The 69,948-nt window shown below is 36.2% G+C and overlaps 3 protein-coding genes across 4 annotated transcripts; 2 read left to right on the top strand and 1 right to left on the bottom strand.

The window, feature by feature from the left end:
- Positions 1-30,420: 30,420 nt before the first annotated feature.
- On the bottom strand, positions 30,421-32,787 carry LOC122303607 (transcription factor MYB120-like). The gene has a single exon (XM_043115446.1). The coding sequence runs from the start codon at positions 32,171-32,173 to the stop codon at positions 30,737-30,739; it is 1,437 nt and encodes a 478-aa protein (XP_042971380.1). The 5' UTR covers positions 32,174-32,787; the 3' UTR covers positions 30,421-30,736.
- A 5,015-nt stretch (positions 32,788-37,802) lies between these two features.
- Positions 37,803-43,553, top strand: LOC122303606 (protein SCO1 homolog 2, mitochondrial). The gene is made up of 7 exons (XM_043115445.1): positions 37,803-38,017; positions 38,626-38,758; positions 38,930-39,005; positions 42,485-42,685; positions 42,772-42,861; positions 42,984-43,116; positions 43,197-43,553. Exons 1-7 carry the CDS (start codon positions 37,911-37,913, stop codon positions 43,303-43,305), a joined length of 849 nt encoding a protein of 282 aa, XP_042971379.1. The 5' UTR covers positions 37,803-37,910; the 3' UTR covers positions 43,306-43,553.
- A 1,175-nt stretch (positions 43,554-44,728) lies between these two features.
- LOC122305603 (inactive TPR repeat-containing thioredoxin TTL3-like) lies at positions 44,729-48,512 on the top strand. 2 transcript variants are annotated; one of them, XM_043118191.1, is made up of 5 exons: positions 44,729-46,545; positions 46,629-46,824; positions 46,922-47,097; positions 47,296-47,629; positions 48,033-48,512. In XM_043118191.1, exons 1-5 carry the CDS (start codon positions 45,590-45,592, stop codon positions 48,189-48,191), a joined length of 1,821 nt encoding a protein of 606 aa, XP_042974125.1. In that variant the 5' UTR covers positions 44,729-45,589; the 3' UTR covers positions 48,192-48,512. The 2 variants fall into 2 exon arrangements, with proteins under 2 accessions (XP_042974125.1, XP_042974126.1); XM_043118192.1 differs by having other exon boundaries at positions 44,731-46,545; positions 46,925-47,097.
- Positions 48,513-69,948: the final 21,436 nt, after the last annotated feature.

Genomic DNA, 69,948 nt, shown 5'->3' with positions numbered 1-69,948 from the left:
ATTCCTCCCTCTTTATTTACCACAAACTAGAAGGCATCATCTATCTCTTGCTTTACGTTGATGACATTGTAGTCACTAGTAACAACACCAAGTTACTGACTTCATTAGTCAACGAAATCAGTCATGCTTTCTCAATGAAAGATTTTGGTCCCTTATGCTACATTCTGGGAATTGAAGTCCAATCATTCTCCTCTAGTCTCTTCCTATCTCAGACAAAATATGCATGTGGTCTTCTCAATCATGCTGCTATGCTTGAGTGCAACACAATATCGACTCCAATGGTGGTTGTATAGAAACTCACCAGTGAAGGAACTCTATTTTTAGACCCAACTCCTTTTAACAGCATGTGGTCTTCTCAATCGTGCTGCTATGCTTGAGTGCAACACGATATCAACTCCAATGGTGGTTGGATAGAAACTCACCAGTGAGGGAACTCTATTTTTAGACCCCACTCTATATAGATCTCTTGTAAGTGGCATTCAGTATCTTACCATAACAAACCAGATCTCTCATAGTCTGTTAACACAGTTTGTCAATTCATGCATGCCCCTACTAAGGATCATTTTCATGCTGTTAAAAGGATACTTCGATATGTCAAAGGCACATTGCATTTTGGATTTCAACATTTCTTCTCAAAGTTCACCTACTCTATTAGTTTACTCAGATGCTGATTGGGAATGCTACTCTAACATGCGTCGATCCACGTTTGGCTATTTCATTTTTCTGGGCGCAAACTTAGTATCATGGAGTGCTAAAAAGCAATCCAATGTGTCACGATTGAGTGTCGAGTCTGAGTATCGACCCCTTGCTACAACTACTACTGAGGTGACTTGGATATGAAACTTTCTCAAAGAACTTCACATAAATCTTTCATGTCGTGCCACTTTGCTATGTGATAATCAAAGTGCAATTTTCTTATCTCGTAATCATGCTTCTCAAACTCAACCGAAACATACTGCTCTTGATTACCGCTTCATTTGTGAACAAGTGGCTATTGGCCATTTACATGTTAAATTCATTCCATCAACTTTTTAGTTTCTGGATATCTTCACCAAGAGTCTACCTCATCCACAGTTTATCTTCTTTTGGTCCAACCTAACTGTCTCAGCCTTCCTAGTTGGCTTGAGGGGGGGTGTTAATGTTATAAATAGAAAGGTGGACCTCAAGCCAGCATACTCTTCTCTTCATGGAAAGACATACAAATGTCCATGATCTTAGTTGCTAATATCAAGCATTGCAGATTTCTTTGTGTGCAATTTTAACATTGTACAGATTTTTAGGCTAGTGATTGATTTGTATTTAATTGTAATCTATTATAGACCATGCTATATAATACACAAGTAGACACACATACTCAACTGTGTGAAATATCAAATCTTTTCACATTGCAATAGGGTCAATTATTTGAGCACCTTCATGTGCTGATTCCCACGAGAAATCCTTCCTTCCTTCAATCTGGTTTAGGTTTATTTTTGGTTGAATTTCATAGTAATATTAGCAACTAGAGGTAGGGCTACAAAATCTTGCATAAACAATGGAACTCGTTGTGAGCTTGTCTAAATTGATTCTTGGAATGAAACCTCAAGCATGAATTCCTCTATTAGATTTATCTCTAACATCATTTTTAAGCAAGTCATATTGATTGATCATCTTGATTCAACTAAAAAGAAAATTTCCATCCTGATCAGGGCAAATTAGAGAGGAATATCGGGCCCCACGACCCCACGAGTCTGAAAAATCCTGTAAACACTTTTGATTAGAGGATATATGTGGGACCAACGAAAGTTGAGCAATGTCTTGAATGTTTATTGGGTCCCTCTGTCAATGCATAGGATCTGTTACTGTTAGTCGGAAATCCAAATAGGCTGAGGAGATATTTGTATGATCTGCGTGTATTGGGAACTGACTCACCGAAAGCGTTGCCGTTCCATCTAATCACTCTCTATTCAATGCCAGCGCATGTAATCTCTCTCTCTCTCTCTTGTCATTTGAAAGAGTTACACGAATACTAATAGATTTCTAAATTTTGTGTGAGAACGTGTGCCTAATTTTTGAGTTGAACCGAAAAGAAACTCGCTAAAGGTGATGATGTGAGATGTGGAAGGGATGAATTTGTTCGAATAGCCTTGGCCCTTGGCTTTTGCCAATTCTGGTTTTTATTTAGATATTGGCAATCTTGTGAAACTATTAGCTGGCTAGCATGTTTTCCTCAGTACTCACTGGTTAGATTGATGTGAGAGTAATAGAGCATATGATATCTGATGAGACTTGAAAATGTTTATAGGCTATCGGTCAACGATCAGTTGGCCCGCATGCACTAAGCTCACCGGAAAAACCCAACATCAAAGAAAATATAATTAAATAAAGTAAGATTAGAAATGTTTTTCATGCTCTAGACCTTGTGTTGGTTATTCCTCTTTTCCATGTTTTCATGCTCTTTCACGTCTCTTTCTTTCATAGCTATCAAAATAAATAAATAAATAAAGTCTCTTTCTTTCTTGGGCCTTGTATTTGGAACAACTATATTATTGACCCAATTAGGCTTAATCTTCTAGCCCATTAGTTACCGAAAAAAATCTAGAACTTGTTATATTTAATTGATTCATAATGATTTTATAGATTATAAATGTTTTTAAATAATATTTACATAGGCAAAACCAGTAAAAATATATGATCAATGGGGGAATGGGCCGGACGCACTCACAATGGATCATTTATCATATCTTTTAAATTATTAAAATTCATTTTTTTTTATTTTATATATTAACTTTTACAGTATAGTATCATCAACTTATCTATTTTTTCTTTATATCATTTAAATATTATACTTTTAAATGTTTTTTGTTTATTTCAAATATATTCTCTAATTATTAATGATATCCATGTATATTTTTATATTTACAATTACTCTCCAGATACAATATTATATAATTATATTCTATTTTAAATTAATCTAAATTTATAAGGTAAATTTAAATTTAAGTTAATTCAGCAAATAAAAAGAAGAGGTTATATAATAGAAATATTCTCAAAAATATATACAATGGAGTTCTAGCACGTTTACAAAGATATACAAACCAATTAGAGTCATAGAGTTGCTTTATATATAGACTGATTGGAGTCACCCAGCCAATAAAATATAGCCCATAGCATAGCAGAGATGTTTACAGTCATGAGGAAAGAGAAATTAATTTAATATGTTTATAGTCACGAACAATTTCCTTAATATGTAGCAAAAATACTGTAATAAAATATAAGATAAAATAAAAAAATCCATTAAGCATCACTTTTATACAAATTTCTTTATATTTTAAAAATAATTGTATTTTAGAGCACTTATTGAGAGTGGTCTTGGAGGATATCCCTCGAATCGTGTATATAGAATACAAAGTAAATAAATAATTATATGGAATATAGTGGGACCCGAGAATGAGGTGGGGCCACTGCTGACTCAGTTGTCATGATTTCATCAATATGGATTCAGGGAATTAGCATCATGAAGGGGGAGCAAACATGATGAGACACAGGACGGTTGCACTTGGCAACGGGCCCCACACTCAACCTCCCCTCCCGTTGTCTCTTGTTAATGTTGTTCGCACATTGACATAGGGCCGGCTCGGCGGCTTCCCTACACCGCTGTGACTTCTGCTGGGAGACGAATCCAGTCACTGGCGCACACACTGGAGTGTTCTTTAGTTCGGAATACTACCTCACTGTAACATTAGTCATTTAAATTGTATTAGGCCATAAAAACCGACTCCTCTTCATCGCGTGCATCCTTAACGGCATATGAATATCTAAAAATTAACTATTAGACATAAAAGTTACCTGTAATGGATTATGGATTATCAAATTTTTTAACTTTTAGTTACCGTCTTTTTAAAGATAAAATTAAAAGGATTTTTACTGTTTAAATAGCAAATATTTATTTTATTAGTTATCCGTAACTCTCGCTCCCTTCTTTTGATAGTTGTTGGATAGAGTAAAATCTAGAAAAAAAAAATAGTTTGATAAGAAATATAGAAATTTGATTTGTAATTAAGACGTTTATATAAAATTTAAGATAAGTTTAATTAGATATTTATGATTATTAGTATTAAATGACAATTAAAAAAATATAATTTTTTAACCCATAATTTAATTAGAATATGATTACTAATTAATATATAATAGGTAGAATAGTAAAATATGACAAAATAAAATAAATTAATAATTAAAAAAGTTAAATATTTGTTAAATTATTAATTAGTCATTACTATATAATAAATAAATGGATCATAATCTAAGTTCTAACATGGAATTTTAATGTAAATAGTCAAAATTAAATTTATTTTTTATTATTTTATTAATATATAATGAAAAAATAATTATTCCAATGTAAAAATTTATATAAATAGAATAATCAAAATCAAAATTCATATTAAATTTATCTAAAATATTTTTCACATATGTATAATTCATTAACATTCCTATATTCTTTCTTGTGGTATTCTGATTCTGTATGCTGCTGACAAAAAGAACCACGGATTGCTAGCTGGGTACTAGCTATATATATAAAAATCTCCATAGATATTCAGAGGATGCACTTGATTAAAGTGTCATTATTTAGCTTTTCAGATTTCGATAGTGCTAAAGGGATTCGAGCTCGTACCAATCTCAGGCCAGTTTCATATTTGAAGTATTTTGCATATATTTCTGGTTTAGGCAACCAAAAGTCCTAGTAATTTCGGAGTGTTTGAAAAAATCTATGCCGAAACGATATATATATTGTTTACAGGCCAGATCCTCAGAACTTGTGCATTATTTTGCTTCGTTGGAATTTGTTGGGTGTGCAGGCAATTGCAAGGGACATCATAATTTGGATCGCTGGCTCTACAGTGTTAGAGAATTTGTGGCAGACAATGTACGATTCATGAAAATAACCTCTGACCCACCGAAGCAGACGAGCAGATGATAATAATAATAATAATAAATAATAATAATAATGTTAATGTAAATAGGAATTTGAAAAATAGTACTTTCTGCTAACTTTTCAGTTAGGGAACGAGTTCCTTAATTTTTGTTGAAAATAAGCTGTAAGATCATGAGTTTTTTCTACCATTTTTTATTTCCCTATATTTCCTTGATAATTTTTGTGAGGGATTGGTCTTGACATTGAAAATACACTGAAACGTGTCTTGCGTATCCCGTCCAATATTTATAATTTCATTGCATAATTAAATATTTATCAACATCATAAGGGACTGATATATATACCTACGTACTCCTCTCTTTCTCAATAATTCAAAATGCATGCATATATTAGTTGGACCGTAAATAGATAAAATTTCTCAAAGTTTTTCTTTTGCATTGCACAAATCTTAAAATATAGAAAATTAGGTGTAGTTTGAAAAGTGAGGTGAGATGAGATAATTTATGTCCCGTTTGTTTACCAAAATCTAAATTATCTTATTTCATTATTACAAATTTTTCAAATTCTCGTATAAAATATAATAAACAATTCAACTTTTTCAAATTTTAAAATAAAATTAATATTAAAAAATTATATTACAGAAATATTTTATTCAATTTTTAACAAAATATCTTATCTTATCTCATCTGAACTGTATAACCAAACGATGATATATAAAAATTAAAAGTTAAATAAAATATTATTATAATATTATTTTTTAATATTATTATTATTTTGAGATTTAAAAAATTTGAATTGTTTATTATATTTTGTATAGAAAATTAAAAAATATTATAATAATAAAATGAGATGAACCATGATATATAATTAGTTGCTTACGTATAAATTTCGTGATTCAAAAAAAAAAAAAAAAAAAAGTGGACCCATTATAAAAAAATGAGTAAATTTTTTTTTTTATTAAAGATAAATTTAATGCATTTAAAACTTCTTATTCCTGACATCATATACAGTATTACTGAGGTTACTGGCAAGAATGTACGGACTCTACTTAAAAAGAAAAGAAAAAATCTTCACAATCTCCCAACACTCCAACATCCCATTTTTTTTTTAATTTTTATTATTTTATCTTTTATCAAATATTTAATATATAAATAATGAATAAAATAATTAAATTAATTTAAAAAGAATAAATTAAAAAAAATATTAAAAAATATTAAAAATTTAAAAAAATGTGGAGTGTTGGGGTGTTGGAAGGTTGTGTAGCAAAACCCAACTAGGTACGTACTGTTGAAATTTTATACGATATACGATCATCTGTTGATCCGACTAATTAAAAAAATCTCGACACAACTATAATTTGGCAGAGTGAATCACAACTATAAGTTTGAGAGTACTGATGATCCATGCAATTACATGCAGTCGAGATCAAAAGCTAAAAGGAAGATGATGAAGCTGATCTCTTATGTTGTGTTTGGCCACAAGAAATTTTCATCTCAAATATAAAATTCTCATCTTATCATTACAACTTTCTCAAATTCCCATACAAAATATAATAAACAATTTAACTTATTTTTAACTTTTTCAAATTCCAATACAATAATAATATTAAAATATAATATTTTAATATTTAATTTTAAAATTCTAAAATATTAATTTTAAAATTCAAAATTCTCATCTGAAAATTCTAAATGCACCGGCATTCGCTAGTTAAATGTCCATAAACTCTAAAATGTAGTTGAGTTTTACTAAAATGAGCTTAATTGGACAGCTAAAATCTTTTAAGTGAAATTTTGAGCTACAGTAAATGGAAAGAGAAGTCCAAACTTAGTTAGTCACTGTTTACAGATTAGACCCATTTTTAATTTCCAAGTTTTTTATTGTTTGTATTTTAATGTTAACACTAAGCATATGTTAATTAATAATTTATTAATTTATTAATTAACATATTTAATTTCTAAACTTTTGATTGTTTGCATTCTAATGTTAACACTAATTATATGTTAACTAATAATTTAATACTTTTTAAATTATTAATTAACATATGCTTAGTATAGTGGCAAAATATGTAAAAAAAATTATTATTAAAAAAATAATATTATATTACTAATTTGGCTTATTTTTACGTAACCCAATGTGGGTTATACTTAAATTGCCAAAATATCTAGTTTTAGCCAAATTTTGGCTTTGGCTTTGGCTAAGCCCATGCCAATGTGAGATGCCAATAGCCTTTGATTGAGAAGTACTATATTCCTCATTTTCTTATATTTTTAAAGGTTATTTCATTAATTATTTTTATTGGTTTTCTTAATTTTAAATTGATTATTATTATTTTGATTATATTATTTTATTGTTATTACTGCCTAAGTTGTATAATTTATTTTAATGTGTTTTTTCTTATTGTTTATTATCATCAATTAATTGATGATAAGTGTATCATTTGTAGTTTTTTCTTTGATGGGAATGATGTATTACTGGGATATGATGAACTGTTTAGCATATTTTTTATTCACTTTGAATTTGTATGTACTTGGATAACAGGATTTTGTGAATGGGGTTGTCATAATAAGTGATGTTTATGACTGATCTGTGAAATTAGTATAATATAGAGGAAACAGGTTATGCACATATTGTCATGAATGGTGCAAATCAAGACAGTTATGCACATAGTACTATTTGCCACCACTCATTCGTATGGCAAAAAACAAAAAACTGTATCTTTTTCCCACAAAGAAAATTAATGTGAAAATATATAATTGGATAATAAGCAATAGTCACGAGTTTTGACTGGGGTCGATATAGCTAGTTTCCACCACTGAAACCTTTTCCCATGACCAATGTGTATGGATGTAGCCTTTTCCAGACTAATTGGTTATATCATATTTTGCAATTTCCATTAACTCTAAATGGCGGGAAATAATATTTTCTCACAACTAAGCAGAATTTGTTATAATATATTGCCACCAAAACTAAAAGTCCGAAATTCCTTTTTGTCATTATAGAATCCGATGGAGATAAATTTTTTGCCATATTGTTTGAGACGAATGCTAACATGGAAAAAATGTTTTTCGGACTACTCATTTGGACACTAAATATCCATTACCCATCATAAAATGTGATGGCAAAAGGTGCAATTTCACAACTACAACCTACTCCGTGATATAATAGGCACCACGGAGTTGGTGGCAAATTTGCAACTGTAACCAAAATATGTAATAACAAATACGTTTTTGCCACCATATTTTCCATGGATAGTCTCGTGGGACGCATATATATCCCGACCAACAGTCCGTGTGGGAAAAATAATTAAACTTACCACATGTAAATAAATCCAAGTAGCATTTGCCACCACAACATATCAATTTTCCCACTATATGTTTTCGTGGGAAATATTAATCTTTTTCCACGAAAAAAGCACATCATGACAAAATAGGATTCCCCACTTATTATATGCCACCAACATCCCACGAATGTAATTTCGTGGGATAAAAATTATTGTGACTTAAAGGTGGCCTTTTCCCACAATGATCAACCATGGTAAAAAGCTGCTTTTGTTGTAGTGATTATTTATTGGCTCTTTAATTCAAATTATTTTATTGTTGAGTTTCATTATTTTGTTTTACTAAGTTGTGTTTTAATTGTCTTCTTATTTATCTAATTCTTTGTAAGTCAGTTAAACTAATGTTTTAAATCCTCACCGTTAGATCATTTTGAAGACTCCAAGATGAAGAGCTAGGATCTAGCCTTTTCCTCTCTCTCTCTCTCTCTCTCTCTCTCTCTCTCTCTCTCTCTCTCTCTCTCTCTCTCTCAAGACACCCCTCCCCCTTTCAATCCGTGTGCTTCCCTTAGCCTAGCGGCATTGTTGTGCACCACCCACCTCACCACCACCTCATGCCGGTGGCCTTCCTCACCAAACCTAGCCACCGTCCAGCCACAACAGGTTTCTCTCTCTCCACCACAAGGAAACCCACGGGGTTCTCTTCCTTCCACCACTGCCAGCACCACCACAAGCCATTGCACCACCACCGACAACATTTCCCTTCACTAGCGACCACCCCTCATAGACCTAGCTACACAACTCTCCCTTCCCATTTCTTTCCAGAAATGCCCCTCTTTCTCCTCTCGGGTTCTCTCTCATCACAACCTAGTGCCACTGCTGCTGCCACCCAACTCGACCGCACTGGCTTCCCCTCATGCCGGCAGCACTCCCAACCCAAACCCAACCCCTCACGGTAGCCCACCTTCCTTCACTCTCTCTTACACAGATTTGCACTTCATGGCCAAATTCGCCCCCGATGCCGCCACCCAAGGCCTCCAGCCACCATCACCAGCTCCACCAGTCTTCCTTAACTCTTCCAGGCCGAGCCTAAGCCTCCCTTAGTTTCCTCATCCATTTTGTAGTTTTTATGACCCACGGCCAACCCCCTTAAAACAGCGTTGACTCTGTTGCTGCTCCGCCACTTTTGGCGTCACCCTTGATCATGCACACCCTTGATCTTCTAGAATTTCAATTTCACTGTTGTAAACAATTTTTCAAATAATTTATTGAGATTTAAATATATTTTTACACTAACTTGTTTTATGCAGTCTAATTGGTTGTGTCGAGCCTTGGATCCAAGAAGTGTGGGTTTGTGGATTTTAGTTGTTGTTAGATGTGGGCCTTGGCCAGAGTAGAGGATGGGTTATTTGTGGAGTTGGATTGTGTTGGGAATTTTTTATTTGTTGGGTATTGTGTCATGACATTTATTATACTGTTGCATGCATTTTCATATCTCATGATTGAAAGTTGGGTTTTCGATTTGAGAAAAGAATTTTGGGTGCGTGTATATTACGACCCCAAGCTGAGATGGGCCATTATCTCAGTGAAGCTCATATAGTCATTCAGGAGCATAATAAACTAAGTGACGTCTCCTAGATTGTTGCTGGGCGACAACGGGATCGGACGAGATGGTAACACTCTCGTGTCGACTCCATAGCCTCTCTACTGGCGAGAGTTAGAAGATGGCTTGATCATGAACACGTTGGACGCAAAGCTGAGCATCGCTCGTTACAAAGTCATATACACGGTCGTTACCCATTGTGTGACGAAAGAAGCCAACGTGTGTGGATGGTCCTTAGGGGTGATAATGGTGCATATGGGATAATAGATTTGTTTTGAGTCAAATGAGATCTTTAGCGTGCGTTTGAAAAATGGTTATTTTCGAAAAGAAATGATTGTTTGGTCTGATGCATGTTTTAGCACGTGCATGCATTCATGTTGGTGTGTAAATGTGTTTTTATCTCTTGATTTGTTTGCTTAGTTATTTACTAAGACTCATAATCTCACGTGATATTCATACCATACAATTCTGTTTTATAGAATTATGAATTTTGATGTGGATGAGGAAGTCGAACCTGAGGTTTTGGGTTTGCCGAAGGAGTGACCTGGGGTATCGTTTTCAATGATATTTTATTTGTTATGGATAAATAAAAAACAAGATTATCGTTTTCCTTTTGATCTAATGGTAATCGAAATAATCTAAACTTTAGGCACACCCGAGAGTGCAAACAATAAAACTATATTATAATTACAACTGTTACCCAGATGACTAACACAAGATGGGGGTGAATTGAGTTGTATTTAAAAAAATAACAATTGTAAATCAAATATACAATATAAAATATAAACAAAATACGAAACAGCAATAAATATAAAAAATAGGGGTAAGAGAGAAGCAAACTCAGTATATTAACGAGGTTCGGTCCCACTGCCCACGTTCTCACTTCAAGCTATCATTTGAGGATTCCCAAATTCACTATTCAACCTCCTTCAGGTGAAGACAGAAACCTATTACACCTTTGAACAACACTGCTACAAAGGATCCGTGTAGAACACCCTCTATACTTACAATCACCTTACACGTGGTGATTCAACTATTCCCTGTGTAGAATACTTTCTATACGCACAAGGGTTATACACACTCTTTTATAAATACAAGAGCTGATAGTGGGTAGGTTATCAGAAAACACTCCTTAATGAGTAAAATAAGAACAATACAGAATAAACTATATTTCTCTCAAAATGAATAGGGATTAAGGCTCAATACTTAGAGATGAGAGAATGAAAGTTTTGAATGAATGTTGTATGCTCTTGATGTTGTAAATGTGAAACTCTCAAATGATCTATTTATAGGCATATGAGATTTCATATTCAAATTTAAAAAAATTCACATTTCAAAGACAACATCATTCATTTTTTCAAAAAAGTCAAATAAAATGTTTTTCTTTTTCAATTGGTAAAGACAACATCATTCATTTTTCAAAACTTTCAAATCTAATATTTTACTTTTGACATATGACAAAAGGAGCACACTTTACATTTCAAAAAATTCAAACCTAATTTTTTTACTTTTTGCATATGACAAAAGGAGCACACTTTATTTTTCAAATATTTCAAATAAAAACATCTACATTTTGCATAAGTCAAAAAAAGTATCAATCATTTTTGAAAATATTCAACTAAAACATGCACATGTGAAAGATGACAATCAATCATCTTTAATATTTTCAAAGTTCAAACCTTTAATTAAGGTATGCACATGTGAAAGATGACAATCAATCATCTTTCAAAATTTTCAAGTTTAATTTTCAAAATATTCATGCACATGTAGAAAATGTATTTTAATGCTTTATGATAAAATATTAATTTTGAGACTTAATGCTAATTTCAAATTTTTAAGAGATTTATAACATTACTCTATGACTTTAATGTGAATTTGTTCCCTTCTTGCTCATGCTTGACTCCTTGATGTATTTGACTCTATTGTGTAGACAATTTGAGCTTGAGACTCTTTTATTTTTTGAATTCATTTGTTATCATCAAAATCCATTTGTAAATATATAATTACACAAAATTTGAAATTTTGGATTCAACAACAACTATTGAAATTGCCCATACATCGGGCCCAAAAGTTTAGTACATCTCGACATAAGATTGCTTAGAATTTTCCAAAATAAATTGCCAAAACAAATAACTACGACCTCGAAATCAGAATAATCAAACTAGTTTTTTCCATTCTTCTCTCACGCCTCTCTAAATCAATTTCTAGTCAATGTCCACATTTGGATGTCTATTGATACTTGTATCTTATGAAGTTCAATTTTTAATGAGTTAATTTTCTTTTGGCCATATGCTAGTATTTCTGGATCATATCAACAGAAAAGCCCGTAAGCCTGTCTAGCCTACACAATTGACACGTATTGAATTCTATAAGCATAATAGTACCACAACAAGAAAGCAAATAAGACCACCAACAATTATCAAATAACTCATAGTCTTGGCAACCAAAAAATCGGGGCCCCTCATGATTCTCAGTATGAGCAGTTTGTCCACATGTTGTAATACCACAATAATATACTAGGTATTCATTTTGAAGATAGTTTTTTTAGCGTGAGATATTTCTAGTACTGCTACCAGACTCAAATATTGGGTAGTGTTGTCTTTCATTTTGCTTCAAGTTTTTAGACAAATATTGAGCATTTCCGTTGTCGACACTTAACTTTTTCTTACGAAGGCCTTAAACATACCTAAACCATTAACCCATAGAAAGTGGCTTAGGAAAGGAATGGTAACACATAGGAAAAAGCAACATACTCGAATGGCTATAAAAACCGGTTGCCTTTGTGATTAGCTGTCTGGGTTACCCAACCATGGAGTATGTTACATATTTTTTGTGTTTCTACTCAACTTTGTTATCATTAGGGTCAAGGGAGATTCACAACCAAAATCATAACAAATAAGAAAAGTATCCAAGGAAAATATACCTTTCCTATCACAAACGACAATGGTATCACAACCTAACAAGTTTATCTAAAATGCAGTAAATAATTGAACCAAACATAAATGAATGCATTCACAAAGCAAAGAAAATTGCAAACAGTTCTGTTAGGTACAAGCAGGGGATAAACGACTGCGTTCATGGAATAAAAAAATGAAAGCCGAAAAGCAAAAAAACTAAAAAGAAGAGTGAAGCAAAGTAGTAGAGCAAAGTTTTTTCATCGGCGAGAAGACTGCCAAATGTAAAGCAGATATCTCTTTTTCTCTTTCTCAAATCCTTCACTTTTAAGATAGATCTCTCTCTCTCTCTCTCTCTCTCTCTCTCTCTCCTTCCGATTCTACCTTTTGGATTGAGCTAGTTCTGTGTTTTTTGACTCAAGAATTTTGAATAGATCCATCTACTGTGTTTTTTTCCTTGGGTAAGTTCTGCAGTTTGACATCTCTCTCATGTTTTTGGGTTTATTTGCAAAACAAAATTTTAAATTTTTCCATTTTAATTTTATTTTAACTCCATACTAGAATGTGAAGAAGATGGTTACGAATATGAAATCTATTTTTTTTTCTTTATTTTTCTTGTTTTTAATTCTGGTTTTAATATACTCTTTGATTTTCAAATCATTTTGATGAAGAGTTGTTTTCTTTTTCTTATTCATTCTTCCCAAGGATGTTGATTCAGTGTGTTTGATTGTGGGTTAATACCAAAACTTGAAAAAGAAGGGAAGAGGGAAATGAAGAGGGAGTCTGCTAGTTTTGTTGAATTAGTGTGGTACCAAATTACGCAGCATTGAAGATTAGAAAAAAAAAAGAAGAAGAATTATGTAGCTTTGTCGGCAAGATTCACAGGTAGTTGCATGGACATGAGGTTAGCTTTAAGCAGTGTCACAGCCCAAGAATTTGACGGGACTTGTGGGGAGATTTGGTAAATTCGTTTAAGGAAGCATCGTGATATCATTGCACAATGTAATTCACTAAAAATAAAAAAGTTGAAATTGACATGGCACGCCGATTACATCAGGCGCTTGCCATTAGTATTTTTCAATTGCAAATGAATCCAACCAATTTATCTTAATAACATATCCGAAAGAATTAATTAAGTAATCCAACAAATAGAATTAAATAACATAACAACCAAATTTTGGCAATTTATTTGGGGGAAAATAAATATGTCTAGGGAGTTGGATCCCAGTTTTGTTGGTTGCCAAAATTTAGAGAATAAGTGTGTTTAAGGAGCCAAACTAGAAAGAAATGGATACATTCATAGAGTAGAAAAAATGGCAAATGAATCCAACCAAATAATCCAAATAATCCAAAATGGCAAATTAATTCAACCAATAGAACTGAATAGCATGGCTAAATCACAACACATAACCACATAAATTACATAACCGTAGAAAAAGAAATTTCAAGAGGAGGCTCATATTGGTTGCTCATAACAAAAGTTTGAATGACCGCAACAAATTTGTCTTTATGACCATCTGGGTTACCCCACCATATAGAGCTCTCCCCATTAACAGAAAGTGTGATTTTATACAATTATCATATTCAATTTAACTATCATCACAACCTAACTACAGTCTAACCATCATCACAACCTAATTACACACACAACCCCAACGATGGCCTTATTGAAGTTAATAATTAAGCTGTAAAGAATAAAGCAATGACATTGAGAATAAGCAAATAAGGTATCAAGAACAAGAACCAGAAAGCCAATAACTGATGAAGCTAACCAACACAGCAATAGGAGAGTAAAACAAAGTGTCACAAACAGAGAAGAAAGAAGCAGATATGAACAAGTAGTGAATCTACTACAAATCCCCAACCTTAGTGAAACAATGCAGAATGTCAATTTTGTAGCACACTAAAATTATAAAGGTATATTGAGTAGTAGAACACATAAATTTCACAAAATAGAAATAAAAAAGAATCAAAATCTGTATGGATTCATCACTGACAGTGTAACAAAGTTACTTTGAAAATAGACAAAGTTAGAAAACTTATTCATAGAAAAAAATGGCAAGAAACCATAACATCCATCCAAACAGAAAACACTTTGACGTGAAAATCCAAGCACATTAGCACGTGAAAAATTTAAAAAACATGAGCTTCAGCAATAGTTACTCGAAAATGGCAAAGTTATTGATTTTTACTATTACATCAGCATCTTAAATTACACATAGAGTGAAATGGCAATCTCTAATGAATAAATTACACATCAAATTACACATCAATTAAAGAGAGAAATCAAACAACTAGTACAATGTCTAAGGGAAGGTAACTACAATAAAACAAAGCACATTAGAGTTGCATGTGAAATTCTTCATAGGAATCACATGGCAATCTGGATTCTAACATTATGTCATAAATTTCACAAAACAGAACCCAAAATGATGCAGTGAAATGGTATGGGTTAGTCACAGACACTGAAACAATGCATCTGCTATGCTAAATTCTATGCACACTTTCAATGGCTTTGCTAGATTAATTAGCAGAAGTATCAACTCAAAGTTCACTAAACAGATATCAAAGAAGCTGTGAATGTGTATGGGTTGCTCACTAACAGTGAAATAAAGCATAAGCATGTCAATAGAAAGGTACAATGAACTATGAAAGCTAGATTGAATAGCAAAATGCGTAAATTTCATAAAACACAAATCAGACAAGCATAATGGTAGATTGAATAGCAGAACACATCAATTTCTCGACCCCAGTGAAATGAAGTAGAATGTCAACTTTGTTGCAAAATTAAATGGAAAAGGTAGATTAAATAGCGGAACACATCAATTTCACAAAACAAAAATAAAAAAGAACCAAAATTTGTATGGATTTATCACTGATAGTGAAACAAATGGCATGTCAAATTTGTAGAACGCTAAAATGCCAAAGCTAGACTGAATAGTAGAATACATCAATTTCATAAAACACAAATCAAACAACTAGATCTTGATTACTGATTTGTAGGGGTGTAACTAGACCAATTTGGTTTGGTTTTTGACTTATTTTAGAACCAAGCCGGTAGTTACTAGTTTTGAAATTTGAAAAACAGATACTATACCGATTACACTCCTAAACTGGTACTTTTGGTTTTACCGGTTCCCATCTGGTTCAGTCTGAATTTTTCAGTGTATTATATAGTATATATAATATAGTGATAATATATTATAGTATATTATAATATATATTATAATTGTATTATAGACTATAATGATATATTATAATATATAATATAGTGATATATTATAGTATATTATAATATATAGTGATATAATATTAGTATAACTATTAATACAATAGACTATAGCTATATAGGATTTTAAAATTTAATATTATATTAATTACTAGTTTATCATATAATACAAAATTATTTTATATATAATTATATATTATATGAAAATTATATATAATATAAATTATATATAATATAAAAAATCATATATAAAAATTAAAAATATATATATAAATCGATCCAGTCCTGTAGTAGAAAAAAGAAAACCAGAACTATAATGATTTTGACCGGTTTTGAGAAAAATGAAATAGGTACCGGACTGAACCAAACCCGGGACCAGACTGAACCCTCCGGTCCGGTTTACCCCTTCATTGTTTTTTTTCCCTTACTGATTATACAAATTTTTTTTCCAAAACCTACTCACAATTCACAAATTGCCATTAGAAACCCTATAGAGGCATACAGAGAAACCAATCTGTAATGGTGGGTTAGGGTTATTGAGTTTAATCTCAAACATTCAACAATGGAGTTACAGAGACCCAAAATGGTAGAGTAGAAATGACATGGACAAAAGAATCAAAATCTGAATGGATTCATCATTTTTTTTTTTGATACTCAAACTTCCAACTTCATTAAATCAAGGAGAAGATTACATATATAAATCAAACCATAAGGTTTGAGATAAAAAGTCCGAAATACAATCCCACCAAGTTGTAATACTATCAAGATGTCTAGCATGTTGAGCTAAAGAATGGGCAGCTTTATTAGCTTCCCTATAAACATGTGTAAACAAGCAATTTCGGAACAAAGAAGACAACTTTTTAATCTCCAAATACATCCCTCCATACTATGAATTAGACATACTATCATTGTTTAAAGCTTCAATCACCATAAGGCAATTACTTTCCACTTGGATATTAGAAATACCCATACCTGCACAAAGCTGTAATCCACAGAAAATAGCTAAAAGTTCAATATGCTCCACTTCATCAACATCTACTTCCGGTAGAGCTGCTGCCAGCAGAATTCTTCCCATATTATCTCATAATATAGCTCTAGTTCCAGCTTTTCCAGCTTCTATATGCAAAGAACCATCAACATTAAGCTTGAGAAAATCTTTTGAGGCACCTTCCAGTGATAAAGAGCTTGCACTTGCCGTCGGTTCTGCTTTTGTACAGATTTGTAACTTTTCAACACTGATAAAGCTTGATCAGCAACATGATATGGAGAAACAACAATTTGATCATGATAAAAGTTATTGCGTCTATACCAAAAACCCCAAGCCATTGTGAAGAAAATAGATAGACTCTCCCAATGCTTATCCAAACAAAACTGAAAGGCAAGATCAAAAAAATTTGAGTGAGATGTTGCATGCATAGAAGGTAGAACTTTCAGCCAAGTTCCTTCCAGAAATTTACAGCCCACCAACGCGTGATAAACTCCCTCTTCCTGCTCCTTACAAAAACTGCAAATCCCATTGATAGGAACATGTTTTAACAAAAGATTTGTTTTTGTCGGTAAACCATCTTTGCAAGCACACCAAGAAAAAAATTTTATCTTGTTTGGAACCGGCAACTTCCATAGATGTTTCCAAAGCACTCTTTGATTTGTAGCATTAGAAGATTCGGCTACTTGAAAGCCTTATTTATCCATAATGAACCGGTAGCAACTTCTGACACTAAAAACACCATTTCTTTCAAATTTCCACATCCTTTTATCTCCTTGATTCACAGTACCACACGGCATTTTCAGAATTTCCATAACTAAACTTGGATTAAAGAGAGCTCTAAGTTTGTCTATATCCCATGAAGCAGAATTTTCAGAGAATAGACTATTAACAGAATCCCGTTCAGTTCCCCTTTTTATCTCAATACCCTCCTTCTCCAAAGAGATATGACCTGGAATCCACTTATCACTCCAAATATTAACACTAGTGCCATCACATATCCTCCATCTATACCCATCCACAGCCCACTACCTAGCCTCCCAAATCCCTTTCCAAGAGTAAGAAGGACATCTACCCAACCCGGCTGTCAAAAAATTTGAAGATGGAAAATATTTAGCCTTTAGAAGTCTATGGAGTAAAGAACTCTCATCTTGGAGCAAACGCCACCCTTATTTGGCTAACATAGCTAAATTATGAATTTTCAGCTTTTTAAAACCCAATCCGCCCCAAGATTTAGAAGAACACATTTTATTCCAGCTTAACCAATGTATTTTCCTTTCATTATCTTTGTGACCCCACCAAAAACGGGCCATCATAGCCTCTAAATCATCACATAAAGTAGAAGGGAGTAGAAAACAACTCATAGAATAAGATGGAATTGAAAGTGCTACTACTTTTATCAAAATTTCCTTACCCCCTTGAGAAAGCAATTTTTCTTTCCAAATTTGCAGCTTCTGCCAAACTCTCTATTTAATGGACTGAAATGCTCCGCCTCTAGATCTTCCTAGCAAAGGTGGCAACCCAATATACCTCTTATACTGCTGAATGTCAGAATTACCCCATAAATTTTTTATATCTTCTTGGGTCCTCCTGTACACATTTTTACTGAAAACCATTGCTGTTTTTTCCTTGTTTATCCGCTGACCAGAGACTTCCTCAGATTTTGCCAAAATATCTTGAATTTGTCTGTTTTCTTCTAAATCAGCCTTACAAAAGATCAAGCTATCATCAGCAAATAATAAATGAGTAATGTTCGGGGCCCCTCTACATATTTTATTACCTGAAAGTTGTCTCCTCAAGCCCGCTTCTTTTAATAAAGATGTTAACCATTCAGAACATAAGAAAAAAAGATAGGGAGACAAAGGGTCCCCTTGTCGAAGCCCTCTAGAAGGAATAATAGGCCCCTTAGGTTCCCCATTAATAAGCACCGAGAAAGAAACCGAGCTAACACACTGCATAATCATCCTCACAAACTTCTCACTAAAACCCAATACCTCCATAACAGATTTCAAAAAACCCCACTCCAGCCGATCATACGCTTTGCTCATATCCAATTTCAATAACATAAAAACCTTACTCCCTGTCCTCTTAAGCCTCAAATAGTGAATCACTTCATAAGCTATAAGGACATTATCAGTAATGAGACGCCCAGGCACAAATGCACTTTGACATTCCCCAATGATATTAGATAAAACCAGTTTCCGCCTATTTGCAATGACCTTAGCAATCAGTTTATAAATCATATTACATAGGCTAATCGGTCTATAATCTATAACTCTTATTGGAGATTTCTTCTTGGGAATCAAAGAAATAAAGGTGTGGTTAAGAGAAGAAGGGAAAGAACCTGTATTAAGGGCATGCAACACTGCTACAGTCATTGAACTTCCAACCACTTGCCAATATTTTTGGAAAAATATTGGCGACATGCCATCCAGGCCCGGAGCCTTAAAGGGATTCATTTGCTGCAAAGCTATCTTAACCTCATATTTAGAATACACACGGGTCAGCTCTTCATTCATACTTGGGGTGACTCTACCCCTTAAATCATTCAGGAAATCTAGTGAAGCAGTCGGATTTGAAGAAGTGAAAAACTCACTAAAATAACCCAAAATCACATTGTCCATATGAGCCCTCTCATGCCACTGCCCTTGTTCATCCTGAATTCTTTGCAAACAATTCTTTTTTCTTCGTTGAGATGCTTTCATATGAAAGTATCGGGAATTATGATCACCTTCTTTTAACCATAGAGCTTTTGAACGTTGTCTCCACATCACTTCATCCCTCTCCAACCAGATAGCAACCTCTTTTCTAGCAACATTTAAGGCTGAAACATCAAGCCCTCGATGATCCTCATATACTTGTTGCAATTTCAAATTAGCTTGTTGAAGCTTTTTCTGAACATTCCCAAAGCAATTTCTGTTCCATTGCTGCAGCTTGACCCCACTCTTCCTATTCATATCCGCCACATCCTCCAATCTTGAGTGAACATTACCCATTCTCCATGTATCCTTGATGATAGCTTCACAATCTAGATTTCCAACCCATATTTTCTCAAACCGAAATAGTTTTTTTCTTTTTATAAGGAAAATTTGTATCACCCTCCAATTCCAACCAAATCGGGAGATGGTCAGAGTAAGCCACAAAGCCGTGAACCACCTTCGCATTCGGATAAGAATTCCACCAAATGGAATTGGTAAGAAACCTATCCAAACGTTCATTGATACAAGCAGAACCTTCTCTCATATTTGACCACGTAAATTTATACCCACTGAACCCCAAGTCATACAACTCACACTCCTCAACAACGTCTCGGAAAGCAGATAATTGATTTTCTGGTTTAGGATTCCCCCCTGTTTCTCATGATGGAACATCGTTTCATTCAAATCACCCATGACTAACCATGCCTCTCCACGTGAACGTCTAATACTCCTAAGAAGAGACCAGGTTCTATGCCGTAAATGGGTTTCAGGAACCCTATACAAAGCTGTTAAAAACCAACGCCCTCCAACTACATTATCATCACTAATTTCAGCATCTATGTGAATTGAAGAAAAATTAACAATTGAAAGTCCAACTTCTTTTCCCCAATATAGAGTAAGACCCCCTTTTCTACCATTTGAACATACTGCTAAACAGTTAGAAAAACCAAGTTTGAACTTACAGTTTTCAGCATCCCGCACACTAAGTCGGGTCTCTTGAAGGAAAAGAACATTGGGCGCTTCCCTATTCGTTAGAGCGCAGAGGTGGCGAATGCCTTGTGGGTTCCCAAGCCCACGGGCATTCCATGCTAGGACTTTCATGGCTGTCGGCGGTGCTGTTCAATAGCCACCGCCGATAGCTCAGTGCATACCTCCAGCTCCGCATCCGTGTGATTCGGAGCTTCAAAAATTCTCCTAGACTCATATCTCGTTCGGACCTGCCGAACAAGTTCTGTATGGGTGCTGCTTTGTTTCCTCCTTTTGCCGCTGTCCTGTGTCGCAACATCAAAAGGAGAATTAGGTTTTGATGTTTTGGACTTAAACGACAGCCTTCCATTTCTTCTACTTTCGTATGTCGAAGCAGGCTTCCTCAATGTGTTGGACTGCTCCACAACAGATGGCCCTACCTCCACCGGAACCTCAACAAGCCCAATATCAAAAGACCCACCAAAAAGCCCCTTTTCAAAAGCCCCATCCGAAGGCCCATCCACACCCTCCAGAGTCCCTTTAACACCTTCTTCACTGACCCCATTACCACCAACCGCTTTCAACGAGCCGTTTAAAATTGTATGAAATATGTTACTAGATAACGGACCTTCCTGAAAATCAACCATCTTCTCTGTGGACGTTGTAACCGTTACGGTTTCACCATCGCCAGAAATGCCGGCTAAGCTATTTTTGGCAGAGAGACCTGGTTCCGTCGCTGATGAAGGGGTAGGATTTTTCAACAAACTAGTCGGACCAAAATTCACTTTAACTGAATCCATCTTTGCTTCCCTTGAAAAACGACCCCTTACTGAATTCTTCTTCTCACTGAAGCTGCCAGATCGTAGCCACACACCATATGGTTGAAAAACCTTATCACAGTCTGTAACAGCCCGTTAGAAATTCAATTGTGAAATTTCTATTAACTTTAGGAATCTCGTGAAAACACCATAAGTTTTCACGAATCCATTAATCGTATAGGTTTTTGTCTAACTACACAGTTAGTGTTATTATTTACTATGGTATCAGAAGTGTATTTTTGATTATTGGAGATAGTTAGAAGTGTCAAAATGTATTATGATTTGTGCCATTAGACTCGGAGGGTTATTTAAAGTCTTATGGCGCAATAACATTTTTTCATATTTTCGGACAAAACGTCTGTTCAAAACTGTAGATATTATTGGATAAAAAGAAATATCTTGAGGTAATTTTCGTGAATATTATTGGGTAAAAATATTTTGAGTTGATTTTTATAGATATTATTAGATAAAAATATCTTAAGTTGATTTTTTGTAGATATTATTGGATAGAATATTATGAGATAATCTTTTATAGATATTTTGGGTAGGAGAAAACCACACTCAACTCTCAACTCCAGCCTTATCACCTCCCTTATTTCGTCCATAAATGTGTCCAGCCAGTACCCATGAACTTATCTTCAATTACACATTCTAATAAAAGATTATCAAACACTCTCTCTCGGACAGATTTTAGGAGATCTTTTACACGCCCATTTCGAAGCTGTTGTAAGTATTTTATCATAAAGTATCCTTTATATAAGTTGTTCATTTTTGAGTCTAGTTTACATAGATATCTTATTTGCCCCATTTGAAGATCGTTTGGTCAGTAAAATATTGTGTAAACTATAGAAAGGTCATTCTGGGAGATAAACTGGAGAATATGTTATAGTTTGGAGTTTTTGACCAAGCTAATGGATAGATATTGGTCCGAAATTTTTATGGAGTATTGTTAACATGTATATGTGACTATTGGTTGAGGAGTTTTGCATGATTAAAGGTTTTGATGAAAGATTTTCTTAGATTTAGAAACTTAGAAACTGGAAGAAGAAAAACAGTTTCTGTTTTGAGAAAGTTTAACTCTTTGGTGGTCTAAACCTATTCTAATGACTTTAATAATTTTATTGGAAGATCCTAAGTATCTTATATACATGTTATATTATTATTTTGAGGATATTTGATGTTAGTTTCAAAGATATGAAATTTTATGCAAAGAGATATTCAAATAAGCCAAAGTGTGGATATTCTTGGCTAAATTTATGTTTTGGTTAATTTCTAACCATGTGATCTTGAATTAGAAGTTTATATATGTTTTAGGACATCTTTTTAAACCATGTGATGGTTTGGTTTGAAGATCATATATTTATAAGTCATAGATCAAGAGATTTATCAAAACTAGTTGAGGAAAAAGTTTCTGTTTTTGGACTAAGTGTAAAACCAAAAACTCCAAATGTTATTTTGTGATTTTGGTGACTTTGGTTTGATGATTTAAAGCATGGTTGATGTTAGGATGATATTATGAATATGTTAGAAGTAAGATTTGATTTTTGAAACTCTTGGAGATGTTTTGATTTAAGGTCAAAACTTGTGATTCAAGTGCTTGGATCTTTTTACAAAAAAGTTTGGTGTTGATTATTAGCTTTTTCTAAATGGATGTTTTAAGTATGGTTTTGAACTTAGGATTGGAAGATGTTTGTGGTAAAATTTTGGTTTAAGCATGAGTTTTGAAGTTGAAAAGAATTGCAAAAAAAAAAAAAAAAAAAAAAATCAAGGGAAATGGCCTATGGATGTTTCGGCCATAGTGTGTTTTCCATAATTGTGTTTTGTTTTAAATTTTTCTGAGTTGATATTTAAGTTTAGGACAAAATTTACATGAGGAATGTAAATTTTAGAAACTTTTGGAGTTAGCATGCAAAATCCTTAAGTTATGGGTAAAACGGTCATTTTCCCACATGTAGAGAGTAAAATGAAAATTTTACTCTTTAAGTTAGTATTTTCCATATTTCAAATTATTAGTGATTTAATTCTAACTTTTAGAATCACTAATTACAGTTCCTCGTGATCGCACTTGAAGTTTTATAAGAAACGCAGAGATCGAGGTAAGTTAGCTTTTAACTTACTAGCAGTCTACTGTGTATGTGTGCTAAGTAAAGGAACTACAGTGTATGTATGTATGTTATCATATATGTCATGCTATGCCAAGTTATCACGTAATTATCTATTATACAGAATTTATTCTGTCATCAATTTTTATCTGTTACATAATATATTCTGTCATGTATTACTGTACATTACAAGTATGTCATGTTAAATATGTTGTCTATTATATGTTATGCTATGTTACGAAATGTTTCTATCTCAAGTTGGTCATGTATTTCAAGTTATGTTCAAATCACGTTATGTTACGTCAGGGCTCCAGTCCTTTAGTTTTCTAGTCACGTTTCATCTTGAGTACATTCAGTTTGTATAGAATACATGGGGCCACAACAACTGTGGAGTATGTATTTAACAGCATTGTGATGTGTAGAATACATGGGGCCACAACAACTGTGGAGTATGTATTTACACGTAGAATACATGGGGCCACAACAACTGTGGAGTATGTATTTTTCATGTTAAGTCAAGTTTGCGTAGAATACATGGGGCCACAACAACTGTGGAGTATGTATTTACACGTAGAATACATGAGGCCACAACAATTGTGGAGTATGTATTTTTCATGTTAATTCAAGTTTCAGAGTAAGTTTATACTAAGTCAAGTTTCAGATCAAGTTCATGTCAAGTCAAGTTCAGTTCATGTTTCAATTTAAGTTATGTCAATTATGCTATGTTGTAGGCTAAGTTATGCTTTAATTATTTATGAATTTGATTATACATTTATACTTTTACTGTCATCCATGCATCATTAGCATGTGTGGAAGTTTTTTGTTAACTTGCTGAGATTTGAAATCAAATCTCACTGTTGTAGTCCCAACTACCATTCCTCTCGAATGGTAGATCTTGTTACAGGACCTGAAGGAGGATCAGGAGCTGACCAACTAGACACAGTCGATTGAACGACGGTGCGTCGTTAATGTTAATATAGTAGTTAAATTACTACTTGTACGATGGAGTTGCATCTCCAGTACTTTTGGATCATAACTATTTTGGATTAGTGTTGTGATTTTAGTTGTTCAATAGGTTTTTATGTATGAAGTATGTTTTAAGCATTTGGGATATTTTCAATTTGGTGCATAGTATTGCTAAAGAAAAAAAAAAATTATCCGCTGCGAATATTGCATATTGTTAGATGCATGTTAGGAATATTGCATCTTATATGTCATGAACGGGGGCAGGTAACCTTGTGTTGCATGTCTCGACGCTTCAAATTTCCGTTCGATCCCAAATGGAATTTGTGGGCGTCACACAGTCCATACCAGAGAGACCCTCCCTTTCACTGCAGTCTTTATCAACATGACCCAATCGCCCCACACCAGCAGCAGAAATTAGGCAATCGCTCGTAAGAAAATCGAATCCAAACCGACTGATCACCTCCAACAGATAACTTAGAACCTCGTAGGAGAGGTTCATTCACATCAAGCTTGACCCTCACTCTCAAATACTCACCCCATTCCACTTCACCGTTCTCCAGATCAACGTCTTCAACTAGGCCAATCTTCTCCCCAAGCTTCCAACCCACATGGACATTCCAAGCCATGATGGGAAGATCATGTAATCTGACCCAAAAGGGTGCAGGCTCCATTTTAATCTGCTGAACTTGAAGACGACCATCCGCTTTAGCAAACAAAACCAGATGTTTATTGAAAGTCCATGGCCCCTCTCTTAGAACCTTCTCTTTATCACTAACATCCTCAATTCAACAAGAAACAGTGTTGATGAGAGATCTCGGAACCGAACTCCCATGACAGTCCTCCATATTTTCCGCATCATACCCTTAAATGCCTCCCGATTGAAATATTTTCCAATAAAGAGTTGCATAAACAAACACTTCCCTCCTCGAGGCAAAACGTCCTCCAGATTCTCCAGTCCGATGACCACATCTTCGCTCTCCTTCTCAGTCAAAAAAAGCTTTGTATAGAGCACGAGAAGATCATCTTCCGTAAGCATACTTGCAACAACGTAGAACAATGCCAACTGCACCAGGGCAGTACGAGAACCTCTACAAAGGAAACCCTAGGAGAGGAGTTAAGATTCAAGGCTCTTGAGAGAGAGAGGGTGTAATGGATTCATCATTGATAGTGAAGCAAAGGGGCATGTAAAATTCATAGGACACAAAAATGGCAAAATTTTTTTAATAGTAGATCACATCAATTTTACAAAACACAAATCAAACAGTCAAAATTTGGTCACTTATCATACAAATTTTTTTCCAAAACCTGCAAGAAAAATGCCATTATAGAAACCTTGGATAAGCATACATAGAAACCAATCTGTAATAGTGGGTTAAGGTTTTCGAGATCAACCTCAACATTCAACAATTATAGAGACCCAAAATGGTAGAATAGAAACAAATTGTAAGTAGGAAATTTCTTATTGAGTTGGCGGTATGAAGAAGAGACAGGGACTGCATGTATGAGTTTGTGAGAGATGAAACCAAAATCGTGAGGTTTTTCCACCTTCATGAGAGAAAATTTTACCTAATTTGTGATAAATGGCAAAGGGTCTGCTATTGAAGGGGAGAGTGCAAGAGACAATTACTATTCTTTCACTCGAGGGACATTGAGGCCACGGGAGGGGTACTCGAAAATAATTAAAAATGGAAAAGAAAATGTTGTTCCTCATAATGGGGAATCACTGTACATAACTTAAAGTTAAACCTAAAATAGGGAAACAAATGCAATGAGAAAATGACAAGAGTTTCTTCCAATTAAATTACCAAACTTTAGAGAATTAGTGTGTATATAGAGCCTGATGCCAGTGCTGTTATGTAGGAAAAAAAAATCAACCAGGATTAGAGATGACTCATGATATCCAATGGGAAATGTGCAATTGCGAAAACCAAAGTTGTGCATGAAGGTGCTGTACGTGGTGAAGAAGATGGCAAAACGACCTTCCCTACATCACAATTATTGTCTGATAGATAGGGTTTGGTCTTCCACTGGGCTACTGTACCGCGCGCGTAGGGAGAGACATGCACTGTTACCAAGCCCTAATCTCACTGATCTTAACAACTAGGAAAAAGAAAAGTCTCACTTTTGAAGATTAGAAAAACAAAAATACATTGCTATCCTACCCACTATGATTTTAGAAGTAAACAATATAAGATTATACATAAGGTCGTCTTTCCCTTTCACTTTCACGCAAGGCCGTGCTGCTGAGGACATCTTCCAACACTGATCCAAATATTGGTATAAAGACCTAATAGTCATAATAATAATAATACCAAATTAGCATTGACTATTGACTAAGAAGTTAACAAGAATAATTCTCTGCAGAATTGAAGCTAGCTAGGGTTCTGGAAGTCCTGTGACCACAGCAGAAATATAGCATGCACCATGACTTTGGCTCAAGTCTGCAAAAGACTGATCATGATCGTCACTTCCGGCCTCAGCTAGCTTGCAGCCGGTCTATTTTCATCATGGTTCCCGTAAACCACGTCAATCATAAAAATATAAAGAACTCAAACCCTGATTTCTTTCTTGTTTGTTTTATTATTTGTTTTTTCTGACCAATCTTATAAATTCGTTATGTTTCGATCGCTGTTGGGCCATCCCAGTTCAATTTATTATAAAAGGAGGGCCATTAGACAAAAAGATGATGTGGAGTTCTTTTGTTTGAGTAGAAGTGACACAAATATATAGAAAATGAAAGGTCTTATCCCACTGCCGAGAAAAAAGAAAAAAGGAAGATGAAAAGTCTTACCTCCCTAAAATGGTACAATTATAAATAGTGTACGCCAAAAGCATGTGATTAATTTCTTTATAGAAAGGGTTAATCAATCGATGCCTCCATTAAAAAAATCTTAATTAGCCTTAGAGGACATAAGATGTGTGCTGGAGAATATGGTAGTATTCTTATTCCATAAACACAAAAGTTTGTCTTCTTCTGGCATGGAGCACTTGAATATATGCCTTTTTTTTTCAAGTGAGGAACGGTGCCAGCCTTTTTGATGGGGATGCCAAAAGTTCTGCATCTTTTTGAGTTTAGGCTCAAATTTGTAGGGCAAATTTATGGAGAGGAAGAGAGAGAGAGATGCATGCCTCCGGCCAGTTTGCCTTACTGTTTCAGCCATTGACAGAGCTCGTGGACTGTGTGATATGGGGATGCCCGAGTGAGAGAGAAATGCCATCATTGCTAAAGAGCAAAAGGCTTATTCACTGGCATGGGCCACCGTGATGCTAAAAGAAGTGTCACCGGTCACAACACTCTCTGTGTCTTAAAAGGCTTAACCTGGCCCTTAAATCTCCCAAAATCTCATGCCTAATCATTTCAATTATATATATATATGTATTTTAAAAGAGAGATTGCATCTCCAAAAAAGAAGTGAGAATATTAGTGCTCCTTTGTAAAAGTCTCCCAAAATCCTATGGTCGATATATATATCTGTACCCCTCATGCATTTTGCAAAAGATTCAAACAATTTTGAATGGCCGGGCGCTGTTTCCATGATTCTATATCCCCTCGCTCCCCATCATTCTAGGTTTTAAACCAGAGGCAAAAGATTTTATAATTGAAGTGAAAAAGATCATGATCATCTGTCAATCGATTGCAATGAAAAAGATTACTTACTTTTAGATGTATGTATATTTACGGTTTCATGCAAAGATATGCCATTCTCATAATGATCATTATTTCAGATCTAGGAGTAGTACTACTAGTGCTTGGATGTGCTGCTTTTTCTAAGTTGTTGATATATTTGAACATTGGCACTTTATGTGTTTGTCATGTGCCAATAGCCTTTGGCGGGAAGGGAGATCTTTTGTCCCAATAATGTTTGACAAAAAGGTTCGCATAAGCTTTGTCTCAACCCCCCTCTTTGTTCCTATTCTTCTTGCTGTTACAATGTGCTTAGGCGGGTTTATATTAAAGGTGATTGGGTAATGATATATTGATAAGGAAAAGTAGTACTGATGTGAACAAAGCTATAACCACACATGATGATGAAACTTATCTTTGCTTATTTGCATTATTATTTACAATTATTTATGGCATGATTGGTCTAAATTATTTGTTTTCTTTGGGAAGAAGAGCTCATGTTACAAGATCATCCATTCATTTTACCATACACACACACACACACACACACTTCATGAATAAAAAGCTGAATCTGGAACCTCGATATTAATCTTGCGTGCATGGCTCCAAGAAGTATTTGGTTCGAGTTTGAACGTTAGCTTTTAAGTGCTAATTAATATTTGAGCTCTCCATGCATAATGGAGCACAAAAAAGCTGCAGAAATCCTTGGAATAAACTGTCACTCGTCAAATATTTCTCGTAAATGATAACATTAAGCAAATCCAATGCCGACTTTGTCATTTTGCTTGCATACACATGGTCATCATCATGATCCACACCGAACGCTGATTATATAATTGAGGCCAGTTGGTGAAAACTTGATCTTCCTCGTAATTATTTTTTAATATTACTGCTCTAGCAATTATTTATGTTATGACTAACATAAATTAACATATATTATTAGGAAAATACTTTAGCCACAAAGAGATTATACAAAAATAAATTCACAAACTGATGTAACTTGATGTAGTACTACGTCATAATGTAAAGTTACTTTTATTATAAATTAAAACACATTTAATGGATTTCATGAAATTATTATATTGTATTAATCATCCATCATAGGTGATGGTTTATCAATAAAATTGTTATATTGTTCATTTAAAAAAAAAAAAAACTAAAATTCTATTTCTTGGTCGATATTTATTTGCTCGAGTACATGATTTTCACAGCAAAGTTTTTGTTTTTATTTTTCTTAATGGGTTATGAGGTGGGGAGCATAGATGGATCGGAGTAGTACTGTCATTACTTTAACGCGCTCCCAATAAATCGAGCAGGATAATTCCAGCTAAAAGTGGGGAAAAAAAAAGAAGAAAGGAAAAACAAAGGTAACTTTCATCAGCTTGCAATTCTCTTGAGAACAAGTTGCATGCACCAAGGTTTAGCACAGTTCCTTTTTGTCTTGTTATTGTTGTCTAGGATTCCTTACTAACTAAAAATTAAAAGCTTTCCAAAATAATATTTATGTTTCACTAATCATGGGTTCATGTATTTTCTCTTCCGTAACCAAGAAACATATTAAATATTTAAAGGTTAACAATATCTATATATATATAGACATATATGGAACATGAGATGCCAATGGAGTGCAATAAAATCTAATTCTGGTGGCTGTGCTTAAAAGACCAACAAAAAGGGGTCCTTTTGTCCGAAATGTACAAGCATTAAGATATGCATGGGTTCTTTCGCCTGAAATGTACAATCAGGTGGTTGATTAGCCAAGTGCATGCTAAAATATTGTCAAAAAATTGGTTTTGTTAACATTGCATTAATAGTTGTTAAAGGGTGTCCATTAATTTGGTGGACCAGTGTACGCGAAACTTTTTGGCATCATCTCTATTCTGTAGTCCTCCACAAAGGGCATCAAAAAGTTATATATATATATATATATATAAAACTAGACACGCACATGAAGATGTATTCATTTGAAATCTAAGAAACAATATTGCGGCGGCTAGCTTACGATTCCCCAAATCTCGCCACCAATCACTCCCAGAGATCATAAAGATTTTCTGGATGATTAAAAATTGAAAAAAATTAAATAAATTGTTGAGAAATTTGGGAGATAGATACTGAAAGAAGGGACCAGCTGCAGAGAAATCCGGCGAGTTGCACCAAACAGTAGATTTTTGCTTCTTCGTTTCAGATAATTAAGATGGAAATATTAGAAGGGTAGGTACGAGCTGGAAGATGCACACTGTTAATTTGATGGGGTTGTAATTCCCTCTGATCATCCATTAATTTCCTCCGTATGTACAGCGGTCAAACTCAGAAATCCATGTGTAAACATGAAAGACCAGGAAATATATATAAAAGCAAATATATATATATATAGCATCATCTATCTTACTGATGAAAATGAGACAATTAAAACATTGAAAAGACCATAGCCGTTTGTATATGAATGTACGAAAATGACCAAAAAAAAAAAAAAAAGGAAAAAAAAGAGAGGATATTATTTACATATAATCTAGAAGGAAATAAACAAAGTGTTTCAATTAAGTTGGTGATCACTCAAAAGACGGAGAACACCAAGATTTTCTTCCATGCATCATCTTTATATGGTACCTCATCGATCATCTCGTTCGTATGGTTTGTGATTTTCTTTCTCATTTTGGTTATGCCTAATCTGATGAACAAATCCAGGATTCCACCATACCTTCACTTCTTGTAGTCACATTCTCCGGCCCCTTATCGCCGTGAAAGCCCGATGAAGAAGCCGCCGAGTAATTCAACGTCTTGCCGTTGGTAATCCTCTCTGAATTACCATAACTTCCGTTGAGTGACCTCAGGAGCCCTTGATCACCGCCGTGGGGTCCTGTGTCGTTCGCCCAGCTGGTAGGAGGATTGTTCTCGTTCCTCGAAAATGTCCCGTCCGATGAAACTATGTTTGAAAGCCCACTGAGTTGTGTTCCAACGTGCTGATGGCTTAATCCGAGTTCCTCTAAAACATTGCCCATTTTGAGATGAGAATCATTGGGTGGGATTTCCAAAGAACCCTGGGTTTTGGAGCTAAGAAGAGCTGAAGTGGATTGCGTGTATTTAGGTTGGGTTTGGAGGAGATTATGGAGGTTGAGAATCGGGTTTTGCATGTTCATGTTGAGAAGATTATGGGGCTGCTTCAATATGCCTAAATCAGAAGACAGTTGGTAGTTAATGGAAGTTGAGTGAGAAGCATTGCTTGTTGAATCAGAACCTAAAACATCAAGCATTGAAGAACTAGGAAATGACAGGGATGGAGCTGAAGAAGAAGAAGACGGAGAAGAAGACAGAAATGGGGGTGGCTGAACTTTCTGAGCGAACGGTCTCAAAAGGTATGGAGGCTGTGCTGGGTCCAAGTGCCCTGATCTCAAAGAAGAGGAAGCTGTGCCGAAGAGATCGAGGCGGCTTCTCGGGAAAGGCGAGGATGTGAAGGGTGGTGCGGGGATCCCAGTAAATTCCTGAACCATGGCTCGGAAATTGGTGGTGTCCGTGGTCAGCACAGTAGTAGGTGCACGCCTAGACGCTCTCGACCTCTTCTTTGGGTTTCGAACCACGTTATTGTTATTGCCTCCAGCTTGATCGTTTGCACCTGAAATACCCGAAGCAGAAACCGAAGCCCGTGGAGAATTTTCTGGCGCCGGAGGGATCTGTATGGCGCAAAAACTCCCGTCTCTGCTTTGTCCGCCTAATTGACTGGTCAAGAAAGGTTGGCTTTGGGCTGAGGATGAGGGAGTTATCAAGCCGCAAAGATCGGTGGCATTTGGGTCAGATCTTAGCGTTTTGGACCAGACCATATCAAGATTTAAAAAAGAATTTGGGTTCGTGAGTGGGACTGAGCGTGATGATGACAACTGGTCGAAGTAGTTTGATAAAGGGTCGAACATGGAAGAGGAGGAAGAGGACTGGGCTTGGTGGTGGTGGTGGTGGTGGTGGTGTGGCGGCTGCTGTGGATGGTTAGGCAATGGACCAAGATGGCTGCTTGGTGGGTTCAAGAAGGCTGAGATCGATTCGGCGCGTGAATCATACTCTTCATCCCCACCACTCGAAGATTGCATACTACCACTATTACCGGAATCCATGAGAGAGACAGAGAGAACAAGAGAGGAATAAAAAGTGAAAAGAAAGAAGGGGAGACAGAGATATGGTGTGGGCTGGAGAGAGATTTTGCTTACTTACTCAGACCCTTTTAAGAGGAAATTAACTACAAAACAAAGCATGAGGTAATTAATAGCAAAGAAGAAACGGAAGTCGTTCTGGAAGAAGAGCTTTCAGAAAGTGTCCATGTCTTAAAGGCTCTGATCGGGAGCGAGGACAGTGGCTTTGCGTGCTTTTGCTCTGTCTTTGAGCAAAAGGCCGGTATGTATAAAGAAGAAAAAAACCAACCCACGGATCATGAAATTGATGGTTGCAGAATTCCCCGCCAGGAACTTGGGTTTTCAGTATTTATGAAGTGTTGGGTTGGATTAGGGTTGCAAGGCGTTAACGTTAGAGAAGAGAAAGAAAGCTGGGTAGTTCTCTATCCTTTTCTTCTCTAAAAGAGAGGCAGCGTGTGCCTGAGGTTCCACTCACAAAGATCAGAGTGGGGTAGCCATGAGAGCAGGAGAGGAAGGTGGTGATGGGGGGTAACTGGTCAAAGCAAAGTATCGGTTTTGATTCGCTGTGCAAAGGAAGAAAAGAAATGAGGTTTAGGGCGCTGCTAGAATATATATTCGAAAAAATATATATATATATATATATTTATATAATCAAATACAATCTATATTATTTATATTATTATCTTTTTTTTCTAATAATATTGAGGTGGGCAAGCAACCAAATTAGGGAATATGATGGTTGTTGAATGGTACGTAAAGAAAGGAGAACTACCCAGTTCAATACTCTTACTTTTCAAAGCCCTGCAAAAACAATTAGTTAAAATAAAGAATTATTTTATTCTGTGGACGTGTAGAACTTATGACCGTCTACGTTACTTAGATGACAAAATGACAAATCAATTTAGATGGAATTATTAAATTTCTATCATTTTCTTATTACGGTCAGGTTAATGGATAGCAAGAGCAAATTAACAGAGCTAGTTTCATTTTGTTTCTTTACTAATTTCCGTAATGATTTTATTTATTTGGTGGTGTAATTTATAAATTATTTCTGCTTTGTGCTAGATACGTACATAACAAGAAAAACTCTATATCTTGTATTGTTATTGAATAGAAACCTAGAGAATCTTTCACAATAAAAACATAAATGAAAAATCATGACATTTCTCATCATGTTATGATCTTCTAGTGCTTTACCTGATATTTTTCCCGTTGCTTTCTGCCCTGCCTATGATATATATTCTTCTTTCTTCTTATTGTCCTACTAAAAAGAAAAAGAAAGTACTGTTTGGAAGAAAAGAAAGAGAGAAAGATCCAATGGATGGATGGATCAGTTCAACAACATCCGAGTTCGCTGCAACCATCAAAGCTAAAAAGAAATCGAAGTTATTTTGTACTGATTATTCTAATTATATCCTTTGGGGAATATTAAATGTATATATATATATATATATATATATTTTTTTTTAATGATATCGATCTTTAGCACACAACTTGGGTTCTAGAGGTCTTTATCATTCTACGTGTAACATATAGATTCTTCTCTTCACCAATGGTCTGCATTTGCCCATACAAAACCAAACCCTAACCCTAACAAAACCAGTCCTCACGTTTTCTGATTCTACAAGTAATGTACACCGAGCACTCGTACGTTGTACTGTTTCTGATAATTATATATCCACCCATTATATGTGAATCTTACAGTTCGGACAATGACGTTCTACGTATGATCTTGTTCTAGTTTTAATCCACCACAGACTAACTAGATTATCCTTTCTTTATGCCCTCCAAGTGGCAATTACTAGGCACAAATAAGCTACCTAATTATGTCTTTTCTAAGTTACTTGAAGATCATGTAATTGAACTGCTTTGGTATTCGATCAGTACTAGTACTGCAAGTGGGCACTAATATCCCTGCTGCCAACAACAAAGTTTATTTGGAGTATTTGATATTAAAAAGAAAAGAAAGGAAAAGAAAAGAAAAGAAAAAAAAAACTAGAGATCGATGGGACCTGATCTATCGTTTCAATTGAACCTGTACCTCACAAATTTAAGTATGCAAACACACGAGTACTATCACTGATATGTGCCGTTGGATTGATGGGGATCGATTGATGTCCTTTTATGGCTCATGACTTCATGTGCCATAATTTCAGCTCGCAAAATGCTCCCCAAAAGTCTAGGTATAGGACTAGAGGGCCCTCATAATCTTGCATGAGTAAGTTTCCATTATTACATGCACCGGCTGCTAGCTAGGAGATGTAGCTTATCTGCACCAAAGTGTGGTGGATGTATTTGTGGTGCCGGGATAATGGCCCAAGAATTTTAGAATAAAGCTAATTTGATGCTCATTCGTTTATACAATATATAATACATATCTCTCTTCACGTGACAGATATATCTATATATATATATACATACACATATATGAATGATGGTCATGACCTGGAATCAAGTATTCTGAAATTTCAGTCAATCTTAGAATTATGAGGTCTCTCTTCCTATGGTTAAATAAAAAAAAATGGGCAAACCAGAATGGATCAGTTTTTCCTTTGAGAGCTGTAGAGAATTATATATATTTTGTGGAGACCAGTGATATTTGTGTGTTGCATATTTCTTTTGTATGTAGATCAGTCTTCGGGAGGGTACTGTACGTATCACCATCAAATTGAAGGCCAAGAACAGTACCTCATGATGGCCGTAGTAACTACACACATCATATACAGATATATATATATATATATCAATGTAATCGATTTGTCAAGGAATCCTGCTCAGATGGGTCAGGCCCTTACTGGTTGGGAAATAAACAAGATATTATCCCCTAAATTCTGCTTGGAACGCATCTAATTGGTCAGCTCAGCTTGGCTTTCCTTCTTTGATATTGGATATAGCCCTGAGTTTTCTATTTGGTTTGAGTACTCTTTGTGCTTTATCTAGGGTTGAGTTCCTGTAGATTGAGTATAGGTAAAATCACCAAAGTGCTTCCCAATATTTCTCATACTTGATGTATTCGCTTCAATCATGTATCGGGAATTTAACACCATGGTGTGATGCATGATTGTTTATTTGTTCATTTTGCATGATGGGATATATCATGATGCCTACTTGGGGTTCTTATAGTTGATCAGTAGATAGTACTTTTACTCACTACAAAAAAAATAGATTTTTGTAATTAATTTATTGCAACGAAAAGACTATTTCTAACTAATTTTGATTGTAAATAGTTTTTTCGTTACAATAAATTAATCACAAAAATCTATTTTTCTTGTAGTGACTTTAATTAAAGTATTTAATTAATCCGAGCAAGGTATGTAGTGTAGTCCTCGACGGCTACCTTGTTACGACTTCACCCTAATCAAAGATCACCGGAACCACGGTAGTATGCGTCAATAAGACCTCCAAAAACCTTTATGGCGCTAGTACTGGCCGTACTCAGAATTAGAAGCAATTTCAGTTGCATTCTTCTAATTAGGAGATGGATCCTCATGAGATCAATAGCATTTTGTTGGAATAAAAACAATATACTAAAAAGATTGATCAAAATTGAGAACGAATGGGAACCATAACAGAAATAGGTAGTTCATAGACATCTCTATCTAGTCTATTTTCATGTTCCGATCTTTCCATTTTTTATATCCTATGAGTGGATAACTTATAACGACCGATTCACAAGATATCATTTTACACGTACATCATTATAAACAACATTACAAGAGTAATTGTTCAGAAAAGAAATTGATTCCCTCTCAACTAGTCCATTTAAATGATACATTTAAATAAAGGAAATTTAAATGACTATAAGACTAATTTCGCTTCTAACCCTTTTTTTATGAGAATATTGTGAATTTCTTCGTAGTGGGTCGGGTCTGAAAAATTCAAGTCCAACTTGGTTAAAGGAAAATGTCATTTTCTCTCTCTCTCTATCTCTCTATCTAAAAAAATTTTTAACTTTACAAAATTACTCATCGTTTTATATAGAATTATAAAACAATCGTAAAACAATTGTAATATATTTGGTTATTTTCCTTCATATTTTCGTATCATGCATAATTAGCAATGGATCATATTAACTAAATTTAGGGGTAATCAATCGGGTTCAAAATAATTAAACTGTTGATGAACAGTATAATTTGGGTTAATAAGGGTGTAATCCAACCAAACCTAGCTAGCTAATTACAACCTCATCAAGTTAGATCGTAGCATGCATGTCTTACCGGAAATTAAAGGAAAAGAAATTACTACTTTTTGTGGCTAATTAATTAATTAACATTAAGATCAGTACGTACGCTATATATAAACTGTAAATAAAGTACTGGTATAATATTAATGTGAAATTCCTCATGTAACGCAATTAAGAAAATAAATAAAATAATTAAATTATCATCCCACCTATAGATATATATATATATATATTCCCCAAATCAGAATTTCTTCGTCCAATATCCCCACTCAAAAGAATATTTCTCGTCTTTCCCCCTTTTTTCCTTCTTTTTATTTTGGGTGGTTTCTTCTCTAGTGTTATTCTACATGCACCACCAATAATTCAGAATGCCAGCATCTAAGCAACCTGCAAAAAGATGCATGGCCTTATTCAAGTTCAACAACAGCTGTATATCATATCATTGATCTGATCCTTCGGAGGAAAATTAAATAAACTTCTGTTTTTTTTTTTTAACCAGTTAAACTCCTCTTATTCCATGCAGGTTTATGACAATAGGCTGAAAGGCAGGCCCATTAAAGATGCACATTATACACTTAAAAGCATATATATAATAATGTTTTTAAACAAAGTATAGCCCTCGATAGATAGGTAGCTGCATGATTTAATATGATGTTGTTATCTTAAACCTACATTTAATCAATGGATTTGATATGAAAGTGATGTAAAGAGCAACCATAATTTTCATGATAAGAGTACTGTAATCACGATTAAGATCGAAATATTCAAGCAGGAGTTGCCCCACCCCCACCTAACACTCCCCCTGCTTTTTTACCAATCCATTTTCACCCCCTCCTCTCTCTCTCTCTCTCTCTCTCTCTCTCTCAATTTAAGAATTCCAGAAAAAAAAAAATTCAAATCAATTGAATCATAATGATTATATTATATTACCCTAAACTTAATTATAATATTAAATGCTTAAACTTGGGATAATAAATTTGGTATGTGGGCCAGAAGAAGCATAGGCATACGACGTGGAAGGTAGGACCCCAGTTCTAGTTAAGGGGTGTGTTTGGTTAAGGTTCAACATGTTATATAATCAAAATTGATCTAATATTAATATTAGTTTTAACTTAGAAAATATGATATTACTCATCGGAGGACCACCCCATACACGGGCCAATAACATTGTAACATGCAGAAGATTTTGTAGTGAGGCCCATGGCACCATCCGCAACAACATCAAGAAGCTGAGTTTCAGATCCATACTCTTTCTAGCAAAAGACAAAATGGTCCAATGAAGCACAAGTGCGGGAACTAATCCAAAACTTTACTTTGGGATGGGCCTGTGGGCTTTGGTGTAGCCATTTTGCTCTAACACATACGGAGGGAGCCCAATGCAAACTGGCAAATTCTATCAAGTAGCATTTGAAGAAAAGATGTTTTCTCAAATAATAATAGTCGAGCTTGGGCAGCAAGGCAAAATATAAAAATAGCGCGTTTCTTTTCTTTGGTTATCTGGTTTTACTCGACGAAAATTTGATATGGGTCTTTGTCTGAATGAACGATTGTTTTACGACGAAGCATAGTAAAACCATGCCCGTTTCTCGATTTGTTTTCTTCTCCTCCAAACGCCGCTCCACAGAGGCTTTTAACCTACTTAAAAGGTCACTCTCTAAAACCCTTTAATCACACCACTTCTTTGCATTCTGCTTTATGGGTAGCCATATTTTGTCGCTCTCTCTGTAGTTTACTTTCTTTAATTTGACTTAATTGGAATGCTTCTATCCATGGTGTGTAGAAATGATTCATAAAAAGCATAAAGAGTTCTTTTCTTTATTTCTTTTCCCCTTTTCAAATAGATAATATGGTTTAATGGTTGAGGGTGGGAGTTCAGGTACTGCTTATTAGTGTTTGTGACATTCGCATGGTTTTAGTGCTGGAAGATCTTTCTTTATTGAAGTTAGACTATATTTGTGAAACTTGGGAAACGAATAGGAATTTGGTGTTCATAATTGGCTTTAAATGGAAAGGGCTGAAGGAACAATAAGGCTCCCCGTTTGTTTCCTGAAAATATTTTCTGTTGAAAACATCTTCCTAACGAAAATGTTGACATTAAAACAAATGGAGCCTACATGATCATCTGATGTAATTTGGTGCAGAGAACCTTACCAGGGCTTGACACTCCGTGGAAACATGCATACAAGCTACATAGTTTCTTGTTTTCTGGTTCTTCTAAAACTTACTTATACGGAATCATATTTATATGTTGTAGGTGTCATCCATCTAGGAGAGTTCAGACTTGTAACTATTCCAAATCATCAGGATACAGAAATGGAAAGACACGTATTCATCCCTTAATACCTGTAGAAATACGGGCTCCTCGCTCTTGGGGTGCTTATGTCATTGTAATGCCGCCAGCTTTTATACTTATAATCTCATTAATATGTGCTTCTTCATTTCGATTGGCCCTTCTTGAAATATATGAATAATGAACAAGATGAGGACTTACATTAGAAGCTAATAATCATCTGGTTGTTTATATTTATCCATATATGTATTTATTTATCTTTCTGCAGCCAGCTGCCATACTTGGATTTGCTGGGCTAGCTACTTTTGTCCATTATAATGATGAGAGAAGAGCAGTTTTGAAAGGTACTTCTTTTAACAATCTGGTTTTGCTGGGCAATTGCTTTTAATGGGTTGGAAGTGGGAATCTGAAAGCTAATAATTGGAACCTCTTTGGATCCAGTGTTTTTAATTTAGTTTCGTCTTCTCATTTTTCTTTGATTTCCATTCAATAAGATTGAATAATTTGTTTATTAGTTGTCTGTCTATCTCAAGATGAAAGTGTTCATGATAAAATATTGTGATTTGTGGTGATAATCATGAATTTGGCTTCGAGGATTGCAAGAGGACTCTTTTTTTTTTTTTAAAAAAAAAAAACTCAGTTCTTATGGGTGGGGGTCATTGATTTCAATGGACTGATTTTCTGCTTTCGGTTGTAAACCCTAGTTAGGTATTTCTCATGTATACTTCCTGTGTACTTGGGCTATGCCTTTTCTCTTATGCATAAAACTTCTTGACTACCTATCAAAAAAAAAAAAAAAAAAATCATGAATTTGGAATTGGCCATTTTTTTTTTGTTGTCCATAAATATTTTATTCCAACCAATCAAGATTTTTACTTGTTGATCATCACACACGGACATAGTTGTATGGGATTATAAACATGATTTTAACAGCTTCAATCTAAACGTCTCAGTGTACAGTTTATTTGTTAATTGAAGTCAGAAAGCTATGATAGTAGAGTGTTGACTAAACTGTTCCTTTTATTTGCCCTTTATTAATGCTTTTATTTGTAGTTAAATTTCCCTTGATTCATGTTATTACACACGTTTCATTTTAGATCATATGAGTATGCCAAAGGACCTGCAGATGGAAGAGAGTAATGTCACTTGTTAGCTTCTCCAATGGAAAGTTATTTTGTTGAGCTGGACTGAGTCTTTTTTTATTCCTTTTTCGACTTGACAGTAACGATTTATATTTGGGGATGTGATCATTGCTTTCACTTGTTAATTAGAGTTTTCTTGTTGAACAGCAATGAATGTGGGAGAAGGACATGTAGTTTTTAATTGGACACAAGTGTTGGTTAAACAGAGCTAAAATGGTAGAGGGATAGAAATATAGTATCGAATTTATGTATGATGCATCAGGTTTTTGAAGTCTTCATGACAGTCTGGTACTGATTGGCAGATGAGTATATACTGTTTGATCAGAGTAGATAGCTCAAGTGCTTTCATGAATATGTACTCAATAGTGTTTCATATCTTTAATGGAACTGATTAGGAACTGCTTTCATGTAGTATCTTAATTCGTATTGGTAGGTCATTGGTGGGAGGTTATAGGTACACCCCTACCATATGTTTCTTTTGTCGCCGTTGTTGCTGTTGCTGTGGTAAATAAAATTTTTTATTTGCTTGCTAAGTCCCAGGCTTCAAGTCTAACAAATAGCTTAAGTTGGGATCAAGAGGATAGAGTAAAGTGGGTTGACAGCCTAAATAGACCAGGTCTTCAGAGGAGTTCCTTTAGAGGAAACGAATGAATAAACAAAACATTGTGTCTCTCTGATGTCTAGTATGTACAAAAAGTCCTTTCTGTAGCAAGCTTTTCTGGTTGAATGATTAAAATTTCTGCCTTCACTTCTATAAATTTATTATTATGCTCATTATTTTAGTTTATAAAAATGCATCGGTGGGACGGAAAGAATGCAGAGTTGTGTATGGTTAGCAGTCTAAGATGCCCCTGTAAATGAGGAGAAGAATGGTCCTGACTTATGCAACATATGGGGGACCTCTTGAACTTAGGAAAAAGAGGAATGAAAGCCTTGAGATTCTGTTTTTTGCCCTGTCTTCTAAACCTCCCATATAAAAAATAAGATCTGAATCAAAACACATAAAACTTTTCAGTATTTTATTGAACAGGTAAAATTGTGGTTGATCGAAGAGATGGTGGTTGGAGAGAGCATTGATTGGGAGGGAGAGAGCAGGGGATTGATTGTCTAGCGATCAAGAGAGGAGTAGAGATATTTTCGTTTCATAATGTGATGAGAGGTGAAAGAAGCTGATTTGCATGTGTAACACTAATTTCCCTTACCCAAAAACCATTTTCCTTTGGCTTGTATTTTCTGGTAGCACCAAAACTGGAAAATGTGTGCCCAAAAAAATTGTAGTGAACTTAAGAAAAATGCCTATGGGTACTTTTGATTCGCAGGATAGGCCCATGCAATGGAATAATCATTCCCATCCTAGGGGTAAGGAATGTAACTTTTTCGAAGAGACCCACTAATTCTTCAAATGTAAAGTAATAAGGAGACAGAATATTTAAAATTTGATGGTGGCTCCCTTAACATTGGGGATGGTCTGACCACCCCCAGATATTATTTCGGGGGTGTTCCAACCACCCCTATGGCAAAATCCCTAAGGCCATTGTGGGTGACCAAGCCACTCCTGATGGCCATATGGAGTGGTTTGGGCCACCCCCATTGAAGGTCAGGGGTGGTCGGAAAATCCCTGAAAGCTATTGGTAGTGGCCCCCAGATCGAGGTTTCTGTGGCCGTCAGACCACCCTTTGGGTTTTGTGAGGTGGCGAGCCACGTCAAATGTTAAATCAATTCTTTATTATTATTATTATTTTAAGGTCAGAATGAAAATAATGGCTTGTTTCAGGACTTTGATATTTTAGGAACTTTTCTCTATTTCCAATGAGAGTCTTATATGTTTTCACCAAGAAAAAAAAAAAAAAAAAGAATGCCCATTTTTATTCCTTTAGGAATGGCAATACCCATTTTTTGGACCAAATGTACCCGTAGTTTCTAAGAAACTAAATACCAATGCCTTTTCTTAGGAACCTTCAAAATTTTAATTGGGTTGACAGAATTCAAGGTCCAGGCATTTAGCTAGGCAGTAGGAAGCGACTATATTAAATTAGATAGCTTAGTGGCATTTCAAATTGTCCCAGTTGAATATTAATTATCTACTTATACTGTTCTGGCACTTTATAATCAGTATTAGTTAAAAAGCCTGAATTTTGGTGGTATTTGAGCTAATAGTTAAAGAGTTAGAGAAGAGTTGACTTGGAGTTGGCGGTATGGCAATTTGGGCCCAATTGTGATAATATAATTGGTCTATTTGAAAGCATTGTACAGTGTCCCTAGGTAAGAATTGAATTGATGCCTAGAGTTACTTGGCTCACTGTTGGCCATGAATTTTGCTGGCTATTGAGAATGGTGGTATAAGAGGCTGAATGGTCTAGCCGCGTATCTAGAACATGCAAATGTTGAGAAGATAAACATAACCTATGCTAACCTCGTACAGTTCAGCTAGTTAATGTCATTTCTCCTCCTACAAACAGCAAAATTGTTATCTGGAATCATTGTAGGCATTGCTTACAAGCAATAGAGTAGGTACATAATTTGAGTCCCGTTCTCTTTACAATCTGAAACACAAGAAATCTAAGCATGAGAAATGTGAGAGTGAGAGTGTTGTTAGCAATTGATTGAAAACTATATTAATACTCACATACATACATGGTTAGTTATCACGTTTATTCTAATTTCTATCTTTATTGGCTCAGGCCAGGGCAGCAAATCTGGTGGAAATGCTGTCAAGGGGCCAACAATTGGTGGTCCATTCACTCTAATTGATACAAAGAATCAGATTGTTACTGGGCAAGATTTTCATGGAAAGTGGGTTCTCCTCTACTTTGGCTATACTTCATCCCCAGATGTTGGGCCAGAGCAAGTCCGGATAATGGCTAAGGCTGTAGATATATTAGGTTGTTACTTTTTTCAACATGACTTATGGCACTGCCTTTTCTGTTATGATCACTGAAGTTGTGTATTTTTTTTTCGTGGAAATTAGAGTCAAAATATCATTATGAGATTCTACCGGTGTTTGTCACAATCGATCCTCAACGAGATACCCCTGCACAACTTCATGCTTACCTTAGAGGTGAGGCTTTGCTGACCACTGGAATGTGTGTTGCAGTATGCTAACTGTTTGAGATAGAAACGTTTTATCAGATCCTCCCTTCCTCCTGCATTATTTCCTCCATGTTCTTTAACCGTTTGCAGAGTTTGACTCAAGAATACTGGGATTAACGGGCCCTGTATCAGCTATTAGGCAGATGGCGCAGGAGTACCGTGTATTCTTCAAGAAGATAGAAGAGGAGGGTGATGATTATCTTGTTGAGTCTTCCCATAATATGTAAATCCTTGGCTTACCTTTGTTTTCTTCTTTTCTGATTGAACTCAAGAGTGTATTGTAACCTATCTCAAAACAATCAGGTATCTTATGAACCCAAAATTGGAGGTTGTGAGATGCTTTGGTGTTGAGTACAATGCGGAAGAACTGTCAGAGGCAATAACAAAGGAACTGAGGAGTACCCTGGCTTAATGGCTCCAAGTTTTTAATAGGTTGCCGATACCTCTCTGCTGTAAGGGAAAATTTTGTATTTTGGACATCATTCTGACCTCACCTTTATTTTTGTGGTCATTCATTTTTCCCATAATTTTTGAAATTTCAAGTTCATGCTCCTGAGTTAAGCAGCAGTATGTACATTGTTGGTTAACATTTATCATGTTAGAAAATTGTTGAGCCAAGAACAAGAAAAGATAAACGGGAAATCTGATTGTTTTTTTCAAGGCCTTGTGTAAAGTTACGTTTGTTCTTGTCGGCACTTCTCAATTTACACCTTTTTGAGATGGAATGTAAATGACTGATGCCTCCATTGCATAAGAAGACCTAGCTTAGGTTTCTGTTAGGTTTCTGCCTTGGCGGGTTAGTCTATTTTGCACATTTTGTTGAGCATGAATTTGAGGTTGCCCTTTCAGGACATTCGGTTTGTTTCCTTTCAATGCATGGCCCCTTGATTATTAATTTTTTAGCTTGAACGCCAAAAACTTGATGTGACTACTATATTTTTCTGTAGTATCTGCAGAGTTGGCATCCTAGAAACTTTCCATGTTGCTTGCCAGTTTCTCTAGAACAAAGACGCACCCATGCCTTGCGTCATTGCTTTAAATTAAGTTTCTATTTGATGACAAATAGTTGGTCATGTCATGCAGTAGTCTAGTATCATACAGACAGTGGCGGAACGTTGGGCTCCTCCCACCACCACCCACCAAATCTAAAATTTCAATATACTTAGGCTAGGATTGGGTGGTGGAATATCCTCGTAATACTGTATTACACTATTATTTATTATTTTATTATTATATTTTATCTACTTTTACTATTATTTAGTACTAGTAATGTTATACACCACACTCTCATTCTATTTTCATCTTATTAAATGTTTAATGTAATACAAAAATATTTAAATTTTACATGAAATTTAATAAACTATATTATATACTAGAATGTAATATTGTCTTATAAAAGATCACTTGATAGACTTTATGAAAAAAATAAATTTTAAATATTTCATTATAAAAATAATAATGGATAAATATTATTCCATAAAATATTATTATCATAAATCTAAAATGTATATTAAGTACTATTTTTAGAATTTTAGTTTTATGCTTACGTGATAAATTATCGAGATTTAGTTTTATATATAGTTATGTTTCTAAAATTTTTAATCTCTTTTTTATTTTACATAAATGCGACACGATGATAAAAATTATCCAAAAATTACAGTTCTGCCATTGCACACAGATTGACATTATTAGATGGCTCTAATACCTTATGAAATGAACTAGGGCAGCGTATACGTGGCCACTGCTCAACTGTATTAAATTAATTTAAAGAAAAAAGATAGAAATATGGCTATTTTTTATGAAAATATTCCAAAGACGTGGAGGGTTGAGTGAGTTTCCATGCGAGAGTGGAGCATATACTACAACTTTATACTCTGAGGACAACCTCTGGCACAGGTTGTAGGGACTGGAACAACTTGGCCAAGCAAAGTTGCAACCTAATTAAAGTCTTGTTTAGTTTTATATAATTGGTTCCGTTACCTAAAATATCATAGCTGGCATCCGACGTGGGTTCCTGAGAAAAAACACGACAACATGCCCTCCACTCTCTCTCTCTTGGCCCCCCGGGCGCCAAAGAGGTGTCTAAAAATCTAGAGATTCTCATTGAATCCAGGACCGGGTCTCTTGGTTTCCCTTTTCTATCACACAAGAAACACAAAAGAAATTAAGTAAAAGAATCAGGTAGAAACGAACAGAAAGAAAAAAGGAAAAAAATAATGAAGGTAAACTAGTTTCATTTAATAAAACAACAACAAACCTGTAAATTATTCTCCTCCTTTTCCTGCTCTTTTCTCCATCAAATCATTTTATCTAATTTCATAGTTTCTATAGTTGAAAGAGATAGAAGGCACAGAGAGATTGTTTTCTGGAAGCCACTCAAGGAGGCCATGCAGATCATCTTCTGTGGCTAGTCCTGTGGCACTTCTCACAAATTCTCAATCTTTCTGTCTTTGTTATTTGCTTTTCTGTTTTTTTTTTTTTTGGGTACTTTTGTATTCGACATGAAAGATTAAGATAAATATGTTTTTTCAATGTTACCTTTCAAGGCTATGTTTTTTGTAATATAGTTAATCAGTTTTAACAGCACCAATGTTCGTCTCGTTGTTGGCAAAATAACACGAAATAAATATTTTCCTTCATCAATAAACTACACCATCAACAAGGATTGAGCAGAGTACTCGATAGGTAATTATAGAATGGAAGACAGCTCGCCGGAGAAGAAATCAGGTTGTGGTATATTAAATGCAGTTTTTGGGCGACATAGCTTTTGGCCACGAAGATCTACCTCAACCGGTTCGATTCCCCGTCCTGGTTTTGCCAAGACACCGGACACTCCAAATTCAAGGTGGAGACGAGTTGGCTCCGATGACAGCTCCATCCTTGAAACCTCATCAAACGGATCAGAATCGTCATCAAAACCCGTGGGTAGACCTATCCAAAATCCTCACATGGCGCCTCCTTTCTATCGCCAAAACTGTGGCAGACCCTCTAATGAGGCTACATTAGTGGCACCCTCATCAGGTACAGGCTTAGCAAAGATAGCTCCTTGCCAAGGATATGTCAACCGGGGGAAGAAGGTGCCAAGGGAAGCCATTGGCATTTCTGGGGAGCTCGAAAGCATCATCGTGGATCACCAAAAACATCAAGGAGGTAGTAATCTTGTACGGGCGTCATCGAGCAACGTCATGCTTTTTGGCAATCTGGGAAACTTGAGGCAACCAGGAGGAAATGTGAATTCGTACAATGTTTTTAATCATCATCCCAAGTCAGCAAGAGAAGAGAGCCCGATGTTCAACGGAAATTACTCAACCAGCGTGATGGGTAATGTGGTAAAGAGTGCTAATAGAGAAGGGAAACCAGGTGGAGAACAGTCAGGTTCCTTGTGTAGGGCTATCTCGACTAGAATGGATCCTGAAACATTGAAGATTTTGGGCAACGAGGATTACAAGAATGGAAGATTTGCAGAAGCCCTGGCCTTGTATGATGCTGCAATTGCTATTGACCCCAACAAGGCCTCGTACAGAAGCAACAAAAGTGCTGCATTAGCTGCTCTTGGTAGGATTCTTGAGGCAGTTTTTGAGTGCAGAGAAGCCATCCGTATAGAACCTCATTATCATAGAGCTCATCATCGTTTGGCAACATTATATTTTCGGTAAAAATACCATTCATGTCTGGACCATGCTTGGCTGTTTACAAGCGTTCTTATATAACATGTAGATATATCTGTGTATACAGATTAGGGGAGGCAGAAAAAGCTCTGTATCACTACAAACATGCAGGACCGGAGGCTGACCATGTTGACATTTCCAAGGTGAAAACGCTTCAGGCGCATCTCAACAAGTGCACCGAGGCTCGCAAATTACGAGATTGGAACACCCTGATTAAGGAAACAGAGAGAGCCATGTCTGCAGGAGCAGATTCAGCTCCACAGGTGAGGCATAAGTTATCAAATTCCCATCCCTTCTTTTATTAATTATGCCTCTTTATGTTAATCTGATACCATGTTATCTCTTTGTGGTGATTTCAAGAAGATATTTGCTTTTCAAGCCGAGGGCTTGTTGAAGCTCCGGAGGCATCAGGAGGCGGATGAGACAATGCTGAAAGGTCCGAATTTTGGGGCTGACTCTTGTACTAAATTCCTGGGGCCTATTGGTAGTGCATATGTGCTAGTTATCCGGGCTCAAGTTGACTTGGCAGCCGGCAGGTTAGTTTTCTTTACCATTGAGATCAAAGTCCTGAAGTGCACACATTTGGATCTGTAAGCATCTAATGTTCATAAAAATGGAGAAAGTAATATGACCTTTTACACTGTTTCTCTGTGCTACTCCTGATCGTGAGTGTTCAAGATATTTGAGTAGTTAGGAAAATGATGGTTTTATTGGTTTACAAACGAATTTGACAGATTGGATGAGGCGTTGGAGGCAGTTCAACGAGCAGCTCGCCTTGACTCGAACAATAGGGAAGCAAACATTTTGATGAGGAAGGCTAAGGCTGTTGCAGAAGCTCGATCAAGAGGTAACGAGCATTTCAAGGCATCGAGATTCTCAGAAGCAAGTGCTGCATACGGGGAGGGACTGGAACATGACCCATATAATTCAGTGCTGTTGTGCAACCGAGCCGCTTGTCGGTCCAAACTTGGCCAATTTGAGAGAGCAGTGGAGGACTGCACTGCTGCCCTTAACGTACGCCCCTCTTACAACAAGGCTAGACTAAGAAGAGCCGATTGCAATGCCAAGGTGATTCTCTTACTGCCTTAAAATATCAAATCGACATGACTCTAGCTATTTCTAGTTACTACTACTTAGGATAACGACGTCTCAAATTAATAAAAGGTGACTCTCAAAGTAATGACATTATTTAATCTCATTGGCATTTTCCGATGTAGTACTATATTTTAAATGACTTTATATATTTATCATTTAAATTGATAGTCACTTAAAATGTGTCACATGTAATTCAAAATGTCAAAATTTATAATCAAACTTAACATTAATTCTTAACGCATAAGATGCCTAACCCTCGATAATTAACAATTATTTACAAAACATGAAGATTAATTGATGAGTTCATGTGTAGCATTGTTCTTCTACTGTGTGATTATTGTTGGTGATAAACATCTAATTTGGATATGATATATAGTTGAAAAAATGGGAAGCTTCCATTGAAGACTACGAAGTCTTGTCAAAGGAAACACCAGAAGACGAGGAGGTGCGCCGACTCTTGTTGGAGGCCCAGAAACAGGTCATGAGACAACGGGGTGAAGATCAGGTGCAAGGCAATACGGCATCAAGTGTGTAATGGAGCTTATTCGGGTCTTCATCTTTTCCCAAGTAAAAGGAGACTTAAGACATGGAGATCGAGAGATAAAAGCCTAAAGCCACCCATGGAACTAAAAATAAAGAGCCCCGGAATAGAGAAATGAGCTATAGCTAGTTAGCAGCATGCAGCGCAATGCATGGTCTTCTGGAATATAGAAACAAGCTAGCTAGGAGCCTGGCTAGGACACAATACCGAATCAATAGGAAAAGAAAATACAAACAAGCTTTTTTAAACAAAAGTTCAATAGATGTACGTTCTTTTAATTAAATTTGTTTATGTATAGTTAGTTTAATGTGTGTATTTCTTTCTTCTTCTTAATTTTCTTTTTTCTCGAAGGATTTGTTTGTTATTCTAATCGAGAAAAATAAATTTATGGGACAAGAAAAAGAGAATTGCGTTTTTATCCAAATTAAGAAGCTAAAGAACGAGAGAGAGAGAGAGAGAGAGAGAGAGAGAGAGAGAGAGAGATATTTAAAATGGGTCCAACAATATTTATTATTATCTATAGAGATTTTAAACAACTTTGTATAGGATCGAGAGGCTTTGCTCACAACAACAACCAAATTAAGGTAAAAAAGAAGAAATTAGTTTTAATTGGTCGTGTGATTTGATTTAGAATGATCAAGAAGTTGGACATGTAATCCATACTCAGTGATTAAACCTACCTATTAGGATTTGTGAGTTGTATATATTCTATATGATCGGAAATCTTATCCCAAAATGGTATTCCTATACAAGGTAGGAAATCTGATTATGATTTCACTAGTACTTAGGGTTTTCTGTATAAATGTTAAGCTCCATCCATCTCCTCTCACAATATAGTTTAAACATTATTCATATATCTTAGGCTATTCGTCCGAATTCTTGGTATGAATAGGAAAGATATCAATATATAAAGTGCATGGGTTGATCTCAATGTTTATTATTGTCTTATAATGTGTAATATCTCTCATACAATATTAAATGCTTTTTATGAGTCACATTTTAGAGCATTTCCAATGGATTAGCTAAAGACTAAATCCATCACATGATATTTAGCCATTAGACCATAAAATATCACCACAATGGATTAGTTAAAATCTAAATATTAGGACTTTAGCTACAGTGAACATCAAAATCATTTCTAAATTTGCTAGTTACAGTAGATATACAAAATGTATATTTTGTCATTTATTTCTCTTTCTACTTTCATGTCTATTTTAAGTTAAACAAAAGTAAAAATATTTGCCGGGTGATTTTTTTTTTTTTTTGGGAGGGGGGTAGGGTGACGACGTCAGGTAAATTAACTATTTGGAGCGCACGACTTTAACTAAATTAACTACTTTCAAATAAATGTTTATATTTTTTAAGCAAATATTAATGCACGATACCAGACATTCTCGATCTTTTTCGTCTAGAATATGATTAATAATTAATATATAATAGGTAGAACGGTAAAATATGATAAAATAAAATAAATTAATAATTAAAAAAAGTAAATATTTTTTAATTATTAATTACTCATTATTATATAATAAATAAATGAATAATCTAGTATAAAAATTTGACGTGAATAGTTAAAGCTAAATTCATATTATATTATTTTATTATTATATAAAAAAAATAACTATTTTAATATGAAAACTTATGTGAATAGAATATACAAAAATTAAATTCATCTCACGTTCATAAAAAATTAATGTCGTTTGGCTTTAATCAATCCATTGAGGATGCTCTTGTATGTCTATATCTGATCTCGTATTTTCATAATCGAATTCCAGGACGTCTTGATCAGATTACTCTTCTATTGTCAAATAGTAATATCGAGTATAATAGATGATCATAACAAATCTTTGTAATCACAGCAAATCGTCTTCCTTGATTTTGTCTAGCAAGAATTACGAAGTCAACTGTATTCACTTTCCATATTTTAGTCTTTTGTATTTCTCTGTTTTACGTACAACAGAGCCAATTACGTGCTCTTTCCTTTCCTGTCTGTATAGGTATATTTGTATAAATAGGAGCCTCCTTTGTAATACATTGTGTGATAGAAATTACAATAAAATACAAGTGTTCAAATTCTCTATATGGTATCACGAGCTTTTCTCTCAAACGAGTTTTGATCCTTTCCTTGTTCTTCCGCTATGTCTGAATCCCCTCCCTCTGTCACCAACTCCCTCCATTCCACCCTTTCACCAACCAATAATATTGTTGCCATTAACGCTCATGCTCAGCTTCCTTACAAGCTAACCTCCTCTAATTTTGCTGCATGGCGTGCACAACTTGAAAGCCTTGTCATTGGGTATGACCTTCAGGGCTTCATCGATGGCTCTAATCTATGTCCCACTCTTGGGGCTACCTCGACTGCTGAAGCATTTGTTGCTCGTAGTCGCTGGATTCGTCAAGACAAACTTCTGCTTAATGGTATTTTTGCTTCTGTTTCCGAAAGCATCTTGCCATTGATTGCTACCTCTAGCACTTCAAGAGAAGCTTGGCTCAAATTGACTCGGCTTTATGCCAATCGCTCTCGCACCAGAGTGATGCAACTCAAGGATTCTCTTAACTCCTTGACTCGTGGCTCCAAAAGTGTCACTGAATATCTTCAGCAAATTAAAACCACTGCTGATGAACTAGCATTGGTTGATTCTCCTCTCACGAATGATGATTTAACGCTCTATATTCTTAATGGCCTTGGATCTGATTTTCGTGATATTGTGGGACCAATTCGTACTCGCGAAACTCCTCTCACATTTGAGGAACTTCATGACCTGCTTGTTAGTCATGAGACCTATCTCAAACGCCTTGAGACACTGCAGCACAACACCATTGCCACTGCAAATTATCACCAGAAAAAATCTTTCTCCCTCACACAGAGGCAAGTCCAAACGCACCTCTCATCATTCACGGCCCAACCAGTGATCCAATCAGTCCCAGCATGCATCTCAATCCGCTCCTAAGAATTCTGTGGTTTGCCAATTCTGCTCTATCGCTGGTCACACTGCTCGTCAATGCCAGAAGTTCTGGACTCCTTCTTCACCAAATGCTAATTGTGCTGCCACTAGTCCTTCAGCAGATAAGTCTTGGGTTGTTGATTCCGGAGCCTCCCATCATATTACTTCCGACCTGTCTAAGCTTTCTATTCATTTTGAATACGATGGCACTGACGAGGTCATAATCGGTGATGGATCAGGTTTGAAAATATCTCATATTGGCACTATGCATTTTCGATTACCCACTCGAAATCTCACTCTCACCAACACACTGTGTGTTCCTACCATCCATAAAAATTTACTCTCTGTCCATCAATTCACCAAAACAAATAAACTTGCTCTTGAATTTCACCCTTATCATTTTTTTGTGAAGGATCCGACGTCGGGGGCGATACTCATGCAAGGCAACTGTGACAATAGCGTCTATACACTACCTGCTTTCTCCTGCAGTTCTGGTACCTCGAAGACAGCATTTTCTACTGAACGTGTATCTTCAGAAATTTGGCATAACCGTTTGGGTCATCCCTCTCGGTCTCTTGTTCATCATTTAATCAATCGTTTTCAATTGCCTTCTACTAAAAGCATCTCTAAATCCTTATGTACTGCATGTTCTATCAATAAAAGTCATAAACTTCCTTTTCATGCTTCAACTATTTCCAGTTCCTTGCCTCTTGAGTACTTGTTCACAGACGTCTGGGGTCCTGCCCCTCACACCTCCCTTGAAGGCTATCGTTATTACGTTCTCTTTGTTGATCATTTTACAAAGTACTGCTGGTATTTTCCCATGAAACTAAAATCGGAAGTTTCCACCATTTTTCCCCAACTCAAAGCTATTCTTGAAAAGCAATTTTCCTTACCCATTAAAAATCTTTATTTGGATAATGGGGGGGAATTCATTGCTCTAAAAGGATATCTTAGCCAACATGGCATCAGTCACCTAACCACGGCTCCTCATACCCCTGAACAAAATGGGGTGGCTGAACGACGCTATCGGCATATAGTGGAAACCGGCATGTCCTTAATCCATCAAGCTCATCTTCCACCATCCTATTGGAACTTAGCCTTTCAAGTCTCAGTTTACTTAATAAATCGAATGCCGACCCCTCTCCACTCTCTCAAATCTCCCTTTGAGGTTCTATTTAAATCCAGTCCAAATTACCACAAACTCCGAATTTTTGGTTGTCTATGTTTCCCATGGCTCAAACCTTATTCCCAACACAAACTGGATCCTAAGTCTCGTCCATGCATCTTCGTTGGCTATTCCACCTCACAGAGTGCGTACAAGTGCCTCGACCCTGACACTCATCGCATTTTTCTCTCTCGGCACGTTCGCTTTGATGAAACTATTTTTTCCTCATTCTCACAAGCCGTCCACTTCTTCATCTGCTCCACCCGTGCACTCCTCCTCTCAGCTTCTCATTCTTGATTCTTCTATACCAACTCAGTCTACGACACCCTCCAGTGATCATGCTGTCTCGGGTCCGCTGTTGGAAGCTGCTAGTTCATCGACGTCGTCACTGCCTTGTGTTAGTATCTCCCCTGCACAGCCTTCATGTGATAAGGTACCTTCTCCCCTGCCTTCTCCTACTGTACCTCTTGAACCAGTCATTGAACCCAGACCACCTCAGCCTTCTCGCATGGTTACTCGCTCCATGAATCACATTTATAAACCCAAGCGACTTTTCCTGGCTACCAAACATCCTTTACCTCCAGCTTTAGAACCCACTGGCATTCAGCAAGCCCTCAAAGACCCTTCCTGGCGTCAGGCCATGAGTGACGAATTCACAGCTTTGGTTCGACATGGTACCTGGAAGTTGGTTCCTCCTCATCCCCGCCAGAATCTCGTTGGCTCCAAATGGGTGTTTCGCATCAAAAGAAAATCTGATGGCTCCATTGATCGCTTCAAAGCACGTTTGGTTGCCAAGGGATTTCATCAATGACCCGGAATTGATTACACCCAAACCTTCTCCCCAGTTGTCAAACCTGCCACCATACGCATCATCCTCTCCCTTGTCGTGATGAATGGTTGGCCCATTCGCCAACTCGACGTTAATAATGCATTTTTGCATGGCACCCTCCATGAAGATGTGTTCATGATGCAACCTGTCAGATTTATTGATGCCTTCTATCCTCAGCATGTTTGTCATCTGCAAAAATCCATCTACGGACTGAAACAAGCCCCGCGGGCTTGGTATCATGCTCTTCATGACTGTCTCTGTCGTCTTGGCTTCACCAAGTCTGCCTCTGACCCATCGTTGTTCATCTACAAACAACACAGCACCGTGGCTTACTTTCTTGTCTATGTTGATGATCTGGTTCTCACTAGCAATGACTCTCAATTTATCTCTACTGTCATTCATCAACTTGGAATTCAGTTTTCCTTAAAAGACCTTGGGCCTCTTCATTTTTTTCTGGGCATTGAAGTCATTCCCACACCTGCTGGTCTATTTCTTACACAGCATAAGTATGTCTGTGAACTTCTTCTCAAAACAGGAATGGACGGTGCCAAAGATGTCACTACTCCTTTGGCAACCTCCAGTCGACTATGTCTGAATGATGGTTCGAGTGCTGCAGTCAGTACCACATATCGGAGTGTCATTGGTGCCCTCCAGTACCTGTCCCTCACACGCCCCGACATTGCGTTCCCTGTAAACAAGCTTGCTCAGTTTATGCATGCACCGTCTGAAATTCACTGGACTGCTGTCAAGAGGCTTCTTCGGTACCTCAAAAATACCCTCTATCATGGTATTCATCTTCGTCGTTCATCCACTCCTCAGCTCCTTGCCTATTCCGATGGCGATTGGGGAGGTAATCTTGATGATTGCTCTTCTACATCAGCATATATCATCTTTCTAGGAGTCAATCCCATTTCGTGGTGCACTCGAAAACAGCGAGCTGTTGCTTGCTCTTCCACCGAAGCGGAGTACAGGGCACTTGCAAGTGCCACTTCTGAATTGGCATGGCTCCAGTCTCTCTTCCATGAGCTTGGCGTCACTCTCTCATCTACTCCAAAAATTTTATGTGACAATGTCGGCGCTACCCAATTAAGTTTAAATCCGGTACTTCACTTTCGGATGAAACATATCGCCATCGATTTACATTTCATCCGAGATTATGTCAGCAAAGGTATTCTTCACGTTGCCCATGTATCCACTAAAGCACTCTCTCGTCCGCGGTTCCAGCTTTTACGTTCCAAGATTGGTGTCACTGATGGGAGCACCATCTTGCGGGGGCGTAATAGATGATCACAACAAATCTTTGTAATCACAGCAAATCGTCTTCCTTGATTTTGTCTAGCAAGAATTACGAAGTCAACTGTATTCACTTTCCATATTTTAGTCTTTTGTATTTCTCTGTTTTACGTATAGCAGAGCCAATTACGTGCTCTTTCCTTTCCTGTCTGTATAGGTATATTTGTATAAATAGGAGCCTCCTTTGTAATACATTGTGTGACAGAAATTACAATAAAATACAAGTGTTCAAATTCTCTATAGAGTAGCTCACCTAAAGTTGGAGCAGCATGCATGCGTGCATCGGCTAGATCAAATTGATGGCTACAACATGATTGAGTTAAAAATGATTTCTAAATGATTTCTGCAATTTGGTGTAGTTCACTTTCACAAAATTTCTTATTTTATCTTATCTAATTATTATAATTTTTTTAAATTCTTACATAAAATAAAATAAACAATTCAAAATTTTTAAATCTCAAAATAAAAATAATATTAAAAAAATATATTATAATAATATTATATTTAATTTTTAATTTTTATTTTAATTCATCTTATCACATATGTGAAAACAAACTAACTATGCCCATGGCGCAGGGGGAATTTGATGGGATCTGATCCTTGAGAATCCCATGACCTTTGATTCATTAAACTACTTGTGAATAAACCGGCCTCTTGATATTGACCGGTGACCCAACGCCTTTGATTATCCAATTTGACTAGCTTGCACATGCATACATCGGGTTGGCTTGAAAATTGCTTTCTTAAATGTAATAGCACCATTGAATTTGATGAAAAATAATAATAAAAGAACCGTTGGGTTTGTTTTGCACATCATCACGGAATGTCTCTAGCTTGCACATGCATACATCGGGTTGGCTTGAAAATTGCTTTCTTAAATGTAATAGCACCATTGAATTTGATGAAAAATAATAATAAAAGAACCGTTGGGTTTGTTTTGCACATCATCACGGAATGTCTCTACCATATATCCATCCATCCATAACACAATGTGAGTTGGTCACTAATTAATTCATATTAGTTAAAATATATATATATATATATATATATATTTGCAAGTTGGCGTAGGAACACACAATATTATTCTAAATCGGTTATATGTGATAATTTTATTTACAAGAGAAAATTTAAAGTATTATTATTTTAAATTAAAATACGTCATGTAAACGGTATTACACATGATTGACTTACAAATAAATTAAAGCACTCTCAACAAGAAGAGAAACCAATTAAAAAAGACGAGCTATATACAGGCTGCATGCAATGAAAATCAAAACCTTCAAACCTTAACCAATATTCCTAGCTAGCTAGCTAGCAAACATATATAATTAGTTAACCAACCGAAACTTTAAGTAGTAATAGGCAGGTGACAGTAGCTGATCATCCAATGCATCTAGATGATCTTGACCATATTCATGATACTCATGTCACCCTAGCTGGCAGTACTGTAGTTAATTACCAAATACCAACCAATTAGTATGAAGTCTCGTAGTTGACGAATGAATGCCAATATTAGCAAATAGCAAAGCAAAGGGAATTTCCACACCCAACAAACATTACCTAGAATGACCTAAATCAAGAATAATGGCACGCAGCTAGCTTGTTAATTGTAACTTAATTTGGAGTTATCTTGATGCATGTCTTCATGTAAAGTGGAAAACTAAGAATGAGTAGAATTATCGGACCCAAAAAAGGAATATACTTGTGTGTATTCGTTATGGAATAATATATGGGATGTTAAAACTTCTCACTCTAGAAATAATTAAACTGTCTGGCTGCAGGATATACAGCTTGGCAAGCATTTTCACTTGTCTTTTGTTCTTTTTACCCCAAAAAACAAAAAGCCCAAGATTATATATATAGTAAGATAGAGACCTAGTCACCTAGATAAATACTTCATCTCGGAGGTCGCATACGATCTCTTTATATAAAATTATATCTCGTTGGATGAAGACTTCATCAATAGATCATGATCATGCTATATACGAAAGGCAGTCCTCACTAAGCTCTAATTCCAACCCATTCAAGTCACTTAATTGTGAAGCTAATATTATAAGATCAACCTTATCGATTAAACCAACTTTTTCTTGTTCTAAGATTTCTATCAACTTAGCCACAATTTCAAATAATAGGGCGTTTATATATGTTTATAATTAGATTGAGAAATGCTTCATCTATAAAGAAATATTATAAAATAAACTTATAAACCGACTTATTTTGATATAGTATGCTAGATTCTAATTTTTTTTTTTGTAAAATAGATTAATTTGATGTATCACATCAAATTACGTTAATTTATAAATTTATTTGTATAGAATCCTTTTATGAATCTATAATTACAGACACGTGCATGCATGTGCAATAGATTGTATAAGCACATTTCTTAAGAGGAAAATTGCAGGCAAAATTGTCAGTTCCCACAATTGAGTCACTCTCGTGCAACCTCTTTGATCATCAAAATTGTCAGTTTAACCTCTAGATTGACCAAATAAATTAAAACAAATTAATAACCCAAAAATAGGCTTTGGAAAACCAATCATATTGTGACCCTAGAGCTATACTCAACCCTACATGAGTCGTCCTTCTTTTTTTCATCCCTTACATATTTGCCAACCAACATCCCTCGATCGATGCAACCATCATCCCCTCCTATATGCATATGCATGCAATCAATATTTTTGCTCCATTATATAGTAATCTCCCCACCTTATCATCCCATTTGTGCAACCCTTCCCATTACCTAGGGAGGGGCGGGTCCCAACTACCGGAGATGATGAGATTGATAATGATCCTAATGTGTTGCCGCCATCTGATCTCTCTGCTCCACAATCTGAAACCTACGTAATCCAAATCCCTAAAGATCAAATCTATCACATTTCACCACCTGAGAATGCGTTATTAGCAGAATGTCACTGCACCTCGGATAGGAATGACAAGCACAAAATGCCGATCTTGGTCATTGACAGATTGTGCCATCTTGGTTGCATTGATTTTGATAGCCCTATACTTGATTGTGTTATTAGAAAAAGAATAGCAAACAGATACTGAAATTGTAAAACAGTAAGACGATTATTAATCTATCTCTTAGATAAATATTGCCTCTCACTCATGAATTAATAAGTTCTGTAAAAGACAATTTGGCGATATTGATGTCCTCATGATACAACATTGTTTATATAATGTGCAGATTGCAAATTCCGAACACTAATCTCTTATAACGGATAGATGTAATAGTATTAGATGCAATGTTTCGTTTCAATTTAAATAAATGGTTAGAAAAGTAACTGTCATTGGCAATTATTAATAACTCTAAAAAATTGAAGAAATGCATGCATCACTTCATTTGAATAAAAAAAATCCGTCACTTGCGATGATGTGTACATGCATGAGTGCTTGCATGTGGTCAGTGCTTCGCACTAGGTACGTAACACTACTATTGTGTGTCTACCTTTATATCCTATTTTATATATTGTGAAACTCATTCACTTATAAACTATTAAAAGTTTATTTGTCTTTCTAATGTGGGAAATCAAAGTGGAGGGAATATTTGAAATAATCCAATATGAGTAGTACTACATGTATTTACAGTTTTACTTACAAGACTCATTTTGTTAGTTTTCTTTCGAAATTCAAATTTTATGATTTTCAACATATCAATAACTGTCATGTGAAAAAGTAAGTTTTTTGTAAGTTTTTCTTAAGTACATGAAGCATTTTCCATCCAATATTTGAACACATGTTTAGCCCTAATGCTCAATATTCATCCTTTGTTGTGCATGTCGTAGTCAAACGTCCACACTCCTCTTACAGTTCAAATTCCAGCTAGCATGGGTAAATAATTTTCTTGGAGGCCAAGAATTATGAATTTATGAGGATTAGTTACAACCACTGAGGGCAAATGCCAATGGTAAATTTATAGGAAATGAACTTACAGATTTTTATAACTGTTTTGTAATTCTATTTCAAAAGGAGGATAGTTATACAAAAGTGAAATTGTTTTAAACGAAGTGACATAATTATATTTATTGATTGTAAAATGAGTTGTAAAATAGTTTTAAAAGAATTGTAGGTTTATCATTACCTAAATTCTCAACCAAGAAGAGAATATCTCTAAAGGATTAAAATTGTCATACGAGGATCAAGTGCCTTACCAGATGGAGAAAATTGTGAAAGACATGAAATCTAATGTATACTATTAATGTCTAGCTTTCAATCTGCAAGTTGTGGTGAAGATGAAATTTGGTACACTCAAGACCTGTATAATGGACTTAGGACATTGCATGTAAATTTTAGGTGAGTAGGAAACCGGGAATGAGTTCGAGGATTTTATCACAAACATTTTAGACCGAATTCAAGTCCTAGAATAGGACATCCTCACCTTCCACACCATCTCCCGTCGTGATGTTACACTATTATTCCCTCTACAGTTTCTTTCATGAATCAATGATTCAAAGTTCATAAGGATGGCCTTATATATTATGGGTGGTGCTACTCGACCTCCTGTTTATTACTGCTCTTTTATACCGCTTGAAGTGGCTTCGTCATGTGGCGATCACATATTAAAAAAAGGACAATGTTAGAGTAATTACTAAGTGTGCTTACCAAATATTCACACTAATACAAATGAGTGTTTTTATTTTTCTTTAAACATTTTTTAAACATCCTTAACCATTGAAAAATAAATAAATAAAAAATATAAATTCACTAATAACCACTTCCTTAACAATTAAGAAAACATAAAAAAATTAAATAAATTATATGAGTGGGCACTTGGTGGACATATTTGATAGTCATATTATCATTTTTCTTATATATATATATATATAAAACCCATTAGCTCGATCACCATCTACCATATATTTCTCAAAACCCTAAACAAAATATATGGATACCGACATTAATATGCACTGCAACATCTTTGCAGTTGCAAAATCACATTCAAAATTGATTTGGTTTCTGGACATTTTTTGGTATTTTTTTTTTTAGTTTTCCTTTTCCTACCAACCTCGGATTCTTCCTTAGATAATGGAGAGACAAAATGGAGTTATGAGATTCATTGAGCCTTGTTTTTGTTTTTGTTTTTTTCTAATGCAGGGAGTTTGGATTGTGATCATGCAGTTTCTATGTCATTGTTACAGGGAAACCCATTAACAGTCATGCCTCCATCTACATAGATTGTCTGCCCAATGATGTACAAGGATGTTGGTAGACACATAAATGCTACCAAGAGGAGTCTGAAAATTTATAACTCCCCAAAGCTGTAAAGGAAATCATTTAGTTGTAACCAACTTGATTTCCTTGACTAAATCAATTGTAATTTATCCTCTGTAAATCTACTATCTAATAGTTTAGGAGCCTCTTGTTACGCTATTTGAATGTTTTTGATATTGTTGTATATTTAAACTTGTAATTGCAATATCCTATACAGTCCTTATATATAGGACATTCTCATATCAATGAAGGTAATTTCCGCATTTTCTATATGGTATCATAGCCACAGTCTTCTAACGAGTTTTTTTTTTTTCTTTTTCAATGGCCACATCCCCTGAGTCTATAATTGTCAATAACTCTGAGCCTATTGGCAATGGTGACACTCATCTTGTTGCCATCAATGCTGGCTCCCAATGTAACACCCGTCCTTGTAGTGGATCATTTTCAAAACGATTTTGATAAAAATCGATGGAAGTTAAGATTCATTTTAAATTTCTTTTCATTTCATACTAGGATACAAAAGACTTCATGTTATAAACAAAATTTATTTTTCTTAATTAAAAGTTTACAGCGGAAAATATTAAATTTTGTAATTAAAGTTTTTCGTATAAAATATCTTGCCTAGGCCTTCATGCTCTTCCCTTTGGGTTGTGTCCGTCTTGACCTGTCATTCTCATCTTGTCTCTAGGAGGGCACACATGAAATCGATGACTCGTAAGTATTACTTCATACAGTCAAAATATATCAACATAGGTTTTCAGTCATGCAATTATCATTCCATACATACATATCGTACTTATCATGCATTGTCATTCTGTTCATTTTAAAAACGTTGCGAGGTGGGGTCTTTCTTTAAAAACATTTTTTTTCTTTAAAATAGTTCCTCACGCATCCATGCCTTCATTTCTTAAAGAGTCTTTTCATGCATTCATTTTTTCTTACTTATGTTTATGCATACAGTCCATTCATACATATATGCATCATTTCTTAACATGCATTTTTTCATTCTTATCACTTTTATTAGCCGTATCACATTGTTGCGCCCATTGTGCTGGGGTTAGCGGTCTTTTGGACCTGATTCCGTCCATGGTCATGCGTTGGGAATCCATTCTGTCAGGGTGCAGCACTGGGTGCACTACCAGTATTACTTATTCGGCATTGAAATATGCCCAGTCCAGTCCATTCATTGGTATCATTTCCATTCCAGTCTATATAGCCGTTAAGTATTTTCATATATCATCTATTTAGTCCGTTTATTCTTTTACAGTCCTTTACTTTCCTTTACAGTCTTTTACAGTTCTTACAGTTCTTCAGTTCGTTTCTTTCATAACAAAGTCATTTTAAAAGAAAATAGTTTTTTTTCTTTTCATAAAAGTCATCTTACAAAAAGTCATATTTCATGACATCATTTAAAACATCAGTTTGTTCATCATTTAAAGCATCGTCTTTCACAAGGACATTTTAAAACACTTTCTTCGCATCGTTTAAAGCATAGGGCCGAGGAAACAAGAGAGTAGCCATACCTTTCAAGCTAGCATAGATAGCAGTGGGAGACCAAACAAATGTTTCACGCAATAGCGTGAAACATTTCCCAATTGAATTGCAAGGGATGACCCGTCCAAAACGTCAACATTCAGAGAGATAAAAGAAAAAGTGTTCAAAAAAAGATCTGGCTGGAAGGCAAAAATCCTATTTCAAGCTGGCCTCACTTTCATAGGGACATTTTAAAACACGTTCTTCGTGTCATTTAAAGCATAGGGCCAAGGCCTCACTTTTCATTTTGTAAAAATACATACAATATATACTACATATAGTATCCATCCACATGCATATACGTATATACTTTGGGTGCTTGAAAAGGAGCTGCTAAGGAAGTGCCGCTACGTACTTATACTTGAAATCTTAAGTTTCGTTTTCTTTTAAGTAAAGCGTGCCTCATAGAGAAACCTTTCGTTTTCCTTTTTGAGAAAAACTTTCATTTTCTTCTTCGTTTATATAAGAAAAACTCTAGAAGAGTATGAACGCAATACTTACCTAGACTTCATGCCATACTCAATCCATGCAGTCCATTTGTGTGAGTGTTAGATGGCAACCTACATGCATACACATAACCTTACGTCATAATTTATCTAATGCATAAGTAACTATTCTAAAAATATAACTATACCTCACTTAGAACACTCTCCATCCATCCCTGGGCTCTTACGTGCTATTTACCATGCTAAAACCTTTAGAGTCCTATTCCTTAAAGTGAATCCCGGTGATTCACCTTAGGGTTAAGACATTAAGATCTCCATTCCATTCTCCTATTTCCACATTCCTATGCATGATTTCGATCGACAGAGTCATGCATTCCAACCTTGGACAACTTACCCATTACTACCTTCATATATCTTACCCCATACTAAATCCTCATTCCCAACCAGTCAGTGGCTACATGAATTCAAATCAACTCTAGGGCTAAAACACCATATAACCATGCTCATGACAGATTATCCATTATATATGATAAACATGTCTGGTACATGTGTCTCATCAAAGACACCTGTATTTTATCCCCTTTTATCACCTAAGAACAACTTATAATTCCAACGAACGCCCGCTTGCATAAACAAGCTCCATACTCCAATACCAACTTTCTCAGATCCGGTCGATAGGACTTTTCCCACTTCCCAGTCCTATACAAGTTCATCCCAACACTTGATAGGAAAGGACTGCATCCACAAATGTACCTCTATTACGTCACGTAGCTCAAGACTAATCTTGAGTCACGTCACGACACCCATTATGCTTCCACTGCACTCTCTGATACCTTTTCACCACTTCCATATACTTTCAGCCATAAGTCAACCACAAGGTGACACCCGTCACCTCGAACTGTAGGCCATATCACCACTACTCCGGGACACTGTTACATAGTTCCTGCCACTTAACAAGAGGACTGCATCCACAAATGTGCATCTGTCACATTATGCAGCTCGAGACAAATTCCTGAGTTATAGCACAATGCCCATCATGCTTCCACTACATTCTCTGATACCTTTTTACCACTTCACACATAATTTCAGTCATAAGTCAACCACAAGGTGACACCTGTCACATTGGACTACAGGCCACGTCACTACTGCTTCAGGATACTATTATACAGTTCTTGACGCTATACCATACACTCCACGCTTCTCAGCTACGCTATCAAACCCTTCGTGACACATCGTCCAGTGTATCACGACATAACACATAGTACACTCACGTGAACTTTTTTTCATCCACAGTATGACACACATCACTACGATACACGCCTCACGATGCATCGCTACAAGACATGGAGTACGCACTATGCATACTCCCCTTGCTACATCACTTATTATCACAACGCACATCACACGGTGCATTGCCATACAACACAGCACGCACCACATGTACTCTATTCACTCTATGTCACACGTCACTACAGCGCATGCCACATGGTGTGTCGTTGCACTACACAGAGTACACTCCACGCGTACTCCCTTCACAATTCACACCGTATCACAACTGCAGCATCCATCTCACGCCCATAGTCATAGCACATTCCACAATACTATACAATCAAGCTCAACACTTTACAACTACACTTCACTTCACAATTACGTAGCAAACTCTACAATTACTAACTACACAGTCTAGAATCCAACTAATCAACTAATATAAACATAAATAACTAGAGATAGAGGGTTATACTATCGATGGGATAACCCGCGCGTCGCTCACTGCCTGTCACGATCAAGACGTGGGAAGAATCGTATGTGGCGGTAACACCAAGTGTGGTGGCTGTCCACCATGTAAAATGACAGTTTGGGCTTAAGAATAGCTAGGCGTGGTCTTGGAAAGGCTCAAGGTGGCCTCGTGGTGGTCAAAGGTGGTGGAGCACGGCGACATCACTCTGTGAACAATGCATCCGAAATGATGGGAAGTTGGTTGGGGTGGAGGAAGGTCATGGAACTTCATGGGAAGCTAAGGAGAGATAAAGGAAGATGTGGTGGAGCTGTGGTGGTGAGGTGGTGGCCGAGCGGTGGCTCACATCAGTGAATCGGCCACAAGAGGTACAATTCGTGCCTTGGAGAGTGAGAGCTGTACAAAGCTCGGTTGGGCATGAAAATTTTTTGGGAAGGTCATGGTGATGAGAGGAACAAGATGGTGGTGGTGAAATGCTATGGGTAGTCATGCATGGCGGTTTACAATGGTGCAACCGAACGTGTAGTTGTAGAGACCCATCGGAGAAAGAGAGAGAGGTACAGGAAAATAAGGACATGGGGATGAAGCCCATGATGTGGTCGTGCTGGTAGAAGTGCTCATTGGTCGTTTTGGCCGTGTATGGCGGCGCTAGGTGGAGGAATAGGTTTTAAGGTCCATTCGGAGAGAGAGAGAGAGAGAGAGAGAGAGAGAGAGAGAGACAGAGAGAGAGAGAGAGAGAGAGGGCTGCCGTTGTAGCTCACCACCGGTGGGGTAGTGTTCGCCGGTGGGAGGGGAGCAGGCTGGTGGTGGAGGTGAGACACGGCAATTGGAGGTGGCCCCGACTGGGAGGCATGAACTGAATGGTGGAGGAGGAAGCAATGTGCGTATGTCGCGTATGGGAAGAGAGAGAGAGAGAGAGAGAGAGAGAGAGAGAGAGAGAGAGAGAAGAAAAGGAAGAGAGAAAAAGTGAAGGAGATAGGCTAGGGGCTTGGGTATTTAATCTCAGTCTTTTGCTTCAGGATCTTAAAAACGATCTAATGATGAGTTTAAACACTGATTTAAAAATACATTAGTGTTTTATTTAAACTAAACCTTAAAATAAAACACTGAGAAAAACTAAGATAGAATATTATTTTATAAACCAAAGTTTATAAAATAATATTTCTTCATCATTATTTAAAATGATAAAGTATCGTTAATTACTAAAAGAGAATAAAATCATTTAAATTAATTTTAGAGTTTTCAACGTAAAGTTAAATCTCTTAATATTTTAAAATAACTAATATATTTAATTTAATAATTATCCACAATTATAATATTTTTAGAGATCATTAAAATATTATAATTGTGTCACTTTAAAAACAGGCTTATCTAATAATACTGAAAATTTCTCATATATAAATATTTCTAGGATATTTAAAATATTCGTAAGTTTTAAAATATCTATCATATTTTAAAATCCGTTGAATAACTTCAGAACATGCCATCGAGGTTCGGCACGTAGGGTAAGGCTCAACAAGAAGATCGAGGCTCAGCATGTAGGCCAAAACTCGACACGTATAACGAGACTCATACTTAAAGAAGGAGCGAATATCACACCCAGCATCCTCTGAAGCTCACCCCTTCCAACTTTCCTTCATGGTGTACTCAACTGATGTCTTTGCTCATTGCCTATGATCTCCAAGGCTATCTTGATGGCACCATTGTCTACTCGTCATCGATGCTTCCCACTAGCACCTCTTCTGCTGGATTATCTTCTACAGATGTTCACAATCCAACCTTCTGGCATTGGTTCAGGCAAGATAAGCTGCTCCTTCACACCATACTTGCATTTGTTTCCTAACCAGTGATGCCACTCATTGCTGCTTCATCCACTGCTAGTGATGCTTGGTCCAAGTTGCAACGATTGTATGTAAATCGTTCATGTACCCGTGTTATGCAGCTTAAGGAGGAATTAACTCTCATTCGACAAGAGTCTCGCTTGGTCTTGGAGTATCTTCATGCCATTAAGGTTCTCGTTGAAGAACTTGTGTTATTTACTCTCCCGTCTCTGCAGATGACATTACTCTTTATGTCCTCAATGGCCTCGATCCTAAATTCCGTGATATTGTAGCCCCTATTTGGGAACATGAGACTTCTCTTACATTTGAAGAACTTCATGACATGCTAGTTGGTCATGAAAACTACTTAAAACGTATTGAACCTTCCAACTCAGCCTTAGTTGCTACTGCAAACTCAACCCGGCGTCGCCATACTAATTCAAGTCCAACCGTAATCAACGCTCCAACACTGGTTCCTCTGGCTAGCAATGCACCAACTCTGGTCGCTATGGTCGTAAAGAGTAATCTGGTAAACCCCACATTGTTTGCTAGTTATTTGATAAAGTGGGACACTTAGCCAAGACCTGTTGCTCGATTTCCAGTATGAAGTCTGTAAATTGTGCCACTACCAGCAGGTCCAACGACAAGAAATGGCTTGTGGATTCAGCTGCTTCCCATAATATTACCTCTGATCTTGCCAATTTATCTATTCACTAGGAGTATGATGGCACGGATGAGGTTGTCATTGGCGATGGTGTAGGTTTGCAAGCACACATGTTGGCTCTGACTCTTCTCTCCTCCTTGAAAACATTTACCTTAACCAATAATCTTTGTGTTCCTAATATTCACAAGAATTTGATCCCGGTTCATAGTTTCACTCGCTTTAATAATGTTTATCTAGAGTTTCACCCATTTCATTTCTTTGTGAAGGATCGGAGCATGGGGATGACTCTTCTTCACGTTAAATGTCAGGATGGTGTCTATCCAATGCCAATGGCTTCTCCCGCTACCAAGTCCTCTGTTTTAGCAGTGGTTGGTGAACAAACAACGTCTGACATTTGGCATAAATGACTTTGGCATCCGTCAAATAAAATTGTTGATTTGGTTATTCGTCAATTTTCTCTTCCAGTTGTGGTGTCTCGTACTTCTTTACCATCTCTTTGTATTGCTTGTCAATGCAATAAAAGTTATAAATTGCCTTTTTCTTCCACATCTCTTATTAGTACTCACCCTCTTGAATACATCTATCCAGATCTTTGGGTACCTACGTCTTCCACTTCACTTGATGGGTTTTGGTTTTATGCATTGTTTGTTTATCATTTTACCAAGTATTCTTGGTTATTTCCAATTTGTCGAGAAAGTGATGTCCACTCCATTTTCGGTCAGTTAAGAGGGCTACTTGAAAAACAATTTGGTTTTAAAATCAAGCACTTATACTCGGATAATGGAGGAGAATATCATGGTCTTTGAGAATATCTTTCCTCTGATTCCATTAGTTGGCTAACCACCACTTCTCATACACCTCAACAAAATGGTACAAGTGAACGAAGGCATCGTCACATCGTCGAAATAGGCTTAACTCTATTGAGTCAAGCAAGTCTTCCTCCATCTTATTGGTCCTATTCGTTTCAGGCAGTGGTTTATTTAATATTGTATGCCGACTACTATTCTAAAAAACAAGAGTCCAGTGCTTATTTGGTTGTCTACCTAATTACAAGAAATTGCGAATTTTTGGTTGTCAGTGTTATCCATGGTTAAAACCTTATACCAATAGTAAACTACAACCAAAATCAACGCAATGTCTCTTCTTAGGTTACTCAAGCTCACAAAATGCCTATAAGTGTATGGACCTTGATACTTCTCGCATCTACCTGTTTCGGCATGTGATCTTTGATGAGTGCATTTTTCCTTTCTCTTCCTCTGCCCAAGTCACTATGCCATCTCTGTCAGTTTCAAGTGTCAACACACAAGCTCTTGCAATACCAGCGGTGCCTCCCATTGGATTGATGCCTTCCTCTCATGCCACTATGGTGAACAACACTCCTACAGTTTTGACTAAATTTTCCCAGCCACCCTCTTCACCTGCACAACCTCGTCTTGCATAAATACCTCAACCTGAAACAATTGCAGCTCCAACCTAGCCTATTCATACCCATACCATGACCACCAGATCTGTGAATAATATTCATAAACCCAAACACCTCTATTTAGCCACAAAACACCATCTTCCTCAACCTGTAGAGCCCACATGTGTGTCTCAAGCCTTGAAGGATTCTAAGTGGCGACATGCTATGTCAGATGAGTTCACGGCTTTAGTTAAACATGGCACTTGGAAACTTGTTCCACCAAGCTCAACCATCAAACCCGTGGGATGCAAATGGGTTTTTTGAATTAAACGAAATCCTGATGGTAGTATTTCTCACTACAAAGCAAAGTTGGTGGCCAAAGGATTTCATCAATGGCATGGTTCTGATTATAATGAGATGTTCAGCCTGGTTGTGAAGCTGATGTCCAGAAAAATTGGCCCCTTCGCCAACGGGATGTTAATAACGCATTTCTGCATGGCCAACTTGGGGAGGATGTCTTCATGATTCAACCTCTGGGTTTTGTTGATCCTAATCTGACTTCTAATGTTAGCAGGTTAAAGAAGTCCTTATATGTCTTAAAATAAGCACCCCGTGCTTGGTATCAAGAACTGAGCACTTGTCTCTTCAATTGGGATTTCAGCAGTCCAAATCAAAATCCTCTTTATTTATCTATAATTGTGATGGAGTTACGCTATTTTTCTAATCTATGTGGATGATCTCTTACTCACTGTTAGTGACTCTACTATTATTTCTAAATGGTTGTACAACTTGGTCGTTGTTTTTCTCTGAAGGATCTTGGACCATTAAATTATTTTCTTGGTATCGAAGTCATTTAAGTAAAACGAAGGTTGTTCCTATCCCAACAAAAATATATTTGGGATCTTCTTACTTGCACAAAGATGGACGGCGCCAAGGCCGTAATGACTCCACTTGCCACCAAGGATTTACTTAAGCTTCATGATGGATCTTCTTCTACTAATCCAACTGAGTATCACCGAGTTAAAGGAGCTCTCCCAATATCTATCTTTTACTTGGCCTGACATCGCTTTCCCTGTCAACAAGTTGGCTAAGTTCATGCATAAATCGTCTCAGCTTCATTAGACTGCTGCCAAACGTGTTTTGCGATACTTGAATGGCACTCTTAATCATGGTATTCTCCTCAAGCACATTGGAAATCTCACTCTTCAAGGGTTCTCTGATGCAGATTGGGCAGGTGATAAAGATAGCAGATCCTCCACCTCTGCATGTCTTATTTTTCTGGGTGCATGCCCCATCTCCTGGAGCTTATGAATGCAGCGTGTGGTAGCCCGTTCTTCCACCAAGGCAGAGTATCGGGCTCTTGCTTCAGCTACCTTAGAACTCATTTGGATTCGTTCATTGTTGTATTCCGATACCGAAGCCTCCACATTTATTTTGTGACAATATTGGTGCTACTCAATTAAGTCTTAATCCTATAATGCATTTAAGGAATAAACAAATTGCTATTGATCTCCATATCGTTTGAGATTTGGTCTCAAAAGGAATGCTACAAGTCTCCCATGTCAGCACCCACGACCAGCTTACAGTAAGGGTGCTACCCGCATCATGCGGGACGGGTGCACCCCTTCCTTGCACCCCGCCCTCACATATGCGGGGGATGAATATTTCATCCCGCACGGGGGCGGGGCCTCCCGCTCCGTTGCCGGGGGGCGGGGCGAATACCCCATCCACCCCACCTCCTGCCCACTTCAAGAATCTCATATTTCAATGGGCTTAAAAAAAATTTGTGTCTAAAAATATTATTTTTAGACCCAAATTATTATATAATTAAATCATAAATTAAAATTTATATATATAATAATAATTTAAAAACTAATAACATAAAAATTATGTTACTAATTTTACAGTAAGTCCCACATTGCTCAAGTAAGACTCTTGTATGGCCTTAGAGTTCTATATAAATGAGACCTAGGGTGCTCCTAGCATATGCAATTTTGTGATGAACAAGTCTCACTCTCTTGTGATTCTTGTGAACAAGTTTAACAAATTGTAATATTATATATATATACAATTTGTAAAATAAAAATATATATTTATAAATATAAAATATATATTTATAAATATAAATATAAAATGCGGGGTGGGGGAAAAGCGGGACGGGGTTGAGCCCTACCTGCCCCCTGCCCCCGCTTAGTGTATTTCATGCTGGGCGGGGGACCCCGCTCCGGCATGTGCGGTACGGGGTACCCCGTCCGCCCATGCGAAGGCGGGGCGGACAGGGGCGGGGTAGCGCCCCCGCTGCCCACCCCTAGCTTGCAGACCTTCTAACAAAAACTGGTTGTGGGTGCTGACATGGGTTGCAAACCTTTTAACAAAAGCTTTGTCACGATAGAAATTTCAAAACTTGTGCAACAAGATCAACTTATCTGATGGCACGCCTATCTTGAGAGGGCATATAAAGGAAACCATGTAGTTGTAACTAATTTGATTTCCTTGACTAAATTAGTTGTAGTTTATCCTCTATGAATCTACCATCCTATAGTTTAGGAGCCTCTTGTTACACCATTTGAATGATTTTGATATTGTTGTATATTTAAACTTGTAACTGCAATATCTTGTATAGTCCTTATATATAGGACATTCTCATATTAATGAAGGTAATTTCTGCATCTTCTATAAAAGCTTGCCTTTTAGATCCTGCAATA

The sequence above is a fragment of the Carya illinoinensis genome, chromosome 3, assembly GCF_018687715.1.
Source record: "Carya illinoinensis cultivar Pawnee chromosome 3, C.illinoinensisPawnee_v1, whole genome shotgun sequence".
NCBI lineage: Eukaryota > Viridiplantae > Streptophyta > Magnoliopsida > Fagales > Juglandaceae > Carya > Carya illinoinensis.
The sequence above is the reverse complement of the archived record's forward strand: the minus strand, read 5'-3'. Positions and strand labels throughout refer to the sequence as shown.

What these genes read in the sequence shown, in the direction of transcription:
- LOC122305603 (XM_043118191.1), top strand. Translation starts at nt 45,590, where the DNA reads ATGGAAGACAGCTCGCCGGAGAAGAAATCAGGTTGTGGTATATTAAAT. An exon ending in GAGCAGATTCAGCTCCACAG is followed by an intron (nt 46,825 to 46,921) that starts GTGAGGCATAAG and finishes GGTGATTTCAAG; the next exon opens with AAGATATTTGCTTTTCAAGC. An exon ending in GAGCCGATTGCAATGCCAAG is followed by an intron (nt 47,630 to 48,032) that starts GTGATTCTCTTA and finishes TATGATATATAG; the next exon opens with TTGAAAAAATGGGAAGCTTC.
- LOC122303607 (XM_043115446.1), bottom strand. Translation starts at nt 32,173, where the DNA reads ATGGATTCCGGTAATAGTGGTAGTATGCAATCTTCGAGTGGTGGGGAT.
- LOC122303606 (XM_043115445.1), top strand. Translation starts at nt 37,911, where the DNA reads ATGAACGATTGTTTTACGACGAAGCATAGTAAAACCATGCCCGTTTCT. An exon ending in GAGAAGAGCAGTTTTGAAAG is followed by an intron (nt 39,006 to 42,484) that starts GTACTTCTTTTA and finishes TTATTGGCTCAG; the next exon opens with GCCAGGGCAGCAAATCTGGT. An exon ending in GTTGAGTCTTCCCATAATAT is followed by an intron (nt 43,117 to 43,196) that starts GTAAATCCTTGG and finishes CAAAACAATCAG; the next exon opens with GTATCTTATGAACCCAAAAT.